This window comes from Ascaphus truei, unplaced genomic scaffold (genome assembly GCF_040206685.1).
Source record: "Ascaphus truei isolate aAscTru1 unplaced genomic scaffold, aAscTru1.hap1 HAP1_SCAFFOLD_1867, whole genome shotgun sequence".
Taxonomy (NCBI): domain Eukaryota; kingdom Metazoa; phylum Chordata; class Amphibia; order Anura; family Ascaphidae; genus Ascaphus; species Ascaphus truei.
In genome coordinates this window covers 1-60730 of record NW_027454770.1, presented here as the reverse complement: position 1 = coordinate 60730, position 60730 = coordinate 1, and the positions used below count along the sequence as shown (strand labels likewise).

The 60730-nt window shown below is 55.8% G+C and overlaps 3 protein-coding genes across 8 annotated transcripts; 2 read left to right on the top strand and 1 right to left on the bottom strand.

The window, feature by feature from the left end:
• Positions 1-24238: 24238 nt before the first annotated feature.
• On the bottom strand, positions 24239-34835 carry LOC142477020 (rho GTPase-activating protein 1-like). Of its 3 annotated transcripts, none has more exons than XM_075582084.1 (7): positions 34694-34835; positions 32798-32944; positions 32222-32317; positions 27044-27131; positions 26492-26623; positions 25549-25635; positions 24239-24355 (listed from the first exon to the last, which is right to left on the bottom strand). In XM_075582084.1, the coding sequence occupies exons 2-7, from the start codon at positions 32934-32936 to the stop codon at positions 24253-24255; spliced, it is 645 nt and encodes a 214-aa protein (XP_075438199.1). In that variant the 5' UTR covers positions 32937-32944; positions 34694-34835; the 3' UTR covers positions 24239-24252. The 3 variants fall into 3 exon arrangements, with proteins under 3 accessions (XP_075438199.1, XP_075438201.1, XP_075438198.1); XM_075582086.1 differs by having other exon boundaries at positions 34708-34825; XM_075582083.1 differs by having other exon boundaries at positions 34679-34822.
• A 2124-nt stretch (positions 34836-36959) lies between these two features.
• Positions 36960-42338, top strand: ZNF408 (zinc finger protein 408). 4 transcript variants are annotated; one of them, XM_075582081.1, is made up of 6 exons: positions 36992-37080; positions 38226-38274; positions 38490-38713; positions 38802-38854; positions 39523-40157; positions 40371-42338. In XM_075582081.1, exons 3-6 carry the CDS (start codon positions 38495-38497, stop codon positions 42053-42055), a joined length of 2592 nt encoding a protein of 863 aa, XP_075438196.1. In that variant the 5' UTR covers positions 36992-37080; positions 38226-38274; positions 38490-38494; the 3' UTR covers positions 42056-42338. The 4 variants fall into 4 exon arrangements, with proteins under 4 accessions (XP_075438195.1, XP_075438194.1, XP_075438196.1 ...); XM_075582082.1 differs by having other exon boundaries at positions 38226-38335; XM_075582080.1 differs by lacking the exon at positions 38226-38274 and having other exon boundaries at positions 36960-37080; positions 39523-40136.
• Positions 42339-55025: 12687 nt separating this feature from the next.
• On the top strand, positions 55026-57791 carry LOC142477017 (prothrombin-like). Its single transcript, XM_075582078.1, has 2 exons — positions 55026-55184; positions 57610-57791. The coding sequence occupies exons 1-2, from the start codon at positions 55112-55114 to the stop codon at positions 57774-57776; spliced, it is 240 nt and encodes a 79-aa protein (XP_075438193.1). The 5' UTR covers positions 55026-55111; the 3' UTR covers positions 57777-57791.
• The last annotated feature ends 2939 nt before the right edge of the window (positions 57792-60730 follow it).

Below are 60730 nucleotides of genomic sequence, written 5' to 3'. Positions count from 1 at the left end.
GATGTGCGTCTCCCCCAGTGTCAGTACTGGAGGATGTGCGTCTCCCCCAGTGTCAGTACTGGAGGATGTGCGTCTCCCCCCAGTGTCAGTACTGGAGGATGTGCGTCTCCCCCAGTGTCAGTACTGGAGGATGTGCGTCTCCCCCAGTGTCAGTACTGGAGGATGTGCGTCTCCCCAGTGTCAGTACTGGAGGATGTGCGTCTCCCCAGTGTCAGTACTGGAGGATGTGCGTCTCCCCCAGTGTCAGTACTGGAGGATGTGCGTCTCCCCCCAGTGTCAGTACTGGAGGATGTGCGTCTCCCCAGTGTCAGTACTGGAGGATGTGCGTCTCCCCAGTGTCAGTACTGGAGGATGTGCGTCTCCCAGTGTCAGTACTGGAGGATGTGCGTCTCCCCAGTGTCAGTACTGGAGGATGTGCGTCTCCCCCAGTGTCAGTACTGGAGGATGTGCGTCTCCCCAGTGTCAGTACTGGAGGATGTGCGTCTCCCCAGTGTCAGTACTGGAGGATGTGCGTCTCCCCAGTGTCAGTACTGGAGGATGTGCGTCTCCCCAGTGTCAGTACTGGAGGATGTGCGTCTCCCAGTGTCAGTACTGGAGGATGTGCGTCTCCCCAGTGTCAGTACTGGAGGATGTGCGTCTCCCCCAGTGTCAGTACTGGAGGATGTGCGTCTCCCCAGTGTCAGTACTGGAGGATGTGCGTCTCCCCAGTGTCAGTACTGGAGGATGTGCGTCTCCCCAGTGTCAGTACTGGAGGATGTGCGTCTCCCCCAGTGTCAGTACTGGAGGATGTGCGTCTCCCCAGTGTCAGTACTGGAGGATGTGCGTCTCCCCAGTGTCAGTACTGGAGGATGTGCGTCTCCCCCAGTGTCAGTACTGGAGGATGTGCGTCTCCCCCAGTGTCAGTACTGGAGGATGTGCGTCTCCCCAGTGTCAGTACTGGAGGATGTGCGTCTCCCCCAGTGTCAGTACTGGAGGATGTGCGTCTCCCCCCAGTGTCAGTACTGGAGGATGTGCGTCTCCCCCAGTGTCAGTACTGGAGGATGTGCGTCTCCCCCAGTGTCAGTACTGGAGGATGTGCGTCTCCCCAGTGTCAGTACTGGAGGATTTGCGTCTCCCCCAGTGTCAGTACTGGAGGATGTGCGTCTCCCCAGTGTCAGTACTGGAGGATGTGCGTCTCCCCCAGTGTCAGTACTGGAGGATGTGCGTCTCCCAGTGTCAGTACTGGAGGATGTGCGTCTCCCCAGTGTCAGTACTGGAGGATGTGCGTCTCCCCAGTGTCAGTACTGGAGGATGTGCGTCTCCCCAGTGTCAGTACTGGAGGATGTGCGTCTCCCCCAGTGTCAGTACTGGAGGATGTGCGTCTCCCCAGTGTCAGTACTGGAGGATGTGCGTCTCCCCAGTGTCAGTACTGGAGGATGTGCGTCTCCCCAGTGTCAGTACTGGAGGATGTGCGTCTCCCCAGTGTCAGTACTGGAGGATGTGCGTCTCCCCAGTGTCAGTACTGGAGGATGTGCGTCTCCCCAGTGTCAGTACTGGAGGATGTGCGTCTCCCCCAGTGTCAGTACTGGAGGATGTGCGTCTCCCCAGTGTCAGTACTGGAGGATGTGCGTCTCCCCAGTGTCAGTACTGGAGGATGTGCGTCTCCCCCAGTGTCAGTACTGGAGGATGTGCGTCTCCCCAGTGTCAGTACTGGAGGATGTGCGTCTCCCCCAGTGTCAGTACTGGAGGATGTGCGTCTCCCCCAGTGTCAGTACTGGAGGATGTGCGTCTCCCCAGTGTCAGTACTGGAGGATGTGCGTCTCCCCCAGTGTCAGTACTGGAGGATGTGCGTCTCCCCAGTGTCAGTACTGGAGGATGTGCGTCTCCCCAGTGTCAGTACTGGAGGATGTGCGTCTCCCCAGTGTCAGTACTGGAGGATGTGCGTCTCCCCAGTGTCAGTACTGGAGGATGTGCGTCTCCCCAGTGTCAGTACTGGAGGATGTGCGTCTCCCCAGTGTCAGTACTGGAGGATGTGCGTCTCCCCCAGTGTCAGTACTGGAGGATGTGCGTCTCCCCCAGTGTCAGTACTGGAGGATGTGCGTCTCCCCCAGTGTCAGTACTGGAGGATGTGCGTCTCCCCAGTGTCAGTACTGGAGGATGTGCGTCTCCCCCAGTGTCAGTACTGGAGGATGTGCGTCTCCCCAGTGTCAGTACTGGAGGATGTGCGTCTCCCCAGTGTCAGTACTGGAGGATGTGCGTCTCCCCAGTGTCAGTACTGGAGGATGTGCGTCTCCCCAGTGTCAGTACTGGAGGATGTGCGTCTCCCCAGTGTCAGTACTGGAGGATGTGCGTCTCCCCCAGTGTCAGTACTGGAGGATGTGCGTCTCCCCCAGTGTCAGTACTGGAGGATGTGCGTCTCCCCCAGTGTCAGTACTGGAGGATGTGCGTCTCCCCCAGTGTCAGTACTGGAGGATGTGCGTCTCCCCAGTGTCAGTACTGGAGGATGTGCGTCTCCCCCAGTGTCAGTACTGGAGGATGTGCGTCTCCCCAGTGTCAGTACTGGAGGATGTGCGTCTCCCCAGTGTCAGTACTGGAGGATGTGCGTCTCCCCAGTGTCAGTACTGGAGGATGAGCGTCTCCCCAGTGTCAGTACTGGAGGATGTGCGTCTCCCCAGTGTCAGTACTGGAGGATGTGCGTCTCCCCCAGTGTCAGTACTGGAGGATGTGCGTCTCCCCAGTGTCAGTACTGGAGGATGTGCGTCTCCCCCAGTGTCAGTACTGGAGGATGTGCGTCTCCCCCAGTGTCAGTACTGGAGGATGTGCGTCTCCCCCAGTGTCAGTACTGGAGGATGTGCGTCTCCCCAGTGTCAGTACTGGAGGATGTGCGTCTCCCCCAGTGTCAGTACTGGAGGATGTGCGTCTCCCCCAGTGTCAGTACTGGAGGATGTGCGTCTCCCCCAGTGTCAGTACTGGAGGATGTGCGTCTCCCCAGTGTCAGTACTGGAGGATGTGCGTCTCCCCCAGTGTCAGTACTGGAGGATGTGCGTCTCCCCAGTGTCAGTACTGGAGGATGTGCGTCTCCCCAGTGTCAGTACTGGAGGATGTGCGTCTCCCCCAGTGTCAGTACTGGAGGATGTGCGTCTCCCCCAGTGTCAGTACTGGAGGATGTGCGTCTCCCCCAGTGTCAGTACTGGAGGATGTGCGTCTCCCCAGTGTCAGTACTGGAGGATGTGCGTCTCCCCCAGTGTCAGTACTGGAGGATGTGCGTCTCCCCCAGTGTCAGTACTGGAGGATGTGCGTCTCCCCCAGTGTCAGTACTGGAGGATGTGCGTCTCCCCAGTGTCAGTACTGGAGGATGTGCGTCTCCCCAGTGTCAGTACTGGAGGATGTGCGTCTCCCCAGTGTCAGTACTGGAGGATGTGCGTCTCCCCAGTGTCAGTACTGGAGGATGTGCGTCTCCCCCAGTGTCAGTACTGGAGGATGTGCGTCTCCCCCAGTGTCAGTACTGGAGGATGTGCGTCTCCCCCAGTGTCAGTACTGGAGGATGTGCGTCTCCCCAGTGTCAGTACTGGAGGATGTGCGTCTCCCCCAGTGTCAGTACTGGAGGATGTGCGTCTCCCCCAGTGTCAGTACTGGAGGATGTGCGTCTCCCCAGTGTCAGTACTGGAGGATGAGCGTCTCCCCAGTGTCAGTACTGGAGGATGTGCGTCTCCCCAGTGTCAGTACTGGAGGATGTGCGTCTCCCCAGTGTCAGTACTGGAGGATGTGCGTCTCCCCCAGTGTCAGTACTGGAGGATGTGCGTCTCCCCCAGTGCCAGTACTGGAGGATGTGCGTCTCCCCAGTGTCAGTACTGGAGGATGTGCGTCTCCCCAGTGTCAGTACTGGAGGATGTGCGTCTCCCCAGTGTCAGTACTGGAGGATGTGCGTCTCCCCAGTGTCAGTACTGGAGGATGTGCGTCTCCCCAGTGTCAGTACTGGAGGATGTGCGTCTCCCCAGTGTCAGTACTGGAGGATGAGCGTCTCCCCAGTGTCAGTACTGGAGGATGTGCGTCTCCCCAGTGTCAGTACTGGAGGATGTGCGTCTCCCCAGTGTCAGTACTGGAGGATGTGCGTCTCCCCAGTGTCAGTACTGGAGGATGTGCGTCTCCCCAGTGTCAGTACTGGAGTCAGTACTGGAGGATGTGCGTCTCCCCAGTGTCAGTACTGGAGGATGTGCGTCTCCCCAGTGTCAGTACTGGAGGATGTGCGTCTCCCACAGTGTCAGTACTGGAGGATGTGCGTCTCCCCCAGTGTCAGTACTGGAGGATGTGCGTCTCCCCCAGTGTCAGTACTGGAGGATGTGCGTCTCCCCAGTGTCAGTACTGGAGGATGTGCGTCTCCCCAGTGTCAGTACTGGAGGATGTGCGTCTCCCCCAGTGTCAGTACTGGAGGATGTGCGTCTCCCCCAGTGTCAGTACTGGAGGATGTGCGTCTCCCCAGTGTCAGTACTGGAGGATGTGCGTCTCCCCAGTGTCAGTACTGGAGGATGTGCGTCTCCCCCAGTGTCAGTACTGGAGGATGTGCGTCTCCCCCAGTGTCAGTACTGGAGGATGTGCGTCTCCCCAGTGTCAGTACTGGAGGATGTGCGTCTCCCCAGTGTCAGTACTGGAGGATGTGCGTCTCCCCAGTGTCAGTACTGGAGGATGTGCGTCTCCCCAGTGTCAGTACTGGAGGATGTGCGTCTCCCCAGTGTCAGTACTGGAGGATGTGCGTCTCCCCAGTGTCAGTACTGGAGGATGTGCGTCTCCCCAGTGTCAGTACTGGAGGATGTGCGTCTCCCCAGTGTCAGTACTGGAGGATGTGCGTCTCCCCAGTGTCAGTACTGGAGGATGTGCGTCTCCCCAGTGTCAGTACTGGAGGATGTGCGTCTCCCCCAGTGTCAGTACTGGAGGATGTGCGTCTCCCCAGTGTCAGTACTGGAGGATGTGCGTCTCCCCCAGTGTCAGTACTGGAGGATGTGCGTCTCCCCCAGTGTCAGTACTGGAGGATGTGCGTCTCCCCAGTGTCAGTACTGGAGGATGAGCGTCTCCCCCCAGTGTCAGTACTGGAGGATGTGCGTCTCCCCAGTGTCAGTACTGGAGGATGAGCGTCTCCCCCAGTGTCAGTACTGGAGGATGTGCGTCTCCCCAGTGTCAGTACTGGAGGATGAGCGTCTCCCCCAGTGTCAGTACTGGAGGATGAGCGTCTCCCCAGTGTCAGTACTGGAGGATGTGCGTCTCCCCAGTGTCAGTACTGGAGGATGTGCGTCTCCCCAGTGTCAGTACTGGAGGATGTGCGTCTCCCCCAGTGTCAGTACTGGAGGATGTGCGTCTCCCCAGTGTCAGTACTGGAGGATGAGCGTCTCCCCAGTGTCAGTACTGGAGGATGTGCGTCTCCCCCCCAGTGTCAGTACTGGAGGATGTGCGTCTCCCCCAGTGTCAGTACTGGAGGATGTGCGTCTCCCCAGTGTCAGTACTGGAGGATGTGCGTCTCCCCCAGTGTCAGTATTGGAGGATGTGCGTCTCCCCCAGTGTCAGTACTGGAGGATGTGCGTCTCCCCAGTGCCAGTACTGGAGGATGTGCGTCTCCCCAGTGCCAGTACTGGAGGATGTGCGTCTCCCCCAGTGTCAGTACTGGAGGATGTGCGTCCCCCCCAGTGTCAGTACTGGAGGATGTGCGTCTCCCCCAGTGCCAGTACTGGAGGATGTGCGTCTCCCCAGTGTCAGTACTGGAGGATGTGCGTCTCCCCAGTGTCAGTACTGGAGGATGTGCGTCTCCCCCAGTGTCAGTACTGGAGGATGTGCGTCTCCCCAGTGTCAGTACTGGAGGATGTGCGTCTCCCCAGTGCCAGTACTGGAGGATGTGCGTCTCCCCCAGTGTCAGTACTGGAGGATGTGCGTCTCCCCAGTGTCAGTACTGGAGGATGAGCGTCTCCCCAGTGTCAGTACTGGAGGATGTGCGTCCCCCCCCAGTGTCAGTACTGGAGGATGTGCGTCTCCCCCAGTGTCAGTACTGGAGGATGTGCGTCTCCCCCAGTGTCAGTACTGGAGGATGTGCGTCTCCCCCAGTGTCAGTATTGGAGGATGTGCGTCTCCCCCAGTGTCAGTACTGGAGGATGTGCGTCTCCCCAGTGCCAGTACTGGAGGATGTGCGTCTCCCCCAGTGTCAGTACTGGAGGATGTGCGTCCCCCCCCAGTGTCAGTACTGGAGGATGTGCGTCTCCCCCCAGTGCTCAGTACTGGAGGATGTGCGTCTCCCCAGTGTCAGTACTGGAGGATGTGCGTCTCCCCAGTGTCAGTACTGGAGGATGTGCGTCTCCCCCAGTGTCAGTACTGGAGGATGTGCGTCTCCCCAGTGTCAGTACTGGAGGATGTGCGTCTCCCCCAGTGTCAGTACTGGAGGATGTGCGTCTCCCCCAGTATCAGTATTGGAGGATGTGCGTCTCCCCAGTGTCAGTACTGGAGGATGTGCGTCTCCCCAGTGTCAGTACTGGAGGATGTGCGTCTCCCCAGTGTCAGTACTGGAGGATGTGCGTCTCCCCAGTGTCAGTACTGGAGGATGTGCGTCCCCCCCCCAGTGTCAGTACTGGAGGATGTGCGTCTCCCCAGTGCCAGTACTGGAGGATGTGCGTCCCCCCCCCAGTGTCAGTACTGGAGGATGTGCGTCCCCCCCCCCAGTGTCAGTACTGGAGGATGTGCGTCTCCCCCAGTGTCAGTACTGGAGGATTTGCGTCTCCCCAGTGTCAGTACTGGAGGATTTGCGTCCCCCCCCCAGTGTCAGTACTGGAGGATGTGCGTCCCCCCCCAGTGTCAGTACTGGAGGATGTGCGTCTCCCCCAGTGTCAGTACTGGAGGATTTGCGTCCTCCCCCCAGTGTCAGTACTGGAGGATTTGCGTCCCCCCCCCCAGTGTCAGTACTGGAGGATGTGCGTCTCCCCCCAGTGTCAGTACTGGAGGATGTGCGTCTCCCCCAGTGTCAGTACTGGAGGATGTGCGTCCCCCCCAGTGTCAGTACTGGAGGATGTGCGTCTCCCCCAGTGTCAGTACTGGAGGATGTGCGTCTCCCCCAGTGTCAGTACTGGAGGATGTGCGTCTCCCCAGTGTCAGTACTGGAGGATGTGCGTCTCCCCCAGTGTCAGTACTGGAGGATGTGCGTCTCCCCAGTGTCCAGTACTGGAGGATGTGCGTCTCCCCCAGTGTCAGTACTGGAGGATGTGCGTCTCCCCCCAGTGTCAGTACTGGAGGATGTGCGTCTCCCCCAGTGCCAGTACTGGAGGATGTGCGTCTCCCCAGTGTCAGTACTGGAGGATGTGCGTCTCCCCAGTGTCAGTACTGGAGGATGTGCGTCTCCCCCAGTGTCAGTACTGGAGGATGTGCGTCTCCCCCAGTGTCAGTACTGGAGGATGTGCGTCTCCCCCAGTGTCAGTACTGGAGGATGTGCGTCTCCCCCAGTGTCAGTACTGGAGGATGTGCGTCTCCCCAGTGTCAGTACTGGAGGATGTGCGTCTCCCCAGTGTCAGTACTGGAGGATGTGCGTCTCCCCCAGTGTCAGTACTGGAGGATGTGCGTCTCCCCAGTGTCAGTACTGGAGGATGTGCGTCTCCCCCCCCAGTGTCAGTACTGGAGGATGTGCGTCTCCCCCCCAGTGTCAGTACTGGAGGATGTGCGTCCCTCCCCCAGTGTCAGTACTGGAGGATGTGCGTCCCCCCCCCCAGTGTCAGTACTGGAGGATTTGCGTCTCCCCAGTGTCAGTACTGGAGGATGTGCGTCCCCCCCCCAGTGTCAGTACTGGAGGATGTGCGTCCCCCCCCCAGTGTCAGTACTGGAGGATGTGCGTCTCCCCCAGTGTCAGTACTGGAGGATTTGCGTCCCCCCCCCAGTGTCAGTACTGGAGGATTTGCGTCCCCCCCCCCAGTGTCAGTACTGGAGGATGTGCGTCCCCCCCCAGTGTCAGTACTGGAGGATGTGCGTCTCCCCCAGTGTCAGTACTGGAGGATGTGCGTCCCCCCCCCCAGTGTCAGTACTGGAGGATGTGCGTCTCCCCCAGTGTCAGTACTGGAGGATTTGCGTCCCCCCCCCCCAGTGTCAGTACTGGAGGATTTGCGTCCCCCCCCCAGTGTCAGTACTGGAGGATGTGCGTCTCCCCAGTGTCAGTACTGGAGGATGTGCGTCTCCCCCAGTGTCAGTACTGGAGGATGTGCGTCCCCCCCCCAGTGTCAGTACTGGAGGATGTGCGTCCTCCCCCCCCCAGTGTCAGTACTGGAGGATGTGCGTCTCCCCCAGTGTCAGTACTGGAGGATGTGCGTCTCCCCAGTGTCAGTACTGGAGGATGTGCGTCTCCCCAGTGTCAGTACTGGAGGATGTGCGTCTCCCCAGTGTCAGTACTGGAGGATGTGCGTCTCCCCCAGTGTCAGTACTGGAGGATGTGCGTCTCCCCAGTGTCAGTACTGGAGGATGTGCGTCTCCCCAGTGTCAGTACTGGAGGATGTGCGTCTCCCCAGTGTCAGTACTGGAGGATGTGCGTCTCCCCACTGTCAGTACTGGAGGATGTGCGTCTCCCCACTGTCAGTACTGGAGGATGTGCGTCTCCCCCAGTGTCAGTACTGGAGGATGTGCGTCTCCCCCAGTGTCAGTACTGGAGGATGTGCGTCTCCCCAGTGTCAGTACTGGAGGATGTGCGTCTCCCCAGTGTCAGTACTGGAGGATGTGCGTCTCCCCAGTGTCAGTACTGGAGGATGTGCGTCTCCCCAGTGTCAGTACTGGAGGATGTGCGTCTCCCCCAGTGCCAGTACTGGAGGATGTGCGTCTCCCCCAGTGTCAGTACTGGAGGATGTGCGTCTCCCCCAGTGTCAGTACTGGAGGATGTGCGTCTCCCCCAGTGTCAGTACTGGAGGATGTGCGTCTCCCCCAGTGCCAGTACTGGAGGATGTGCGTCTCCCCCAGTGTCAGTACTGGAGGATGTGCGTCTCCCCCAGTGTCAGTACTGGAGGATGTGCGTCTCCCCCAGTGCCAGTACTGGAGGATGTGCGTCTCCCCCAGTAGTCAGTACTGGAGGATGTGCGTCTCCCCAGTGTCAGTACTGGAGGATGTGCGTCTCCCCCAGTGTCAGTACTGGAGGATGTGCGTCCCCCCAGTGTCAGTACTGGAGGATGTGCGTCTCCCCCAGTGTCAGTACTGGAGGATGTGCGTCTCCCCCAGTGTCAGTACTGGAGGATGTGCGTCTCCCCCAGTGTCAGTACTGGAGGATGTGCGTCTCCCCCAGTGTCAGTACTGGAGGATGTGCGTCTCCCCCAGTGTCAGTACTGGAGGATGTGCGTCTCCCCCAGTGTCAGTACTGGAGGATGTGCGTCTCCCCCAGTGTCAGTACTGGAGGATGTGCGTCTCCCCCAGTGTCAGTACTGGAGGATGTGCGTCTCCCCCAGTGTCAGTACTGGAGGATGTGCGTCTCCCCAGTGTCAGTACTGGAGGATGTGCGTCTCCCCAGTGTCAGTACTGGAGGATGTGCGTCTCCCCCAGTGTCCAGTACTGGAGGATGTGCGTCTCCCCCAGTGTCAGTACTGGAGGATGTGCGTCTCCCCCAGTGTCAGTACTGGAGGATGTGCGTCTCCCCCAGTGTCAGTACTGGAGGATGTGCGTCTCCCCCAGTGTCAGTACTGGAGGATGTGCGTCTCCCCCAGTGTCAGTACTGGAGGATGTGCGTCTCCCCCAGTGTCAGTACTGGAGGATGTGCGTCTCCCCAGTGTCAGTACTGGAGGATGTGCGTCTCCCCCAGTGTCAGTACTGGAGGATGTGCGTCTCCCCCAGTGTCAGTACTGGAGGATGTGCGTCTCCCCCAGTGTCAGTACTGGAGGATGTGCGTCTCCCCCAGTGTCAGTACTGGAGGATGTGCGTCTCCCCAGTGTCAGTACTGGAGGATGTGCGTCTCCCCCAGTGTCAGTACTGGAGGATGTGCGTCTCCCCCAGTGTCAGTACTGGAGGATGTGCGTCTCCCCCAGTGTCAGTACTGGAGGATGTGCGTCTCCCCCAGTGTCAGTACTGGAGGATGTGCGTCTCCCCCAGTGTCAGTACTGGAGGATGTGCGTCTCCCCCAGTGTCAGTACTGGAGGATGTGCGTCTCCCCCAGTGTCAGTACTGGAGGATGTGCGTCTCCCCCAGTGTCAGTACTGGAGGATGTGCGTCTCCCCCAGTGTCAGTACTGGAGGATGTGCGTCTCCCCCAGTGTCAGTACTGGAGGATGTGCGTCTCCCCCAGTGTCAGTACTGGAGGATGTGCGTCTCCCCAGTGTCAGTACTGGAGGATGTGCGTCTCCCCAGTGTCAGTACTGGAGGATGTGCGTCTCCCCCAGTGTCAGTACTGGAGGATGTGCGTCTCCCCCAGTGTCAGTACTGGAGGATGTGCGTCTCCCCCAGTGTCAGTACTGGAGGATGTGCGTCTCCCCCAGTGTCAGTACTGGAGGATGTGCGTCTCCCCAGTGTCAGTACTGGAGGATGTGCGTCTCCCCAGTGTCAGTACTGGAGGATGTGCGTCTCCCCCAGTATCAGTACTGGAGGATGTGCGTCTCCCCCAGTGTCAGTACTGGAGGATGTGCGTCTCCCCAGTGTCAGTACTGGAGGATGTGCGTCTCCCCCAGTGTCAGTACTGGAGGATGTGCGTCTCCCCCAGTGTCAGTACTGGAGGATGTGCGTCTCCCCCAGTGTCAGTACTGGAGGATGTGCGTCTCCCCCAGTGTCAGTACTGGAGGATGTGCGTCTCCCCCAGTGTCAGTACTGGAGGATGAGCGTCTCCCCAGTGTCAGTACTGGAGGATGTGCGTCTCCCCAGTGTCAGTACTGGAGGATGTGCGTCTCCCCAGTGTCAGTACTGGAGGATGTGCGTCTCCCCCAGTGCCAGTACTGGAGGATGTGCGTCTCCCCCAGTGCCAGTACTGGAGGATGTGCGTCTCCCCCAGTGTCCAGTACTGGAGGATGTGCGTCTCCCCCAGTATCAGTACTGGAGGATGTGCGTCTCCCCAGTGTCAGTACTGGAGGATGTGCGTCTCCCCCAGTGTCAGTACTGGAGGATGTGCGTCTCCCCAGTGTCAGTACTGGAGGATGAGCGTCTCCCCAGTGTCAGTACTGGAGGATTTGCGTCTCCCCAGTGTCAGTACTGGAGGATGTGCGTCTCCCCAGTGTCAGTACTGGAGGATGTGCGTCTCCCCAGTGTCAGTACTGGAGGATGTGCGTCTCCCCAGTGTCAGTACTGGAGGATGTGCGTCTCCCCAGTGTCAGTACTGGAGGATGAGCGTCTCCCCAGTGTCAGTACTGGAGGATGTGCGTCTCCCCAGTGCCAGTACTGGAGGATGTGCGTCTCCCCAGTGTCAGTACTGGAGGATTTGCGTCTCCAAAGTGTCAGTACTGGAGGATGTGCGTCTCCCCCAGTGTCAGTACTGGAGGATGTGCGTCTCCCCCCAGTGTCAGTACTGGAGGATGTGCGTCTCCCCAGTGTCAGTACTGGAGGATGTGCGTCTCCCCAGTGTCAGTACTGGAGGATGTGCGTCTCCCCCAGTGTCAGTACTGGAGGATGTGCGTCTCCCCCAGTGTCAGTACTGGAGGATGTGCGTCTCCCCAGTGTCAGTACTGGAGGATGAGCGTCTCCCCAGTGTCAGTACTGGAGGATGTGCGTCTCCCCCAGTATCAGTACTGGAGGATGTGCGTCTCCCCCAGTGTCAGTACTGGAGGATGTGCGTCTCCCCAGTGTCAGTACTGGAGGATGTGCGTCTCCCCAGTGTCAGTACTGGAGGATGTGCGTCTCCCCCAGTGTCAGTACTGGAGGATTTGCGTCTCCCCCAGTGTCAGTACTGGAGGATGAGCGTCTCCCCAGTGTCAGTACTGGAGGATGTGCGTCTCCCCAGTGTCAGTACTGGAGGATGAGCGTCTCCCCAGTGTCAGTACTGGAGGATGTGCGTCTCCCCAGTGTCAGTACTGGAGGATGTGCGTCTCCCCAGTGTCAGTACTGGAGGATGTGCGTCTCCCCAGTGTCCAGTACTGGAGGATGTGCGTCTCCCCCAGTGTCAGTACTGGAGGATGTGCGTCTCCCCAGTGTCAGTACTGGAGGATGAGCGTCTCCCCCCAGTGTCAGTACTGGAGGATGTGCGTCTCCCCCAGTGTCAGTACTGGAGGATGTGCGTCTCCCCAGTGTCAGTACTGGAGGATGAGCGTCTCCCCCCAGTGTCAGTACTGGAGGATGTGCGTCTCCCCAGTGTCAGTACTGGAGGATGAGCGTCTCCCCCCAGTGTCAGTACTGGAGGATGTGCGTCTCCCCAGTGTCAGTACTGGAGGATGAGCGTCTCCCCCAGTGTCAGTACTGGAGGATGAGCGTCTCCCCCAGTGTCAGTACTGGAGGATGTGCGTCTCCCCAGTGTCAGTACTGGAGGATGTGCGTCTCCCCAGTGCCAGTACTGGAGGATGTGCGTCTCCCCCAGTGTCAGTACTGGAGGATTTGCGTCTCCCCAGTGTCAGTACTGGAGGATGAGCGTCTCCCCAGTGTCAGTACTGGAGGATGTGCGTCTCCCCCCAGTGTCAGTACTGGAGGATGTGCGTCCCCCCCCAGTGTCAGTACTGGAGGATGTGCGTCTCCCCCAGTGTCAGTACTGGAGGATGTGCGTCTCCCCCAGTGTCAGTACTGGAGGATGTGCGTCTCCCCCAGTGTCAGTATTGGAGGATGTGCGTCTCCCCAGTGTCAGTACTGGAGGATGTGCGTCTCCCCCAGTGTCAGTACTGGAGGATGTGCGTCTCCCCAGTGCCAGTACTGGAGGATGTGCGTCTCCCCCCAGTGTCAGTACTGGAGGATGTGCGTCCCCCCCCAGTGTCAGTACTGGAGGATGTGCGTCTCCCCCAGTGCCAGTATTGGAGGATGTGCGTCTCCCCAGTGTCAGTACTGGAGGATGTGCGTCTTCCCAGTGTCAGTACTGGAGGATGTGCGTCTCCCCCAGTGTCAGTACTGGAGGATGTGCGTCTCCCCAGTGTCAGTACTGGAGGATGTGCGTCTCCCCCAGTGTCAGTACTGGAGGATGTGCGTCTCCCCCAGTATCAGTATTGGAGGATGTGCGTCTCCCCAGTGTCAGTACTGGAGGATGTGCGTCTCCCCAGTGTCAGTACTGGAGGATGTGCGTCTCCCCCAGTGTCAGTACTGGAGGATGTGCGTCTCCCCAGTGTCAGTACTGGAGGATGTGCGTCCCCCCCCCAGTGTCAGTACTGGAGGATGTGCGTCTCCCCAGTGCCAGTACTGGAGGATGTGCGTCCCCCCCCCAGTGTCAGTACTGGAGGATGTGCGTCCCCCCCCCCAGTGTCAGTACTGGAGGATGTGCGTCTCCCCCAGTGTCAGTACTGGAGGATTTGCGTCTCCCCAGTGTCAGTACTGGAGGATTTGCGTCCCCCCCCCAGTGTCAGTACTGGAGGATGTGCGTCCCCCCCCAGTGTCAGTACTGGAGGATGTGCGTCTCCCCCAGTGTCAGTACTGGAGGATTTGCGTCCCCCCCCAGTGTCAGTACTGGAGGATTTGCGTCCCCCCCCCCAGTGTCAGTACTGGAGGATGTGCGTCCCCCCCCAGTGTCAGTACTGGAGGATGTGCGTCTCCCCCAGTGTCAGTACTGGAGGATGTGCGTCCCCCCCAGTGTCAGTACTGGAGGATGTGCGTCTCCCCCAGTGTCAGTACTGGAGGATGTGCGTCTCCCCCAGTGTCAGTATTGGAGGATGTGCGTCTCCCCAGTGTCAGTACTGGAGGATGTGCGTCTCCCCAGTGTCAGTACTGGAGGATGTGCGTCTCCCCCAGTGTCAGTACTGGAGGATGTGCGTCTCCCCAGTGTCAGTACTGGAGGATGTGCGTCCCCCCCCCAGTGTCAGTACTGGAGGATGTGCGTCTCCCCAGTGCCAGTACTGGAGGATGTGCGTCCCCCCCCCAGTGTCAGTACTGGAGGATGTGCGTCCCCCCCCCCAGTGTCAGTACTGGAGGATGTGCGTCTCCCCCAGTGTCAGTACTGGAGGATTTGCGTCTCCCCAGTGTCAGTACTGGAGGATTTGCGTCCCCCCCCCAGTGTCAGTACTGGAGGATGTGCGTCCCCCCCCCAGTGTCAGTACTGGAGGATGTGCGTCTCCCCCAGTGTCAGTACTGGAGGATTTGCGTCCCCCCCCCAGTGTCAGTACTGGAGGATTTGCGTCCCCCCCCCCAGTGTCAGTACTGGAGGATGTGCGTCCCCCCCCAGTGTCAGTACTGGAGGATGTGCGTCTCCCCCAGTGTCAGTACTGGAGGATGTGCGTCCCCCCAGTGTCAGTACTGGAGGATGTGCGTCTCCCCCAGTGTCAGTACTGGAGGATGTGCGTCTCCCCCAGTGTCAGTATTGGAGGATGTGCGTCTCCCCAGTGTCAGTACTGGAGGATGTGCGTCTCCCCCAGTGTCAGTACTGGAGGATGTGCGTCTCCCCAGTGCCAGTACTGGAGGATGTGCGTCTCCCCCCAGTGTCAGTACTGGAGGATGTGCGTCCCCCCCCAGTGTCAGTACTGGAGGATGTGCGTCCCCCCCCCAGTGTCAGTACTGGAGGATGTGCGTCTCCCCCAGTGTCAGTACTGGAGGATTTGCGTCCCCCCCCCAGTGTCAGTACTGGAGGATTTGCGTCCCCCCCCCCAGTGTCAGTACTGGAGGATGTGCGTCCCCCCCCAGTGTCAGTACTGGAGGATGTGCGTCTCCCCCAGTGTCAGTACTGGAGGATGTGCGTCCCCCCCAGTGTCAGTACTGGAGGATGTGCGTCTCCCCCAGTGTCAGTACTGGAGGATGTGCGTCTCCCCCAGTGTCAGTATTGGAGGATGTGCGTCTCCCCAGTGTCAGTACTGGAGGATGTGCGTCTCCCCCAGTGTCAGTACTGGAGGATGTGCGTCTCCCCCAGTGTCAGTACTGGAGGATGTGCGTCTCCCCAGTGCCAGTACTGGAGGATGTGCGTCTCCCCCCAGTGTCAGTACTGGAGGATGTGCGTCCCCCCCCAGTGTCAGTACTGGAGGATGTGCGTCTCCCCCAGTGCCAGTATTGGAGGATGTGCGTCTCCCCAGTGTCAGTACTGGAGGATGTGCGTCTCCCCAGTGTCAGTACTGGAGGATGTGCGTCTCCCCCAGTGTCAGTACTGGAGGATGTGCGTCTCCCCAGTGTCAGTACTGGAGGATGTGCGTCTCCCCCAGTGTCAGTACTGGAGGATGTGCGTCTCCCCCAGTATCAGTATTGGAGGATGTGCGTCTCCCCAGTGTCAGTACTGGAGGATGTGCGTCTCCCCAGTGTCAGTACTGGAGGATGTGCGTCTCCCCCAGTGTCAGTACTGGAGGATGTGCGTCTCCCCAGTGTCAGTACTGGAGGATGTGCGTCCCCCCCCCAGTGTCAGTACTGGAGGATGTGCGTCTCCCCCCCAGTGTCAGTACTGGAGGATGTGCGTCCCCCCCCCAGTGTCAGTACTGGAGGATGTGCGTCTCCCCCAGTGTCAGTACTGGAGGATTTGCGTCTCCCCAGTGTCAGTACTGGAGGATTTGCGTCCCCCCCCCAGTGTCAGTACTGGAGGATGTGCGTCCCCCCCCCCAGTGTCAGTACTGGAGGATGTGCGTCTCCCCCAGTGTCAGTACTGGAGGATTTGCGTCCCCCCCCAGTGTCAGTACTGGAGGATTTGCGTCCCCCCCCCCAGTGTCAGTACTGGAGGATGTGCGTCCCCCCCCAGTGTCAGTACTGGAGGATGTGCGTCTCCCCCAGTGTCAGTACTGGAGGATGTGCGTATCCCCCCCCAGTGTCAGTACTGGAGGATGTGCGTCTCCCCCAGTGTCAGTACTGGAGGATTTGCGTCCCCCCCCCCAGTGTCAGTACTGGAGGATTTGCGTCCCCCCCCCAGTGTCAGTACTGGAGGATGTGCGTCTCCCCAGTGTCAGTACTGGAGGATGTGCGTCTCCCCCAGTGTCAGTACTGGAGGATGTGCGTCCCCCCCCCCAGTGTCAGTACTGGAGGATGTGCGTCCCCCCCCCCCAGTGTCAGTACTGGAGGATGTGCGTCTCCCCCAGTGTCAGTACTGGAGGATGTGCGTCTCCCCAGTGTCAGTACTGGAGGATGTGCGTCTCCCCAGTGTCAGTACTGGAGGATGTGCGTCTCCCCAGTGTCAGTACTGGAGGATGTGCGTCTCCCCCAGTGTCAGTACTGGAGGATGTGCGTCTCCCCCAGTGTCAGTACTGCAGGATGTGCGTCTCCCCAGTGTCAGTACTGGAGGATGTGCGTCTCCCCAGTGTCAGTACTGGAGGATGTGCGTCTCCCCACTGTCAGTACTGGAGGATGTGCGTCTCCCCCAGTGTCAGTACTGGAGGATGTGCGTCTCCCCCAGTATCAGTACTGGAGGATGTGCGTCTCCCCAGTGTCAGTACTGGAGGATTTGCGTCTCCAAAGTGTCAGTACTGGAGGATGTGCGTCTCCCCCAGTGTCAGTACTGGAGGATGTGCGTCTCCCCAGTGTCAGTACTGGAGGATGTGCGTCTCCCCAGTGTCAGTACTGGAGGATGTGCGTCTCCCCAGTGTCAGTACTGGAGGATGTGCGTCTCCCCACTGTCAGTACTGGAGGATGTGCGTCTCCCCCAGTGTCAGTACTGGAGGATGTGCGTCTCCCCCAGTATCAGTACTGGAGGATGTGCGTCTCCCCAGTGTCAGTACTGGAGGATTTGCGTCTCCAAAGTGTCAGTACTGGAGGATGTGCGTCTCCCCAGTGTCAGTACTGGAGGATGTGCGTCTCCCCAGTGTCAGTACTGGAGGATGTGCGTCTCCCCAGTGTCAGTACTGGAGGATGTGCGTCTCCCCAGTGTCAGTACTGGAGGATGTGCGTCTCCCCAGTGTCAGTACTGGAGGATTTGCGTCTCCAAGTGTCAGTACTGGAGGATGTGCGTCTCCCCCAGTGTCAGTACTGGAGGATGTGCGTCTCCCCAGTGTCAGTACTGGAGGATGTGCGTCTCCCCAGTGCCAGTACTGGAGGATGTGCGTCTCCCCAGTGTCAGTACTGGAGGATGTGCGTCTCCCCCAGTGTCAGTACTGGAGGATGTGCGTCTCCCCCCAGTGTCAGTACTGGAGGATGTGCGTCTCCCCAGTGTCAGTACTGGAGGATGTGCGTCTCCCCAGTGTCAGTACTGGAGGATGTGCGTCTCCCCAGTGTCAGTACTGGAGGATGTGCGTCTCCCCAGTGTCAGTACTGGAGGATGTGCGTCCCCCCCCAGTGTCAGTACTGGAGGATTTGCGTCTCCAAAGTGTCAGTACTGGAGGATGTGCGTCTCCCCCAGTGTCAGTACTGGAGGATGTGCGTCTCCCCAGTGCCAGTACTGGAGGATGTGCGTCCCCCCCCCAGTGTCAGTACTGGAGGATGTGCGTCCCCCCCCCCAGTGTCAGTACTGGAGGATGTGCGTCTCCCCCAGTGTCAGTACTGGAGGATTTGCGTCTCCCCAGTGTCAGTACTGGAGGATTTGCGTCTCCCCAGTGTCAGTACTGGAGGATTTGCGTCCCCCCCCCAGTGTCAGTACTGGAGGATGTGCGTCCCCCCCCCAGTGTCAGTACTGGAGGATGTGCGTCTCCCCCAGTGTCAGTACTGGAGGATTTGCGTCCCCCCCCCAGTGTCAGTACTGGAGGATTTGCGTCCCCCCCCCCCAGTGTCAGTACTGGAGGATGTGCGTCCCCCCCCAGTGTCAGTACTGGAGGATGTGCGTCTCCCCCAGTGTCAGTACTGGAGGATGTGCGTCCCCCCCAGTGTCAGTACTGGAGGATGTGCGTCTCCCCCAGTGTCAGTACTGGAGGATGTGCGTCTCCCCCAGTGTCAGTATTGGAGGATGTGCGTCTCCCCAGTGTCAGTACTGGAGGATGTGCGTCTCCCCCAGTGTCAGTACTGGAGGATGTGCGTCTCCCCAGTGCCAGTACTGGAGGATGTGCGTCTCCCCCCAGTGTCAGTACTGGAGGATGTGCGTCCCCCCCAGTGTCAGTACTGGAGGATGTGCGTCTCCCCCAGTGCCAGTATTGGAGGATGTGCGTCTCCCCAGTGTCAGTACTGGAGGATGTGCGTCTCCCCAGTGTCAGTACTGGAGGATGTGCGTCTCCCCCAGTGTCAGTACTGGAGGATGTGCGTCTCCCCAGTGTCAGTACTGGAGGATGTGCGTCTCCCCCAGTGTCAGTACTGGAGGATGTGCGTCTCCCCCAGTATCAGTATTGGAGGATGTGCGTCTCCCCAGTGTCAGTACTGGAGGATGTGCGTCCCCCCCCAGTGTCAGTACTGGAGGATGTGCGTCTCCCCCAGTGTCAGTACTGGAGGATGTGCGTCCCCCCCCCCCAGTGTCAGTACTGGAGGATGTGCGTCTCCCCCAGTGTCAGTACTGGAGGATTTGCGTCCCCCCCCCCAGTGTCAGTACTGGAGGATTTGCGTCCCCCCCCCAGTGTCAGTACTGGAGGATGTGCGTCTCCCCAGTGTCAGTACTGGAGGATGTGCGTCTCCCCCAGTGTCAGTACTGGAGGATTTGCGTCTCCCCAGTGTCAGTACTGGAGGATTTGCGTCCCCCCCCCAGTGTCAGTACTGGAGGATGTGCGTCCCCCCCCCAGTGTCAGTACTGGAGGATGTGCGTCCCCCCCCCCCAGTGTCAGTACTGGAGGATGTGCGTCTCCCCCAGTGTCAGTACTGGAGGATTTGCGTCCCCCCCCCCAGTGTCAGTACTGGAGGATGTGCGTCCCCCCCAGTGTCAGTACTGGAGGATGTGCGTCTCCCCAGTGCCAGTACTGGAGGATGTGCGTCCCCCCCCCAGTGTCAGTACTGGAGGATGTGCGTCCCCCCCCCCCAGTGCCAGTACTGGAGGATGTGCGTCCCCCCCCCAGTGTCAGTACTGGAGGATGTGCGTCTCCCCCAGTGTCAGTACTGGAGGATTTGCGTCTCCCTAGTGTCAGTACTGGAGGATTTGCGTCCCCCCCCCAGTGTCAGTACTGGAGGATGTGCGTCCCCCCCCCCCAGTGTCAGTACTGGAGGATGTGCGTCCCCCCCCCCAGTGTCAGTACTGGAGGATGTGCGTCTCCCCCAGTGTCAGTACTGGAGGATTTGCGTCCCCCCCCCAGTGTCAGTACTGGAGGATTTGCGTCCCCCCCCCCAGTGTCAGTACTGGAGGATGTGCGTCCCCCCCCCAGTGTCAGTACTGGAGGATGTGCGTCCCCCCCCCCAGTGTCAGTACTGGAGGATGTGCGTCTCCCCCAGTGTCAGTACTGGAGGATTTGCGTCCCCCCCCCAGTGTCAGTACTGGAGGATTTGCGTCCCCCCCCCCAGTGTCAGTACTGGAGGATGTGCGTCCCCCCCCAGTGTCAGTACTGGAGGATGTGCGTCTCCCCCAGTGTCAGTACTGGAGGATGTGCGTCCCCCCCAGTGTCAGTACTGGAGGATGTGCGTCTCCCCCAGTGTCAGTACTGGAGGATGTGCGTCTCCCCCAGTGTCAGTATTGGAGGATGTGCGTCTCCCCAGTGTCAGTACTGGAGGATGTGCGTCTCCCCCAGTGTCAGTACTGGAGGATGTGCGTCTCCCCAGTGCCAGTACTGGAGGATGTGCGTCTCCCCCCAGTGTCAGTACTGGAGGATGTGCGTCCCCCCCCAGTGTCAGTACTGGAGGATGTGCGTCTCCCCCAGTGCCAGTATTGGAGGATGTGCGTCTCCCCAGTGTCAGTACTGGAGGATGTGCGTCTCCCCAGTGTCAGTACTGGAGGATGTGCGTCTCCCCCAGTGTCAGTACTGGAGGATGTGCGTCTCCCCAGTGTCAGTACTGGAGGATGTGCGTCTCCCCCAGTGTCAGTACTGGAGGATGTGCGTCTCCCCCAGTATCAGTATTGGAGGATGTGCGTCTCCCCAGTGTCAGTACTGGAGGATGTGCGTCCCCCCCCAGTGTCAGTACTGGAGGATGTGCGTCTCCCCCAGTGTCAGTACTGGAGGATGTGCGTCCCCCCCCCCCAGTGTCAGTACTGGAGGATGTGCGTCTCCCCCAGTGTCAGTACTGGAGGATTTGCGTCCCCCCCCCCAGTGTCAGTACTGGAGGATTTGCGTCCCCCCCCCAGTGTCAGTACTGGAGGATGTGCGTCTCCCCAGTGTCAGTACTGGAGGATGTGCGTCTCCCCCAGTGTCAGTACTGGAGGATTTGCGTCTCCCCAGTGTCAGTACTGGAGGATTTGCGTCCCCCCCCCAGTGTCAGTACTGGAGGATGTGCGTCCCCCCCCCAGTGTCAGTACTGGAGGATGTGCGTCCCCCCCCCCAGTGTCAGTACTGGAGGATGTGCGTCTCCCCCAGTGTCAGTACTGGAGGATTTGCGTCCCCCCCCCCAGTGTCAGTACTGGAGGATGTGCGTCCCCCCCAGTGTCAGTACTGGAGGATGTGCGTCTCCCCAGTGCCAGTACTGGAGGATGTGCGTCCCCCCCCCAGTGTCAGTACTGGAGGATGTGCGTCCCCCCCCCCCAGTGCCAGTACTGGAGGATGTGCGTCCCCCCCCCAGTGTCAGTACTGGAGGATGTGCGTCTCCCCCAGTGTCAGTACTGGAGGATTTGCGTCTCCCCAGTGTCAGTACTGGAGGATTTGCGTCCCCCCCCAGTGTCAGTACTGGAGGATGTGCGTCCCCCCCCCCAGTGTCAGTACTGGAGGATGTGCGTCCCCCCCCCCAGTGTCAGTACTGGAGGATGTGCGTCTCCCCCAGTGTCAGTACTGGAGGATTTGCGTCCCCCCCCCAGTGTCAGTACTGGAGGATTTGCGTCCCCCCCCCCAGTGTCAGTACTGGAGGATGTGCGTCCCCCCCCCAGTGTCAGTACTGGAGGATGTGCGTCTCCCCCAGTGTCAGTACTGGAGGATGTGCGTCCCCCCCCCCAGTGTCAGTACTGGAGGATGTGCGTCTCCCCCAGTGTCAGTACTGGAGGATTTGCGTCCCCCCCCCAGTGTCAGTACTGGAGGATGTGCGTCTCCCCCAGTGTCAGTACTGGAGGATGTGCGTCTCCCCAGTGTCAGTACTGGAGGATGTGCGTCTCCCCAGTGTCAGTACTGGAGGATGTGCGTCTCCCCAGTGTCAGTACTGGAGGATGTGCGTCTCCCCCAGTGTCAGTACTGGAGGATGTGCGTCCCCCCCCCCAGTGTCAGTACTGGAGGATGTGCGTCCCCCCCCCCAGTGTCAGTACTGGAGGATGTGCGTCCCCCCCCCCCAGTGTCAGTACTGGAGGATGTGCGTCCCCCCCCCCAGTGTCAGTACTGGAGGATGTGCGTCCCCCCCCCCAGTGTCAGTACTGGAGGATGTGCGTCTCCCCCAGTGTCAGTACTGGAGGATGTGCGTCTCCCCAGTGTCAGTACTGGAGGATGTGCGTCTCCCCAGTGTCAGTACTGGAGGATGTGCGTCTCCCCAGTGTCAGTACTGGAGGATGTGCGTCTCCCCCAGTGCCAGTACTGGAGGATGTGCGTCTCCCCCAGTGCCAGTACTGGAGGATGTGCGTCTCCCCCAGTATCAGTACTGGAGGATGTGCGTCTCCCCAGTGTCAGTACTGGAGGATGTGCGTCTCCCCCAGTGTCAGTACTGGAGGATGTGCGTCTCCCCAGTGTCAGTACTGGAGGATGAGCGTCTCCCCAGTGTCAGTACTGGAGGATTTGCGTCTCCCCAGTGTCAGTACTGGAGGATGTGCGTCTCCCCAGTGTCAGTACTGGAGGATGTGCGTCTCCCCAGTGTCAGTACTGGAGGATGAGCGTCTCCCCAGTGTCAGTACTGGAGGATGTGCGTCTCCCCAGTGCCAGTACTGGAGGATGTGCGTCTCCCCAGTGTCAGTACTGGAGGATTTGCGTCTCCAAAGTGTCAGTACTGGAGGATGTGCGTCTCCCCCAGTGTCAGTACTGGAGGATGTGCGTCTCCCCCCAGTGTCAGTACTGGAGGATGTGCGTCTCCCCAGTGTCAGTACTGGAGGATGTGCGTCTCCCCAGTGTCAGTACTGGAGGATGTGCGTCTCCCCAGTGTCAGTACTGGAGGATGTGCGTCTCCCCACTGTCAGTACTGGAGGATGTGCGTCTCCCCAGTGTCAGTACTGGAGGATGTGCGTCTCCCCAGTGTCAGTACTGGAGGATGTGCGTCTCCCCAGTGTCAGTACTGGAGGATGTGCGTCTCCCCAGTGTCAGTACTGGAGGATGTGCGTCTCCCCAGTGTCAGTACTGGAGGATGTGCGTCTCCCCAGTGTCAGTACTGGAGGATTTGCGTCTCCCCAGTGTCAGTACTGGAGGATTTGCGTCTCCCCAGTGTCAGTACTGGAGGATGTGCGTCTCCCCAGTGTCAGTACTGGAGGATGAGCGTCTCCCCAGTGTCAGTACTGGAGGATTTGCGTCTCCCCAGTGTCAGTACTGGAGGATGTGCGTCTCCCCAGTGTCAGTACTGGAGGATGTGCGTCTCCCCAGTGTCAGTACTGGAGGATTTGCGTCTCCCCAGTGTCAGTACTGGAGGATTTGCGTCTCCCCAGTGTCAGTACTGGAGGATGTGCGTCTCCCCAGTGTCAGTACTGGAGGATGAGCGTCTCCCCAGTGTCAGTACTGGAGGATTTGCGTCTCCCCAGTGTCAGTACTGGAGGATGTGCGTCTCCCCCAGTGTCAGTACTGGAGGATGTGCGTCTCCCCCAGTGTCAGTACTGGAGGATGTGCGTCTCCCCCCAGTGTCAGTACTGGAGGATGTGCGTCTCCCCCAGTGTCAGTACTGGAGGATTTGCATCTCCCCCAGTGTCAGTACTGGAGGATGTGCGTCCCCCCCCAGTGTCAGTACTGGAGGATGTGCGTCTCCCCAGTGTCAGTAGTGGAGGATGTGCGTCTCCCCCAGTATCAGTACTGGAGGATGAGCGTCTCCCCAGTGTCAGTACTGGAGGATGTGCGTCTCCCCAGTGTCAGTACTGGAGGATGTGCGTCTCCCCCAGTGCCAGTACTGGAGGATGTGCGTCTCCCCAGTGTCAGTACTGGAGGATGTGCGTCTCCCCAGTGTCAGTACTGGAGGATGAGCGTCTCCCCAGTGTCAGTACTGGAGGATGTGCGTCTCCCCAGTGTCAGTACTGGAGGATGTGCGTCTCCCCCAGTGCCAGTACTGGAGGATGTGCGTCTCCCCAGTGTCAGTACTGGAGGATGTGCGTCTCCCCAGTGTCAGTACTGGAGGATGAGCGTCTCCCCAGTGTCAGTACTGGAGGATTTGCGTCTCCCCAGTGTCAGTACTGGAGGATGTGCGTCTCCCCCAGTGTCAGTACTGGAGGATGTGCGTCTCCCCCAGTGTCAGTACTGGAGGATGTGCGTCTCCCCCCAGTGTCAGTACTGGAGGATGTGCGTCTCCCCCAGTGTCAGTACTGGAGGATTTGCGTCTCCCCCAGTGTCAGTACTGGAGGATGTGCGTCCCCCCCCAGTGTCAGTACTGGAGGATGTGCGTCTCCCCAGTGTCAGTACTGGAGGATGTGCGTCTCCCCCAGTGTCAGTACTGGAGGATGTGCGTCTCCCCCAGTGTCAGTACTGGAGGATTTGCGTCTCCCCAGTGTCAGTACTGGAGGATGTGCGTCTCCCCCAGTGTCAGTACTGGAGGATGTGCGTCTCCCCCAGTGTCAGTACTGGAGGATGTGCGTCTCCCCCAGTGTCAGTACTGGAGGATGTGCGTCTCCCCCAGTGTCAGTACTGGAGGATTTGCGTCTCCCCAGTGTCAGTACTGGAGGATGTGCGTCTCCCCAGTGTCAGTACTGGAGGATGTGCGTCTCCCCAGTGTCAGTACTGGAGGATGTGCGTCTCCCCCAGTGTCAGTACTGGAGGATGTGCGTCTCCCCCAGTGTCAGTACTGGAGGATGTGCGTCTCCCCAGTGTCAGTACTGGAGGATGTGCGTCTCCCCCAGTGTCAGTACTGGAGGATGTGCGTCTCCCCAGTGTCAGTACTGGAGGATGTGCGTCTCCCCAGTGTCAGTACTGGAGGATGTGCGTCTCCCCCAGTGTCAGTACTGGAGGATGTGCGTCTCCCCAGTGTCAGTACTGGAGGATGTGCGTCTCCCCAGTGTCAGTACTGGAGGATGTGCGTCCCCCCCCAGTGTCAGTACTGGAGGATGTGCGTCTCCCCAGTGCCAGTACTGGAGGATGTGCGTCTCCCCAGTGTCAGTACTGGAGGATGTGCGTCTCCCCAGTGTCAGTACTGGAGGATGTGCGTCTCCCCAGTGTCAGTACTGGAGGATTTGCGTCCCCCCCCAGTGCCATTACTTGAGTATTTCTTTCGGGACTCCCAGCTGCTCCAGCTTCATGTGCTCCTCCAGGTCACTCAGATAGTTTGCGTAGAAAATCTTCCGTCCGAACTTGAAGCTGAGGGAAAGGAAGGTGCAGTTATTCTGCAGCTGAGGAGACATGGTCCACGTGCCGCAGACATGGTCCACGTGCCGCAGACATGGTCCACGTGCCGCAGACATGGTCCACGTGCCGCAGACATGGTCCACGTGCCGCAGACATGGTCCCCGTGCAGCAGACATGGTCCCCGTGCAGCAGACATGGTCCACGTGCCGCAGACATGGTCCACGTGCCGCAGACATGTAAAGTGGACATCCACAGAACACAGGGGAGGCAGAGAGAACGGCACCACACGGGCATCGGCGGGTGTAAATGTGGGTCAGGGAGGTTACTGTAATGGGCGCTTTAGGAGATTGGTTACCTAGAGAAGGAGTGACACCATGCCCTTATAACAACGAGCTCCTTGTGACTTTGGCCAAGTCACTTTATCTCCCTGTGCCTCAAACACAAGTTTACACGGTCATCTCCTTGGGGCAGTTACTTCTAGGGACTGTACAGTCCTGTGTGCAGCACCAGTGATATATACACAATATTATTTTATTATTAATCTATAAAAGTGAATTGTTTGTGGTGTTGTGCGTTTTCTGATTGGTTGGCCGCTCCTCGCTGGCAAGCTCTCCCATTGGCTGAGGGGCGGGGTTTGTGACGTCACAGTGGGCTGACGTCACACACAGGGGCTCACAGGCAATCTTCAATACTCCTCACTTGCCCGGTACTCCTCCTCACTGCAGGTAACCTCCCCCTCACCCCACGCCTAGCCACACTCAGCGGTGACCGGGAGCGCCGTGGAGGGGGGGGGGGGGGGGCAACACGTCACCTCCACCGGCCATTCTCCTCCTCACCACCCCCGCACTATCTCCCCTCCGCGCCAATCCCACCCCCACCACCACTGCGCCTCCGGGCACTGCCACCTCAGGGGGTGGGGAAGGGGGCCGCCGGAGCTGGGCGGGGGGGGGGGAGGGGGGAGGGAAAGAGAGGAGGGAGCGGGAAATTTTAATCCGGGTATACCAGCTAGTAATACAATAAATCATGGGAGCGTTGGACGACATTAATCTTCTGAGCGCAACATGTCCCTGGGATTAGAAATCCTCCGCCCCGTTTTTATGGAAAGGAACAATATAAAAATGTCCCTTACACACCGAGGTTTGGGTCCCCCGGCTGCATGGAAGAGGCACCGCCGCCGTCACCCCTTCTACCCCCCTCCTGCCTACCTGATGAGGGGTTTAAACAGGATCAGCAGGGTCTTGATAAACATGGTAGGATGGACGATGTAAAGAGCCTTGATGTTCTTCTTGTATCTGGGAGGGAAACGAGGAAGAGAAGTGAGGAATGGGGAAAGAACGAGGGAGATGGGAGAGAAACTGATCGGCACAGAAGGAAGACGTTCCCCGCAGCTCTCAGCTGGTGGGCGGGAGCATAAGGTGAAGGGGCCAGTTTGGTTACTGAAAACAGTGGCCCTCCGAGGGTAAGAGCCTGGAACCCCTGCAGCTCGCACTGCAAAACACCATCGATCTTCCCCCTAAAGCCTCTCGGCAGGACGATTAACTCCAAGTCCTGCTTAACCCAGGGGATGCTCAACTCCACTCCTCAAGACTCTCCCTCCCCCCCCCCACCAGGTCAGGCTTCAGGATTTCCCCGCTTCAGCACAGGTGACAGTCAAAGACTGAGCCACTGATTGATCCACCTGTGCTAAAGCTAGGACATCCTGAAACCTGACCTGTTGGGGGGGGGGGGGGGTTCTTGAGGACTGGAGTTCTGGATCCCCCTGGATTAACCCTGTCACTGCCAGAGGGCCTGCAACGCATTGCAGACAAGAGGCGTTTGTAAAAGGTGTTTACCACTTAAGACGAACAAGAGTCAGTGAAAACTGAACACAAACAGCGGGGCAGAGAGGCCTCAAACGTATTAACCCCGTGACTGTCAGAGGCCTGCAACTCGGGGTCGAGCACTGGCAGAGAAAGGGCCAAGTTGGGAGTTCAGAGCAGGACGGACTCGGGTACATTTTGCAAAAGCGTTTCTACTCCGCTGGAAAACGCACACATCTGCAATACTTTTCATGCATCTGTATCCTTGGAAAGGTAAGAGGTGACCGCAGGTGTGAGCCGGCCCTCCAGGACAAGGGGGGGAGGGGAGGGCGGGAGTAGGTGATCTTACTTGCGGTCAAACTCTCGGTAGGCATCTCTCAGCCACCCCAAGGAAGGCTTGTTCTGACTGGTCAGGCCGTAGTGCAGGTAAACCAAAGTGTAATCGCTCTCCACGTACTGATCCAGTGTGTGCTTCAGGTACCTGTGGGGACAGAGAGGCCATGTCACAGAGCAGTGACCATCACATGGTCTCCGGTGGGCTACCGGGGGTTAAGCATGCTCTGCCGATTACACAGGGAATTCTGCAATGTCTTCATAATGCAGCCAATAATCGCATGCAAAGGACACACACACACACACACAACAAATCTGGTGTTGCTTTACACACAAATAGACCCCCAGAGCAGGGGAGGGCAACGTCATTATGACTGATACACCTGTGCTGAAGCAGGGATATTCTGAAAACCTGACCTGTTGGCGGCCCTCCACGACTGGACCACCCCTGTCCCAGAGTCACAATTATGCATCAGACTTATTTGGTGACTGGAAGTGTATGTCACACAGTGTGGGGCTGCAGGACCCGGTATGTGACGGGCGGGGAGAGGGGAGGCGCGGTACTCACTCCAGGAGTTTGATGTGGTCGAGTTCGTGATACGGAGGCAGACGGCAGGCATTGAACAGCACGACCTTACGCCCATACTTGTCATCGCCTGAGGAGAGGAGACATTGATGGAATATGGCAGGGGCGGGCAACTCCAGTTCTCAAACCTCCCAACGAGTCAGGATTTCAGGACATCCCCGCTTCAGAACAGGTGGCTCAATCAGAGGCGCAGTTTTTGACTGAGCCACCCGTGCTGAAGCTGGGATATCCGGTGTAGATAGATTTTTGGGGTACAAAGGTCAGCTTCACTGAAGAAGCCATGTAAAGGGTTCATTCTGCATGCTCTGTGAAAATGCTGAGACAAGGATTCACACGCTGCAAAATGACACCCATTCTCCTGGCGTTTGTGGCTGTATACCGGAGTTAGTGCAGGTCCGGAACACTGACAGCGCATATACCACCTTCAATATCGGATATATGCTTCGTGTCTCCGTACTAACAAGCCTAAAATGAACAGGTTAGTTTATAGTTAGAAAAAGCCACGCTCGAGGAAAATTACCTCAGAGCAGAAAGAAATAAGTAACCAAATACACTGCTCTCTGTCTATAACATCTTATTCCTGTACCAACTCAAGCCTGGTATTGTAAAATGCCGCAGGAATAAACATATGGGGACGCAAAAAACCTGTGTCGGGATCTGTATTTTCACACAAGGATCCTATGGTATTCAAAGAACAAAAAGAAACAGTCATTTATTTTCATCCTGAAACCCTGTCCTGTTGGGGGGGGGGGAGGGTTGGGGGAGTTTGAAGATTGGAGTTGAGAATCCCTGGGATATAGGATATAAGGCCAGACATGGAGAGGAGAACATGTTACAGCTCAGAGGTCAGGATTTCTGTGTTAGTTCCCTCTGAGACACACACACACCACACACCACACACCACGAAGATATAACAATAGAAGTCAAACAAACAGTCAGTCCAGGGTGCTTTGGTCACGGTGATTGGCTTTATAATAAATGTTTCGGTGCCTTTACTCAGGTCTGTTACTGATCGTCCTGGAAAAGGCCCAGAACGTTGACTTTATAATAGACCCCCTTAACCATAGACCCCTGGCGTGACTGTTTGTCTTCTATAGTCATACAAGTCCTGTTACTGCATGTACATGTGCTACGGAGCAGCCTGGAGAGGTAGGGCAGTTACACGCTCTACACCTCTACCTTTAACCCAGGACACATCTGGCCTGCACCGGTCTGTGTAAACCACCAATAGGTCAGAGATCACTGGAGGCCGCCACAAGACTTCTTATGCCATCACACAACAAGGTTTTAATAAAGTAACAGATGATATTTTCAGAGCCGCCCCCTCGATACACCACTGGCCCATGTACGCCTGACCCAGCTGAGCCATCACACAACATGTTCCGTAGCTCTCAGGTGTGGCTACCAGCATGGCGGGTACAGTGCGTACATTAAAGGAGAGATCAGGCAGCCTCTTAGTAAAGAAAGTACAAAGAATCAGTGGATTATAAATCCAGGGGCCGATCTGATTATACATCCATCACTTGCTGGAGTCAGGGAGGAGTTCTCATGTATAAAACATTACTGACAGCCATGTTATGGTGTTTCTTTGTTGGTCTAGATCAATATAAACATCTCATCCAATTTAGCTTTGAATAAAAAAGGAACCCAATGTACGTGTCTTTGTTTCACCTTCTCAGAAGGCTGCTGCTTCTATCCTGTGACACGCACAGCCAGGACACGCAGCTAATTCAGGCAGCTTATACCAACGCCAGCAAGGGGCATATAACAACGCCAGCAAGGGGCGTATAACAACGCCAGCAAGGGGCGTATAACAACGCCAGCAAGGGGCGTATAACAACGCCAGCAAGGGGCGTATAACAACGCCAGCAAGGGGCGTATAACAACGCCAGCAAGGGGCGTATAACAACGCCAGTAAGGGGCGTATAACAACGCCAGCAAGGAGATGTTCTCATGAAGAATGTGGATCCCTCCCATAGGAAGCCCATTGAGGCTGCGAGTAGGATATCCTCTGCTAACGGGCACAAATCCTACAGGAAGGGGCAAGCTGTGACTATGGGAAAGTGGAGGGTCCGAGGCATAGGGTGTTTGCAATAAAATGGGCATGGAGGCGGAGAGATCCGAGGAGGGGTTTTTATAAGAGCGCTACGTCTGCTTTATCTTGCATGCTTCCCTAGAAGGACTATCTACAGGCTCCCAGCAGCCGGAGGTTGTGAGAAATGACTTATCAGCAATCCTTTGAGAACAAGAGAAAACAAAGCTATTAATAACCTCTAAAAGGGAGGGGACACACACACAACCGACGTGTGTCTGTGAAAGATCCTCGCACTTTCTGAGCAGTACGTCTCTGTCCATTTCTATCGGTTCGGGATAACAATCAATCAGTCTGGGAGTCAGGGAGAAAAGCCGCTGGGTGCAGACATTTTTAATGTGACCCACTTCAAATAAAACTTCAACAGCTTCTACTTTAAACTCATGCCGTTGTATCGCTCAAATGCAATGATGATTACATTCAATTCCGTTTCATTATCAACTTTCAAGGCAGCTTACAGAAAATACATTATTAGTGTAATCAAAGAGAATACGCTGGAAAACACGACAGTCCATATTGCTGCCCTCGCACCGCAAGCAGCAAAATACAAATACAGAAATGAACAGCAAATAGGAACCACAATGGCCACCTCCGCCTGCTGTAACCGGCCCGTGTTTGGGCGTAGGCCGGACACATTTTGGAAGGGCCGGTACTGCGATTACAAAGCTCTTTCCCACAACAATTAAACCGATTGCCGGGGGAGAGCGTGGGGCTCCTGTAAAGGTCTCCTATTTCCTCCTGCAGCATCACGTCACCATGGCGTCCCATTGTCATGGAAACGCGCCGCCAGGGCGGCAAAACGGTAATTGCCTATGGGACGGAAAATTCTAAAAGCGCCCCTCGCTGTAACCCCTCAGTCCCTATTACAGCGCCCCCATGCCTGCTCCCCCCTCACTTTGTCTCTGGCATTCTGACGTCACGTGACCCCATGTTGCCAGAAGCTGCCAGCGACAAGGTAAGGGAGTTAGAGGCCTTGCACATGCTCCCCCGGCATTTAATTTAAATGCTTTGGGGAAGAGCGCGTGGCCTGTGTAAGCGTCGTACCCGCCCCCCCAGAAACCCCCCCCCCCAGTTTGCGCACCCCTGCCCTATTAGATGCTTCGATTCATTTCATATTTAGCATTTAGTCTGGAGGTCTAACCCAATAATGTTTGCATTCCCTTCATACAGGGGGGCTTGACTCCAGTCCTCAAGACCCCACAGGTCAGGGTTTCAGGATATCCCAGCTTCAGCACAGGTGGCTCAACCAGGGGCTTAGTCGAAGCCCGAGCCACCTGTGCTGAAGCAGTGTCAGATTGAGCCACCTAAACTGAAGCAGGGATATCCTGACCTGTTGGGGGGGTAAGGGGGAGGGGGTCTTGACTGCACTTGAGCACCCCTGCCTTCCTTCCTTCGCCTCTACCCCCTCTGCAGGGAAGCTACTGCATGTGAATCCACCACTTCACAAAAAGAGAAACCAACATGTTACGTAGAGATTGTGATATCAATCAACTTAATGCGGATTACATGCTTCGGTAAAATAAAACATACAACGTGCAGAGCAGAGAGTTTTCCTCCCTCGGAGATGTCGCGTGTGAAGGGTTTGCTGAAGGTTCATTGCTAAACGACGTGCTCCGGGAACCTCCGCAATCCGAGAGTGGCAGCAAACATGACACACCATGCAAAGTATGCCAGAAATGTCTTATCATGCATCCCCAGCAAAAGCAGGTCGGGAAAAACAAACCCAAACCATGTGTTAGAGGAGAGCGGGGATCAGAGAGAAAGGATGCCGGGAGGGGGCCCGGGTTGATGATGATCTTGGAAGACACAGAGTCCCGTATTTACTAAACGGCGCCACGGTTTAACACGACCCAACTCCCACTCAAAATTAGCGGAAGTTAGGATGTGCTTAAGCAGGGGCGGCCAACTCCAGTTCTCAAGGGCCACCAACATGTTAGGTTGTCAGGATATCCCTGCTTCAGCACAGGGGTATCAATCAATATGACTGCACCGTGCTGAAGCAGGGATATCCTGAAACCCTGACCTGTTGGTGGCCCTTGGGGACTGGAGGTGGCCAGCCCTATGCTAAAGCTTAACCCCCTTACGGGATTATAGGCCAGAGGGCGCACAAGCGCAGCAGGAAATGGAAAGCTGCAGACCTCTTTCTTGCTAGATTTAGATATGCGTGTTCCTCCCTGGAAGAGAGTGCAAACCATGACTTGGACTCTAGCACACGTATGGAACACGCACGGTGCTCTCCCAGCGAGATTGGGAGGCTCTGACTACCAGAGATGCTCACAAATCAGAACAGAGCAGCAGTACCACAACCGCTCTCACTTCCTTCAGCGGCACACACGTGAAACATATTAGTCTTGGGGTTTTTTTTTTATACACGTGACTCAGATTTCTTAAGACTAGAGGCTACCGCCCCCTAAACAAGAAGAGGCTGAGCGAGTCAAGGCCCTGACTGATAACACCGACACGGTGTGTGAAGCAGGGGAGCCTGGTGCAATTCCCGGTGTCGGCTCCTTGTGACCTTGGGCAAGTCACTTTATCTCCCTGTGCCTCAGGCACCAAAAACATAGATTGTAAGCTCCACGGGGCAGGGACCTGTGCCTGTAACATTCCTGTGTGCTGCGTACTGCGCGTTATACTGTAATTGTGACGTGCTTTGTCCCACTGGGAGAAAAGCGCTATATGAAATAAATGTATTATTATTATACATGACAGATTTACCCGATACAAAGAAAAACTGCTGATTTCCTTTTATACCCGCTCCTCCTGAAACCACCCCAGAAAAAGCCCTACAGTGCAAATGGAGCAAAAGTGTTGGGAAACTGGTGCAAAGTTGTGTAAGTGTGTATTGTGATCCTTGTGTTAGCGCACCTGAGACACTGAATCTAAAAAGGCACTTAACTAGAACGCCTGCACTTAATGTATTAATCATCCCAAACTGGGGCGTCGCTCCAAACACAACAACGGCAGGCTCAGCAGCTGCATGGAGATCACACAACATAACCCCTCACTTATACATAACCCCTCACTTATTGCACCCGAGCGAGAATAGACGGTGGAGCAAAGATCCTCACCTGCCACCTCCACAATCTGGTGCCGAGCAATGTCATAGTAAGGGTGGTCCCAGCGCAGGTGGGTGGCGGGGTCTGGGGAAACTTTGGAGTCATCAACTGCATAAAGAACAGACAAGCACAACCGTCACGGTTACAGTACAATGTATGTTATTATTGTGTGCCCCACTGCACAGAGACGCAGTCGTGTTTCTCTCTGTGTGCAACGCAGACAATCAGTTTTCCTAGAAGATCAACTGATGCAATGAAAATGACGGATATTGTAATATATTTATTACAGTGTGATATAGATATATATATACATACAACACAAAATCAAGAGATCATAGCTCTCTCCAGAAACGCAGAGAGGCTGCAATGTGCTGAGACCAAGTCCTCTAGGTTTTGATTATCGTGGATTGGGACCTTTCTTAATCAAAACAAGAATTCCTGAGAAGTCTCATCATACTGCAGCTCGACACTGCAAGTAGCGCAAATGACAGCACAGGTCCAAGATAATAATAATAAGTTCTTGTATAGCACAGCTAGCTTTTTACGTAGATAACACCCTCCTACCCCAGACATAGGGACAGTAAGCACCTGACTTCGGGTAATCCTGCACATCGTCCGACGGCCAGTTTTTGTCATCCAGCGAGGCCAGTTTTAGCTGGTCCAGGGACTGGTTGGTGTCGTCCTTATCCAAGTCATCGTGAAGGTCTGACAGGGGATCTGATGCCATCCTGGTATCTGGGAGGAGAAAGATACATCACCAGAGGCGGCACTGCTTCAGAAGGCTTAGAGAGCGACATAAAAACCGCCTGATGGCCCTGCAACAAGGCTTTCATTCTAACCGGGGCTGCTCACAATGACACTAAAACTTCAGCCAGCCTATGCATGTCCCTGTGCCTCCGCTTACTTACCTGTACAAAGGTGAATGCAATAATAATGTTCCTTTCTTACCCCCTCCGCTTTGGAACCAGACATGCAGACACCCTGCTAGGATTCCAGGCCAGAGGAGGCAGCACGGATGTCTCTGGAACTGCAATGCAATTTGCTTTGCAATTAAAAAGGCACTATATGAAAATAAGAAATAAATATCCCTACACCTGGAGGAGCAGGAGTTTAATAGTAAAAGGCTATATGCACCAGGCACCTTATAGACAGGAGGTTGTGAGGGGAGTAATACGGGAAGCACTGGTGTATTTTGTATCTGGACTCTGTGTCTCAAAAGTATTTTCTGTACCCCCTTTCCAGGTCTCCTAACAATAGCCACGCCTGCATTACTATATCTATCTGAAACCCCGGCACGACTCTTTGCCGTGTGTGCTGCCCCTATTGCCCTATGCTGACAAGAAGAGGTAGTCACCGTAATCAAACAAGCAAATAAGAAAACCACTAAGTATATGCTAGGTCCGGGTGGCTATTCTGCCTAACTGAAGTTTGCAGTCGGCAAGTAAAAGGGTTTTTTGTACCCAATTTGGTGGTTTTAAAGGTCTCTTATACACAGCAAGAGAAACCAGGCCTATATTCTGCCACGTAGCACCACAGGAGCGTAAAAGCTGAACAAAGGTGCCGCTCTGCATCAAGTGCTAGGGACACAAAGGTAACGATCACTTAGCTGGCGCAGCGCCCGGCGTGTGTACAAAGAGGGCAATGGTTGGATCAGGCATCTCCGTGCTGATAAAACCAGGCCTAAAATGCACTCTCAGCTATGATTTAACCTCAAACCCAAGACCTTCAACCTAGGAGGCTGATTAGTGGGTCTCCTTTCATGTACCATAGCATTAATAGTACGAGGGTTTAAGGGGGGTTGGCGCTCTCCTTGAATAACAGAGATCCAGCAGCAGACTCTACTAGCGAACAGCTGCAACCCACACACCCGATTCATTGGGACGGAAATAATGGCATGAGAAGTGATAAAGGTTTCCTTCTCCGGAGTGGCAGTGGGACACACCATGTCTTCACCAGGACCACCCCCCCCCCCCCAAACCAACAAGCCCCCCTGGAAGCACCCCTCCCCCCAAACCAACAAGCCCCCCTGGAAGCACCCCTCCCCCCAAACCAATCAGGCCCCCCTTGGGAGCACACAGACTCAAGGAAACAGAAAGGTGAATGCAGGTAGAATATTCTAAAGAGAGAGTTCAATGAGACTGTTCATGTGGCCTTTCAAAGAGACCCTCTGCTAGAGAGCACTCCAAAGGAAAAAAAGAGACACAGCCCTCCAATGAGAGCGAGGACTCCAAAAGGAAAAAAAGAGACAGCCCTCCAATGAGAGAGAACTCCAAAGGAAAAAAAGAGACAGCCCTCCAATGAGAGAACTTCGAAGGAAAAAAGAGACAGCCCTCCAGTGAGATAGAACTCCAAAGGAAAAAGAGACAGCCCTCCAATGAGGGAACTCCAAAGGAAAAAGAGACCGCCTGATGACGTCATAGCCTATCACTTTAAATGATGACGTATGCGCGCCCCAGCGCCCCCTCTCACCCCGTGACGTGTTACCGGGGCGCGCTTACACCTGATCTCCTGCCGTCGGGTCCCGGGCACAAAATATCCGGGTACTGGGCGGAAAGAGAAGCCAAGTCGCCATGGCAACACCGCCCGCCTCCTGCCAGCGACCACTTCCTGTCAGCATTCCAGGAAGCGTCGGAGGGGGGAGGGTTGACGTAATTTCCGCCCTGTTTCGCAAGGTTTCACGGGATATGTAGTTTTCTGCCTAGGAGTGAGTCCATGGAGGTGCTGTGCAGAGCCCTGCCGCTCGCTACGTGACCCGGGCCCATCATCCCACACAGTTACATTAATAATGATAATAGAAATATATGTACCTCTGATATAATGCTCACATATTGGGGTGACCCCTGACCATCTAAACATGGCTTTCCCAACCTGTACTATAAATACCCCTTCTAAGTGCCACTTTACCCCTGTCAGTTCCCAGCTCAGGGAAAGTGGGAAGCAGGCGCACACACTGGCAGGGTATTTAAAAAAAACCCTTAATTTTCCAGTTAAAACACAACAATGATACTAATAAGTAAATGTATATATTGCACCTATAGTCAATGGGGCCGACTTTGTTTTTGCAGAATGTCTCTCCCCTGTTATAATGGAACAAGTCCGTGGTCGGACCAACAAGATCCACAGCAAAATATTTCAGTGAACGAATGTTCATCAATCACATTAAATAAAAGGCCCTCCCTTGTTGATACAGCAAGCCTTGAGACTATATATAGTAACTGTAACATACGCCTATAATATATATTTTCTTTAACTGTGCATGCAATGTCTTGTATATAATGTATACCCTGTTCACTTATGTAACTATTTGTAGCCATGTATTATTTGTCATCTTAACGCTATGCCCAGGACATACTTGAAAACGAGAGGTAACTCTCAATGAACAATTTATGTCATAGGACAAGCTTTCGAGAGTTCTCTCTTCCTCAATATATATATATATATATATATATATATATATATATATATATACGGTATCATCTATTTATTTTTTGATTATATATATATATATATATATATATATATATATATACGGAAATAGCCGTGTTAGTCCAGTTGCGATAGTGCAGAATAAATGAGTACTTAAGTATTAGGTGATACCTTTATATTTGGACTACAATGTATGTCATAGGACAAGCTTTCGAGAGTTTTCCTCTCTTCCTCAGGTCAGCAATAATATATATATATATATATATATCATATGGTGTGCACTGCACATGCTCTCTGTGATATTGTCCACTGTGGCAATAATAAAAGAATCAGGGGGTCGCTTAGGTGTCTGGCAGGTACCACACGCGGCGTCACTCAGAACAGACCCCAGAGACCACCGAATGAACAGTGGTCCCGGAGATCTGTCAAGCCACCCGCGGGAACACGCACAGCAATCCCAAAATATAAACTTGGTTGAAGAGGATCCTCTCAAGCTGGGTGGCTGCTGGAGGTAGGTACAAGCGTGCTACCTGCCAAGAGAGTACCAAGAACACAGGAACAGCGGAGCACAGCCAAAAACCACAAAGAATGGGGTTGGGGAGCACAACATAGAAAAAAGTAACTTTATTTAGCACATAATTTAAAAAGCGGAGAACCACTGGGTCTCTCTAACGCCTTCTGCTCAAGGATGTCTCTTCTCTACCCCCTTTGTATCTAAAGCCCTCTCCCGCCTTAAACCTTTCTCACTGACTGCCCCACACCTCTGGAATGCCCTTCCCCGTCAATATCCAACTAGCACCCTCTCTATCCACATTTAAGACCCACCTACTTAACGAAGCATATGAGTAGCTCTGTGGCTAATACTATACACATAATACATATAACTTGGCCCCCTGCAGACGCACTTACCAGAACGCCCTCTTACTGTCTCTGTACGTTCTTCCTATCTACCAATTAGATTGTAAGCTCCTCGGGGCAGGGACTCCTTTTCCTAAATGTTACTTTTATGTCTGAAGCACTTCTCCCCTTTATGTGTTATTTATATTATTTGTTACTTACATGATTGTCACGTGTATTACTGCTGTGAAGCGCTGTGTACATTAATGGCACTGTATAAATAAAGACATACACCTAAGGGGTGAGTTGGCTCTGTTTATCCCTATTATTACTCTGATCCTAGAACATAAAGCTTAGAAGAGTCTCCTGTATTGTCCCCAGCCGCACACATTCCAGCTCATTATGGCCGCTGTTCTTTACAACAGGGGATGAGGCGGAACTCTTGTGTCTGTAGGTTGTTCCCGGGGGATGGCATTTGTGTGTGCTGCTCTTCCGGTGTTACATGCTCCATGTAGCACGCTGAACCGGAGAATTACTTCCTGTTGTATTCCAACAGAAAATGAGGACGGAGATAGCAGGAGAGGGCAACACCGGGGGCACATATTCAGGTGACACCCCACCCTCACCCCAATCCAAATAACACCCAACCCTCACCCCAATCCAAATAACACCCAACCTCATCCCAATAATACCCAACACCTCCCCTCAATCCCAATAACACCCAACCCTCACACCCAACACCTCTCCCCAATCCCCCCTAATCCCACCTAACCCGGCCCCACCCCAATCCCAATAATACCCAACACCTCCCCCCAAATCCAAATAACACCCAACCCTCACCCCAATTACACCCAACACCTAATTTCAATCCCAATAATATCCAACCCTCACCCCAATCAGGGTGTTTTTACACTTCTGATAGCTGGGGGAGAGTCTGATGGTGTGTGGTAGGGAATTCTAGAGAGAGGGAGCAGCACAGGAGAAGTCTTGCGGGAGTAAGAGGAGGTAATAAGGTGGGCAGAACGTAGGGTGTGTATAAGTATGTATTTGGGGGTGAGGCCTGAGATGTAAGTGTGTGGGGAGGGGTGTCGTTGAGACCTTTACTAACGCTTTAAATGTAATTCTAGAGACTATGGGAAGGCAGGGTAAGGATATGTGTAGTGGAGCGGTGAATGAGGTAGAGGATATGGGAAGGTAGGGTAGGGGTATGTGTAGTGGGGCAGTAGAAGTGGAGCGGTGAGTGAGGTAGAGACTATGGGAAGGCAGGGTAGGGGTATGTGTAGTGGAGCAGCAGAAGTGGCACGGTGAGTGAGGTAGATTAATCTAGCAGCAGCAGCATTTTGGATGGATTGGAGTTGACATAGGCAGAAAAAGGGAATGCCAACTAGGGGACATGGCAGTAATCAAGGTGGGACATAGTAAGTGGATTAGAATTTTTATAGTTCCCGACACCTCTCCCCTGCCCTAATAATTCCCAGCGTCTCGCCCCTGCCCCAATAATTCCCAGCGTCTCGCCCCTGCCCCAATAATTCCCAGCGTCTCGCCCCTGCCCTAATAATTCCCAGCGTCTCGCCCCTGCCCTAATAATTCCCAGCGTCTCGCCCCTGCCCTAATAATTCCCAGCGTCTCGCCCCTGCCCGAATAATTCCCAGCGTCTCGCCCCCAGTTATCTTAATATTAATTAATTCTAATTCCCGCCCAGATCCCCCGATCCCAATTATCAAGCCCTGGTGTGTTTATTCCTGTTTTGTAGGGCGTGGCTGTAGAAGTATTCATCCTGAAGAAGTTTCCCATCTTTGCAGGTTCAGAAACCTTTTGACCAACACGACAATCCTTTGTCCATGAGCTTTTAAAACCTCACCAGTCAGTATCTTGTGTTTTAGACTCATATAGAGCTACATTAATAAAAGACAGACCGGGTGGGACAAATGTAATTAAGTCCCCTGAAAGGAACATATTCAGTGTGTATCCTATATCCCAGTGTGCTTACTGAGCCCCTGCATTCCTCTCCTTGCAGGCTGTATGAATACACTGGGCTCCCTCAGGCCCCGCCAGCCCGTGGGATGCACACACAATGCTGCCTTGCAGGCTTTGCTCAGCCTGCCCTGTGGGTTGGCCCTGGGCTCCTCTCTCTCGCAGGACGAGGGTCTGCGGTTGTGGTGCGTGGGGGAGGCATTGCACATTGGATCCCTCCTTCCTCCCCAGGGACCTGGTGGTAAAGATGACTCCTCAGGGAGTGAGGTGAGCAGAGTACGCACAGCGTGTGTCGTCCCCACTGTGCCAGGACTCGCAGCTCTCACTCGTGTTCTATTCCCATTTGTCTTCCCAGGAAAAGTTATCCTCCGGCCCAGCGTTACTAGAGAGCAGCGCCAGCTGGCTAAGGTACGTGGGCATACGTGGATACACCGATCGCTGTGCACAAGCAAGGCGGTCTCACAGTGCATTGCATAGGGGCCGTAGTTTGGATAAGGGATGGGGGAAAGAAATAAGCAGAGCCATAGAATGGGAGAGCGATGAGCGGGAACGCAGGATGTAGAAGCCCGGACTGCAGGTCCATGATTGTTTGTGATCCTTTTTTTTTTTTTTTTATTATTAATTAGCAAGAGTTCTTATTAGATGTAATAGTGCAGGGGTGGGCATCTCCAGTCCTCAAGGGCCACCAACAGGTCAGGTGTTAAGGGTATCCCTGCTTCAGCACAAGTAGCTCACTCCTCAAGTACACCCCCCCCCCCCCCATCTACCCACAACAGGTCAGGTTTTCAGGATAAGCCCAGCTTCAGCACAGGTGGCTCAATCAAAAGCAGGGATACCCTTAAAACCTGACCTGTTGATGGCTTTTGAGGACTGGAGTTGACCACTCCTGTAATAGTGTCACTAATTAAAGAGCACGGTGATGTCAGCAGCTAGTGTTTCCTGCTACTGTTTGTGTCTTTACCCACGGAAGTGCTGCACGGACCCCGGTGCTTGTTGGTATTGTGTGCGGGGGATCAGAGCTGCGTCCTTGGTGTAGCACATGGGACCCGTCCCGTCTCACTTTTGATGTTTTGCAGGTTTGTAAAGAGAAGTGTGAAGGAGCAGAACGTGAGGCTGTGCAGCCTCCGCGGGGCTCTGTATCTCCAGGTTATCACCTCGATCCAACCAGGATCGGAGCTTCTGCTTTGCCAGGAGGATCACGGAGTCTGCACCGAGGAAAAGGAGAAGATCGAGGAGCCTGTGGGAAACCTAGTGCCAGTCACACAGGATGCAGAGAGAGACTCCACGCCAGAGGCACCGGAGCTGGTGAGGGATGCAATGCGGGCAACAACTGCGCCCCAGGGAGTCATAATGCCAGTCACACTGGCGCCCTTGGAGGGAGCAGCAGTAGCAGTTACACCAGAAACGGAGGAAAATGACCTGCCACCGGGAGCCAAAGATGATGAGATTTCTAATGGTACCGGACTGCCTGTTCTATTACCGCAGCCAGAGGGTGCAGTGTCCGCGGTGACGCCGCAGCCAGAGGATGCCGTGACACCGGACCCAGAGAGACTTGTATCGCCCGTCACACCAGAACTAGAAGGATCCAAATTGTCCGTCAGCCGGACGCCTGTGAGAAGCGAGTTGCCAGCCACACAGTCCCAGAAACGCACCTCAGTGCAGAGTAATACGACAGAATCCCAAGTCTCGGGTTTGTGTTCAGAACTGGCCGGTATGGAAGGTCCCTCTGTCCCCTCTGCCCCCTCTGTCCCTCCCTGTGCTCATTGTCCTTGTCCTGGGGGAAATAGGGCCACAATAAGATTGTAAGCGCTATAAATGACATGCGGGCAGGGTCTGCATGATGGGTGTTGGTCCAGAGTTCCTGGTTCTGTGTATGTAACAATTTCTACCATTTGTCATGTTTACAATGTACTTTTCTTTCCAGGTGCAGTGGAGGTGAGTGCTGTAAAGGAAGATGGTGCTTCCATAGAGGTCAAGCAGTGCCCCCTCCAAAAAACAAAGCCACTCACCAAATGCTCCCAGGAGCTGCTGACCAGACTCTGGGACACAGAGGAGAGCTTGAAGTCTCATCCTGGAACCGTGGCCAAGAACAATCTCCAGAACCAAAGCAACGTTTCTAAGAAAGGGGAGTGTCCGAAAGGGGCCGTAGCCAAATTATCCAGAGGAAAGCGTAAAAAAAGAAGTGACGGCTTAGCTGGGGAAGAGGCAAAAGCATCAACTGAGCTCCTGCCAGAGAAGAAACCGCCGAGGAAGGCTGCCAAACGTGGCTGTCCTCTCTCGCTAGGGGAAAAGGAAACGGACAGATGTAGGAACCGGGCAAAGGTTTCCAAGCAGGAGATGGGGTCACCGACGAACACTCCGGAGACGGCAGCAGAGTGTGAGGAGGTGGAGCTCCCAGAACAGGCGGAACGTAAATTCTGCTGCCAAGTCTGCGGCAAAAGATTCCTCCAGCTGTGCCACCTGAAGAAGCACAGCTTCACCCACACCGGGTACAAGCCCTTCCTGTGCACAGAGTGTGGCAAAAGCTACAGCTCGCAGGAGAACTTCAAGGCTCACATGCTGTCCCACCGCGGGCTGCGTCCCTTCCAGTGCTTGCTCTGTGAAAAGTCGTACGGCACCCAGCGGGACCTGCGGGAGCACGCGGTTCTGCACACCGGCCTGCGCCCCTTCTGCTGCGAGGACTGCGGCAAGAGCTTCAACCGCCGGACCTCCCTGCTCATTCACCGCAAGAACTCCTGCGCACCTGCTAGCAGGAACGCCAGGACCCTCTTCCAGTGCCCTCTGTGCAAAAAGGAGCTGTCCAACAGCTGCTCGCTGCGCAATCACATGCGCGTGCACACAGGAGAGAGGCCGTTCACCTGCCCGTACTGCAGCAAGGGCTTCCGTCAGAAGAGCAACCTGCGGATTCACCTGCGGCTGCACACCGGCGAGAAACCGTACAAGTGCCAGTACTGCGACGACGCCTTCCCGCAGTTGCCGGAGCTGAGGCGTCACCTGATCTCGCACACGGGAGAAATGCACCTGTGCACAGTGTGCGGCAAGGCGCTGAAGGACCCTCACACGCTGCGTGCACACGAGCGCCTGCACACCGGCGAGCGCCCCTTCCAGTGCCAATACTGCGGCAAGTCCTACCCGATGGCCACCAAGCTCCGGCGCCACCTGAAGTCCCACCTGGAGGAGAAGCCGTTCCGCTGCCAGCTGTGCGGGATGGGCTACACCCTGCAGCATAGCCTGAAGCGGCACCTGAAGAGCCACGGGAACGGCGAGCAGGATCCCGTGCCGGCAGGTCCCGCGGTGGAATCGTGGCACGTCTCCGAGTCTAACCACACTCTGGTGCTGGTGCAGATGATGGATTCGGAGGAGGTGACGGAAGACCCCACTGGGGTGCTGATTGCCGACTACACCGAGAACTCTGAGCTGTGCACCTTCCTGAGCTCTGCTGCGGTGCTGCTCCCCCTGCACTCGGACACGCTGGAGATGCCATCTGGGCCCGGCCAGGACAAGAACCACCTGCTGCACAGGGAGCCGGGCTCCAACATGGTGCTGGTCCCGCAGGCTCTTGGGTTCAGCGCGGTGGCCGAGGTGGTGGAGGTGGAATCGGGGACGTAATGTGAAATATTCTGTGACCTCTACCCCCAGGGTCACTCAACTCCAGTCGTCAAAGGCCATCAACAGGTCAGGTTTTCAGGGTATCCCAGCTTCAGCACAGGTGGCTTAATCAGAAGCTCAATCTTTGAGCCACTGAGTGAGCCATCTGTGCTGAAGCAGGGACTGATTTAGCCACCTGTACTGAAGGAGGCATATCCTTAAAACCTGACCTGTTGGTGGCCCCTTAGGACTGGCGCTGAGCAACTGCTCTATCCCACACTTCTCTATAAAGAACTGATTACAACTCTGGTTTTGTTTCTGTTTGTGTCTTGCAAATCAGCAGGTCCTGCTCCATTAGCCCCTGGCCGACCGCTGCAGAGCATCACACAGTTACAGTGCTGCAGAGCATACTCCCCTTCCTGCTAGCGGCCGGCAGTGCAACACTTTATTAACCCATGAATTGCTAGAGCCCCACACATCACACTCCTGCCAACTTCACTGTTGGTGATACACAGAGAACCTCTCCATAATTCAACCCGGTTCTGGTGACCTGCAGAGCATTGCACTATGGCACCTTTCCTGCTAGAAACATAGAGTACATTGCAGAAGATCACTGTATTTGCTGTTTCCCGATAGACTGCAGAACAGTGCTGCACCGATCCCTTGGTAGAAATGACAATTACGTGTGTGTGTGTGTGTGTGTGTGTGTGTGTGTGTTATCATCTTCTCACCTTCTCATCGCTTGCTCCCCCAATAATGTGGCAGAGCGTTACTTCACCAGTATTGTACAGAACATTCATCCCAAGGGCAGTACATACAATGCGGGGCATACCTTAAGGTGGGAGGAAAGGAGATTTCACCAGCAACACAGGAAAGGGTTCTTTACAGTAAGGGCAGTTACAGTGTGGGATTCATTATCCATGGAGACTCCGATGGCAGATACAATAGATTTGTTCAAAAAAAGGTTTGGACATATTTTTAGATGGGAAAGGTATACAGGGATATACCAAATAAGTAAACATGGGAAGGATGTTGATCCAGGGAGTAATCTGATTGGCAATTCTTGGAGTCGGGAAGGAATTTATTTTTCCCTTAGGAGATATCATTGGATGATATGACTGGGGTTTTGTTTGCCTTCCTCTGGATCAATAAGGAAGTATAGATATAGGCTATAGTATCTTTCATCTAAATTTTAGCATAGGTTGAACTTGATGGACATGTTTTTTTCAACCTCATGTAACATCTCGGCAAAGGAGGCTTGTTTTAAAGCGCTCTGATTGCACGCACAGCGTCGGGTCCTACGTGCGCACTGACACGGGAGTCTGAGTAGTCACGGATGTGCGTACTCGCACGCCAAACATTGCTGCTTAAATATTTACAAAGCTGCTGTACAGATCGGAGGCGTGGGGGCAGGAGGGGGGTGGGCAGGCCCTCTGATCAGAGGGTGTCATTTTCACCGAGTGTCTATCCGTTTGATTTCTTTTAGGAAATGATTCTCTCTGGGTTGCTTTATAGCGGTTTCCGCGTCTTTCCGCTAGTTTAATAGGGGGGTATTTTACCCGCGGGAGGATGATCATTGGAATGAGTCTGTTGTGATCCGTTTGCTTCTATTTGTTTGCATTCATTTGGTGCATAAACATTCGTTAATGTAGCAGGTTTATTAAACAGTTTTGTTTCCCTTCCAAATCAAACGCCTCCCCCAGGATCAGAGCCCTATGTATCCAGAATGAAGGGAACCTTCTCTTTTCCCATCTGAAGGATGGAGGGCAATAGCAACATGTTATAGTGTGTGTAAGACTTTCTTCTCTTAGAATAATAACATTACAGCGTCTAAATGCTGTGTTTGTTATCAGTTATAGCGGTAGTCCATGTGTAGGACACGAGGGAAGGTACCGGTGACTTCAGAGTCCTGACACTACTAACCCCTAAACAGAATGACCGTATGTAGTATTCGGACCGTGCCAGTGGGATCTGGATTCTTTTATAAAGGTTCATAAGAGACCTTACATCAGATAATGAGTCTGGAACCAAAACAGCCTTCCCTTAGAGCCAGGTTTTACATGGAACCCTTATAAGCTAATGCTTGCTGTTAACACTGGGTTCCATGTAAAAATGGATTTCAGGCAAAAAGTGACACTGCTCATTTGTATGTCATTTCCCAGAATCCCGTGCTCCAGTGGAAGCACTGTATGCTAGGTGATAACAGTGAAAGGCAGGGTTGCAGACCTGTCTAAGGCTTGGTCCCCGCTGGCTACTGCAGCACCTGGGGCTGGGTCCGCTGCGAGGGGCAGCCGTCGCGCTGTGCGGTTTTCAGGCATACATGAAAATTGTGATCGGCTCTAGTGACGGAGCGCTAGGCCGTGCCCCGCGGCGGTGCAGCCAATGAGGGCGAACCTGCCGGGTGATGTCATGGCCGCTCCCCCGTCACTTGACACGCCCCCCCCCCTGTCTTTTCCCCTGCCGCTTAGCAGGCGCGCGTGCAGCGCAGGCGCTGGGGCCGTAGCATAAGACATGTGAATGTGCTCACAAGTGATCTTTTAAAAACAATTTTTTTTATATATATATCTCCTTATGTGACACAAGGTGTCCCCCGCAGGTCCACGGCAGCACCCCAAGCTACGGGTGTCCCCCGCAGGTCCACGGCAGCACTCCAAACTACGGGTGTCCCCCGCAGGTCCACGGCAGCACCCCAAACTACGGGTGTCCCCCGCAGGTCCACGGCAGCACCCCAAGCTACGGGTGTCCCCCGCAGGTGCACGGCAGCACTCCAAGCTACGGGTGTCCCCCGCAGGTCCACGGCAGCACTCCAAGCTACGGGTGTCCCCCGCAGGTCCACGGCAGCACCCCAAACTACGGGTGTCCCCCGCAGGTGCACGGCAGCACTCCAAGCTACGGGTGTCCCCCGCAGGTGCACGGCAGCACTCCAAACTACGGGTGTCCCCCGCAGGTCCACGGCAGCACTCCAAGCTACGGGTGTCCCCCGCAGGTGCACGGCAGCACTCCAAGCTACGGGTGTCCCCCGCAGGTCCACGGCAGCACTCCAAGCTACGGGTGTCCCCCGCAGGTCCACGGCAGCACCCCAAACTACGGGTGTCCCCCGCAGGTCCACGGCAGCACTCCAAGCTACGGGTGTCCCCCGCAGGTGCACGGCAGCACTCCAAGCTACGGGTGTCCCCCGCAGGTGCACGGCAGCACTCCAAACTACGGGTGTCCCCCGCAGGTGCACGGCAGCACCCCAAGCTACGGGTGTCCCCCGCAGGTGCACGGCAGCACCCCAAACTACGGGTGTCCCCCGCAGGTGCACGGCAGCACTCCAAGCTACGGGTGTCCCCCGCAGGTGCACGGCAGCACTCCAAGCTACGGGTGTCCCCCGCAGGTCCACGGCAGCACTCCAAGCTACGGGTGTCCCCCGCAGGTCCACGGCAGCACTCCAAGCTACGGGTGTCCCCCGCAGGTCCACGGCAGCACTCCAAACTACGGTGCCCCCTATTCCTGAGATATTTATATATGAATATCCATTACAATAACCGTTCAGGAGAAAAAATGTGGCCAGCACCATTCTGGGCAGCACCATTCTGGGCAGCACCATTCTGGGCCAGCACCATTCTGGGCAGCACCATTCTGGGCCAGCACCATTCTGGGCAGCACCATTCTGGGCCAGCACCATTCTGGGCAGCACCATTCTGGGCAGCACCATTCTGGGCCAGCACCATTCTGGGCAGCACCATTCTGGGCCAGCACCATTCTGGGCAGCACCATTCTGGGCCAGCACCATTCTGGGCAGCACCATTCTGGGCCAGCACCATTCTGGGCCAGCACCATTCTGGGCAGCACCATTCTGGGCAGCACCATGCCAACAGAACGCTATTATTGTCAGATGACATTGCAGCTTCTGATTGGGAGGAAATATCTTGGCGATCGGGTGGGCCTCGGGGTTTTAAGTGTCGAGGTTCAGCTCAGGGGCACCCTATGGTTTATATAAGGTTAAAAAACATTAGTTAATGTTGGGGGGGGGGGGAGTTTATTGCGGCTTTAAAACTTAATTTGTCTGAAATATAACAAGGATACTATGAATAGCAGAAAGATATCAATCGAACATGGTCTCCAACCGTAAACATGAGATTTCCACCCCAAGATCAGCATGGTTATGATCCGTTGGACCTGAAGCACACCTGGACTTGACCCTAAGAGGATTCTGGGTAAAACGAGACCTGTTTATTTATAAGAAGAAAATACTGTTTTTCTTTAAATACTTGGCCAGTGGGACCAGCAAGGAACGGGTTAATATTCCAAGGCAGAAAACAAATTCGGCTATATGGCCAACCGTGGAGCTCCTGTTACAAGATGGGACAGCGAGACCTAACCCATACATCCACCATTAGGCTGAGTCCCCGCTGGCGCTGAGCGCGCTTAGCTTACTCAATGTGGATCGTCCCATTCACGCTGTGCGCGCGGGCACACGCTTACCCACGCTTGGTGCTTAGATAAACAAAAAAATATGGCTTTTGAGCGCGCTCAGCTTGCCTGCGACGCCCCCCCCCCTCCCCCCCCCCCGCGCGCGCTTGCGATATAGCTAGGACAGCCGAGCGCTCATGCTTGGAGAGCTGGTGACGTCACCGCTCTCCAGCATGAGCGTGGTTAGCGGCAGCGTGGCCGCAGCCATACAGGTGATAAGAAGAGCGGGCGCATGGGCAGAGAATGCTAGCACGGGAGAATGGTGCAGTGTGACGACCTTCGAAAAGGAATCAGTATTGCGCCCTGAATCGGATTCCTTTGTCTAAGTACCACAGTGCCTGTCCATCACGCTGACAGAGCTGCACTAACCCATATACATGCTGGGGCTTACATAAAACTAAAGCTACTGTGAGAAACATCTGCCATACTCCACTTCCTGCATGGCCCCTCCAAGAAATCTCAGCTTGAACGGCAGATTGAAAGGAGCGAGCACCTTTTGTTGATGAGCATCTTGAGAAGTGCAGAGTAACATCACCAATCTGATGTTTTTTTTTAATATGACGGAACAAACTGATGAGAATTCCTTCTTATTATTCCTTATTTTTTGTCATTTTAGAAAAGCAGTTTTGTTAGTGATTGTTTGCCCAGTCTGGGAACATTGTTCTCCCATGTCCTATCCCGCCCCGTGTCGCCCAATTTAGCCCTGCGTTCTGCGTCCACTTTGTGTATTTAGTTCATTGTAATACTGTGAGATGATTGGTGGTTTTCAGAGTCAGGGACTTAACATTTGGAGACTAGACTGGCAGGATCTGCACCGCTCATGTGCGCACACCAAGTTCTCGCGCCAGCGCAACACTTTCACCCTGACACACATCCGCAGTCTCCCGGCTTAGGGTGAGGAGTTCCGAGCCGCGCTGACGCGAACCAGCGTGCGCGAAGGGAGCCGGGGGGGGAGGTGGTTGGAGGCGGGGCAGTGACGTCGCTGGGCCAATCGCACGCGACGCACTGACGTCACGGCGCCGTGACGTTGATGCTGCCTCAGGCTGATTGGATGTTTTCAGCCAACAGCGCGCTTTAAAACAGCTTGGCTGTCGGCTGAAAAATCCAGCGCCTCAGCACGCCTGCGGACGCTCGCGTGAGCCCCCTCTCAAGGCATCCTTATTGAGGATGCAGGGGCTCAGCGCGGAGCGTCCGCACGGCTCAGCGCGGCCTGTCCTTCTATGGACTCGACCTTAGACAGAACTCGGCGTTACAGCATCAAAAGGAGGCGTACGGGGAATAAACATCCCCTGATGCAGCTCAAATCCTGTCCTTTTTGTACCTGCATTTATGGCTAAAATGTTTTATCTGCTGATGTGGGGGAGGGAGATTCAGCTTCGGAGCGCCTGCGATAAATGTTCCACACAAAGTAATTACCACATATGCTACGTCTTTGTGCATCCCGGTTAATGCTCCCGCGTAGCAAGCTCTCTGCTACACAGCACCGGAATGTGAGATAATCGCGCAAAGTGTTGCCAAAGTTGCAGTATTATTTTATTTATGGGCGTACGTAACAGTTACAGACCAGATTCAAATGTGAGACCGCCGAAGTCTTCAATGGGATTAAATGGGAAGTTTATTTCCCACTGTATGCCTCAAATATTAAGGGGGCGCGATAAGGAGGGCAGGATATAGAATAATTCAAATAACAAGGCATTGTAGAAGTTGAGCACCGCTGATACACTGTATATACATCACTCACATTCACAACCAGAGCTTTCTTATGTTGTCTGCTGCTCCTGTAGGACTCGGTGTATATGGGGTGCTGCTCCTGTAGGACTCGGTGTATATGGGGTGCTGCTCCTGTAGGACTCTGTGTATTTGGGGTGCTGCTCCTGTAGGACTCGGTGTATATGGGGTGCTGCTCCTGTAGGACTCGGTGTATATGGGGTGCTGCTCCTGTAGGACTCGGTGTATATGGGGTGCTGCTCCTGTAGGACTCGGTGTATATGGGGTGCTGCTCCTGTAGGACTCGGTGTATATGGGGTGCTGCTCCTGTAGGACTCGGTGTATATGGGGTGCTGCTCCTGTAGGACTCGGTGTATATGGGGTGCTACTCCTGTAGGACTCGGTGTATATGGGGTGCTGCTCCTGTAGGACTCGGTGTATATGGGGTGTTGCTCCTGTAGGACTCGGTGTATATGGGGTGTTGCTCCTGTAGGACTCGGTGTATATGGGGTGTTGCTCAAGTAGGACTCGGTGTATATGGGGTGCTGCTCCTGTATGACTCGGTGTATATGGGGTGCTGCTCCTGTAGGACTCGGTGTATATGGGGTGTTGCTCCTGTAGGACTCGGTGTATATGGGGTGCTGCTCCTGTAGGACTCGGTGTATATGGGGTGCTGCTCCTGTAGGACTCGGTGTATATGGGGTGCTGCTCCTGTAGGACTCGGTGTATATGGGGTGCTGCTCCTGTAGGGCTCGGTGTATATGGGGTGTTGCTCCTGTAGGACTCGGTGTATATGGGGTGCTGCTCCTGTAGGACTCGGTGTATATGGGGTGCTGCTCCTGTAGGACTCGGTGTATATGGGGTGCTGCTCCTGTAGGACTCGGTGTATATGGGGTGCTGCTCCTGTAGGACTCGGTGTATATGGGGTGCTGCTCCTGTAGGACTCGGTGTATATGGGGTGCTGCTCCTGTAGGACTTGGTGTATATGGGGTGCTGCTCCTGTAGGACTCGGTGTATATGGGGTGCGGCTCTTGTAGGACTCTGTGTATATGGGGTGCTGCTCCTGTAGGACTCGGTGTATATGGGGTGCTGCTCCTGTAGGACTCGGTGTATATGGGGTGTTGCTCCTGTAGGACTCTGTGTATATGGGGTGCGGCTCTTGTAGGACTCTGTGTATATGGGGTGCTGCTCCTGTAGGACTCTGTGTATATGGGGTGCTGCTCCTGTAGGACTCTGTGTATATGGGGTGCTGCTCCTGTAGGACTCGGTGTATATGGGGTGTTGCTCCTGTAGGACTCGGTGTATATGGGGTGCTGCTCCTGTAGGACTCGGTGTATATGGGGTGTTGCTCCTGTAAGACTCTGTGTATATGGGGTGCTGCTCCTCTAGGACTCGGTGTATATGGGGTGCTGCTCCTGTAGGACTCGGTGTATATGGGGTGCTGCTCCTGTAGGACTCGGTGTATATGGGGTGCTGCTCCTGTAGGACTCGTGTATATGGGGTGCTGCTCCTGTAGGACTCTGTGTATATGGGGTGCTGCTCCTGTAGGACTCGGTGTATATGGGGTGCTGCTCCTGTAGGACTCGTGTATATGGGGTGTAAGTTTACTCTTGTTGATGTTACATGAGGCCCTGTGAGCGTTCAGGGTGAGCAGGACGGCAGGAGAGGGTCAGTGCCCTCTGAGCTGGCTCAGCTCTGACCCTGCTCTTTGGACTGCTGTCCCAAAACAAATATTTATTCTGTGAGGGACGAGTAGGACAGACTGGGCGCCCACGGAAATGGGTGAATATCTTCACATGTGCTTTGCCATTTTTGTTTTCCAAATTTTCTTTAGATTTTGGATTTTTGCTGGATTTGTGTGAGAGTAATGGGCAATAATATTTTCGTGCATGGTGCCATCATTTCTTGGACATGGCGGTATATACAGTACATGGAAACATGGTGATGTGACCCGGAAATTGGGTTTGGAAAGTTTCACGGAAAATAAAATGCAAATTGTTCCTTCGGCAAAAATCAGTGCAAATTTTGCACATCTGCACCTCCCAGTCTGTGAATTGGGCACTGGTTGGGGACAGGGGACACTGCTGGGAGAGTCAAACTGTGACAGGGTGCTGCTGGGAGAGTCAAACTGTGACAGGGTGCTGCTGGGAGAGTCACAGTGTGACAGGGCACTGCTGGGGGAGTCACAGTGTGACAGGGCGCTGCTGGGAGAGTCACAGTGTGACAGGGCACTGCTGGGAGAGTCAAACTGTGACAGGGCGCTGCTGGGGGAGTCACAGTGTGACAGGGCGCTGCTGGGGGAGTCACAGTGTGACAGGGCACTCCTGGGGAAGTCACAGTGTGACAGGGCACTGCTGGGGGAGTCACAGTGTGACAGGGCGCTGCTGGGGGAGTCACAGTGTGACAGGGCGCTGCTGGGGGAGTCACACTGTGACAGGGCGCTGCTGGTTGAGTCACAGTGTGACAGGGCGCTGCTGGGGGAGTCACAGTGTGACAGGGCGCTGCTGCGGGAGTCACAGTGTGACAGGGCGTTGCTTGGGGAGTCACACTGTGACAGGGCGCTGCTGGGGGAGTCACAGTGTGACAGGGCGCTGCTGGGGGAGTCACAGTGTGACAGGGCGCTGCTGTGGGAGTCACAGTGTGACAGGGCGCTGCTGGGGGAGTCACAGTGTGACAGGGCGCTGCTGGGTGAGTCACAGTGTGACAGGGCGCTGCTGGGGGAGTCACAGTGTGACGGCGCTGCTGGGGGAGTCACAGTGTGACAGGGCGCTGCTGGGGGAGTCACAGTGTGACAGGGCGCTGCTGGGGGAGTCACACTGTGACAGGGCGCTGCTGGGGGAGTCACACTGTGACAGGGCGCTGCTGGGGGAGTCACAGTGTGACAGGGCGCTGCTGCGGGAGTCACAGTGTGACAGGGCGTTGCTTGGGGAGTCACAGTGTGACAGGGCGCTGCTGGGGGAGTCACAGTGTGACAGGGCGCTGCTGGGGAGTCACAGTGTGACAGGGCGCTGCTGGGGGAGTCACAGTGTGACAGGGCGCTGCTGGGGGAGTCACAGTGTGACAGGGCGCTGTTGGGGGAGTCACAGTGTGACAGGGCGCTGCTGGGGGAGTCACAGTGTGACAGGGCGCTGCTGGGGGAGTCACAGTGTGACAGGGCGCTGCTGGGGGAGTCACAGTGTGACAGGGCGCTTCTGGGGGAGTCACAGTGTGAGAGGGCGCTGCTGGGGGAGTCACAGTGTGACAGGGCGCTGCTGGGGGAGTCACAGTGTGACAGGGCGCTGCTGGGGGAGTCACAGTGTGACAGGGCACTGCTGGGGGAGTCACAGTGTGACAGGGCGCTGCTGGGGGAGTCACAGTGTGACAGGGCGCTGCTGGGGGAGTCACAGTGTGACAGGGCGCTGCTGGGGGAGTCACACTGTGACAGGACGCTGCAGGGGGAGTCACAGTGTGACAGGGCGCTGCTGCGGGAGTCACAGTGTGACAGGGCATTGCTTGGGGAGTCACAGTGTGACAGGGCGCTGCTGGGGGAGTCACAGTGTGACAGGGCGCTGCTGCGGGAGTCACAGTGTGACAGGGCGCTGCTGGGGGAGTCACACTGTGACAGGGCGCTGCTGGGGGAGTCACAGTGTGACAGGGCGCTGCTGCGGGAGTCACAGTGTGACAGGGCGTTGCTTGGGGAGTCACAGTGTGACAGGGCGCTGCTGGGGGAGTCACAGTGTGACAGGGCGCTGCTGGGGGAGTCACAGTGTGACAGGGCGCTGCTGGGGGAGTCACAGTGTGACAGGGCGCTGCTGGGGGAGTCACAGTGTGACAGGGCGCTGCTGGGGAAGTCACAGTGTGACAGGGCGCTGCTGGGGGAGTCACAGTGTGACAGGGCGCTGCTGGGGGAGTCACAGTGTGACAGGGCGCTGCTGGGGGAGTCACAGTGTGACAGGGCGCTGCTGGGGGAGTCACAGTGTGACAGGGCGCTGCTGGGGGAGTCACAGTGTGACAGGGCGCTGCTGGGGGAGTCACAGTGTGACAGGGCGCTGCTGGGGGAGTCACAGTGTGACAGGGCGCTGCTGGGGGAGTCACAGTGTGACAGGGCGCTTCTGGGGGAGTCACAGTGTGACAGGGCGCTGCTGGGGGAGTCACAGTGTGACAGGGCGCTTCTGGGGGAGTCACAGTGTGACAGGGCGCTGCTGGGGGAGTCACAGTGTGACAGGGCGCTGCTGGGGGAGTCACAGTGTGACAGGGCGCTGCTGGGGGAGTCACACTGTGACAGGGCGCTGCTGGGGGAGTCACACTGTGACAGGGCGCTGCTGGGGGAGTCACAGTGTGACAGGGCGCTGCAGGGGGAGTCACAGTGTGACAGGGCGCTGCTGCGGGAGTCACAGTGTGACAGGGCATTGCTTGGGGAGTCACAGTGTGACAGGGCGCTGCTGGGGGAGTCACAGTGTGACAGGGCGCTGCTGCGGGAGTCACAGTGTGACAGGGCGCTGCTGGGGGAGTCACACTGTGACAGGGCGCTGCTGGGGGAGTCACAGTGTGACAGGGCGCTGCTGGGGGAGTCACAGTGTGACAGGGCGCTGCTTGGGGAGTCACAGTGTGACAGGGCGCTGCTGGGGGAGTCACAGTGTGACAGGGCACTGCTGGGGGAGTCACAGTGTGACAGGGCGCTGCTGGGGGAGTCACACTGTGACAGGGCGCTGCTGGGGGAGTCACAGTGTGACAGGGCGCTGCTGCGGGAGTCACAGTGTGACAGGGCGTTGCTTGGGGAGTCACAGTGTGACAGGGCGCTGCTGGGGGAGTCACAGTGTGACGGGGCGCTGCTGGGGGAGTCACAGTGTGACAGGGCGCTGCTGGGGGAGTCACAGTGTGACAGGGCGCTGCTGGGGGAGTCACAGTGTGACAGGGCGCTGCTGGGGAAGTCACAGTGTGACAGGGCGCTGCTGGGGGAGTCACAGTGTGACAGGGCGCTGCTGGGGGAGTCACAGTGTGACAGGGCGCTGCTGGGGGAGTCACAGTGTGACAGGGCGCTGCTGGGGGAGTCACAGTGTGACAGGGCGCTGCTGGGGGAGTCACAGTGTGACAGGGCGCTGCTGGGGGAGTCACAGTGTGACAGGGCGCTGCTGGGGGAGTCACAGTGTGACAGGGCGCTGCTGGGGGAGTCACAGTGTGACAGGGCGCTGCTGGGAGAGTCACAGTGTGACAGGGCGCTGCTGCGGGAGTCACAGTGTGACAGGGCGTTGCTTGGGGAGTCACACTGTGACAGGGCGCTGCTGGGGGAGTCACAGTGTGACAGGGCGCTGCTGGGGGAGTCACAGTATGACAGGGCGTTGCTTGGGGAGTCACACTGTGACAGGGCGCTGCTGGGGGAGTCACAGTGTGACAGGGCGCTGCTGGGGGAGTCACAGTGTGACAGGGCGCTGCTGGGGGAGTCACAGTGTGACAGGGCGCTGCTGGGGGAGTCACAGTGTGACAGGGCGCTGCTGGGGGAGTCAGAGTGTGACAGGGCGCTTCTGGGGGAGTCACAGTGTGACAGGGCGCTGCTGGGGGAGTCACAGTGTGACAGGGCGCTGCTGGGGGAGTCACAGTGTGACAGGGCGCTGCTGGGGGAGTCACAGTGTGACAGGGCGCTGCTGGGGGAGTCACAGTGTGACAGGGCGCTTCTGGGGGAGTCACAGTGTGAGAGGGCGCTGCTGGGGGAGTCACAGTGTGACAGGGCGCTGCTGGGGGAGTCACAGTGTGACAGGGCGCTGCTGGGGGAGTCACAGTGTGACAGGGCGCTGCTGGGGGAGTCACAGTGTGACAGGGCGCTGCTGGGGGAGTCACAGTGTGACAGGGCGCTGCTGGGGGAGTCACAGTGTGACAGGGCGCTGCTGGGGGAGTCACACTGTGACAGGACGCTGCAGGGGGAGTCACAGTGTGACAGGGCGCTGCTGCGGGAGTCACAGTGTGACAGGGCGCTGCTGGGGGAGTCACAGTGTGACAGGGCGCTGCTGGGGGAGTCACACTGTGACAGGGCGCTGCTGGGGGAGTCACAGTGTGACAGGGCGCTGCTGGGGGAGTCACAGTGTGACAGGGCGCTGCTGGGGGAGTCACAGTGTGACAGGGCGCTGCTGGGGGAGTCACACTGTGACAGGGTGCTGCTGGGGGAGTCACAGTGTGACAGGGCGCTGCAGGGGGAGTCACAGTGTGACAGGGCGCTGCTGGGGGAGTCACAGTGTGACAGGGCATTGCTTGGGGAGTCACAGTGTGACAGGGCGCTGCTGGGGGAGTCACAGTGTGACAGGGCGCTGCTGCGGGAGTCACAGTGTGACAGGGCGCTGCTGGGGGAGTCACAGTGTGACAGGGCGCTGCTGGGGGAGTCACAGTGTGACAGGGCGCTGCTGGGGGTGTCACAGTGTGACAGGGCTGTGCTGGGGGAGTCACAGTGTGACAGGGCGCTGCTGGGGCAGTCACAGTGTGACAGGGCGCTGCTGGGGGTGTCACAGTGTGACAGGGCTGTGCTGGGGGAGTCACAGTGTGACAGGGCGCTGCTGGGGGAGTCACAGTGTGACAGGGCACTGCTGGGGGAGTCACAGTGTAGAATGTGGTGACACTGATAAACTCCAGGTGTGTGTATGTGGGGAGGTGGGGGGCAGGGTAATACTTTGCTTTGTGACAGGTATTAAGGACCTGATACTCCGTCCATGTAAATGAGCCATGTTATGCTAATATATTGTTGAGGAAGCGGACTCTGTTTGCTTTTGAATGTGTAACTAGGCCATGACCCCAGAAGGTGGATGAGGGGCACAGCAGTGAGGGGGAGGGAGGAAGGGTAGAGGAGGGTCTGCCTGTCCCTGACACAGGCAATCATCCTAAAACGTTGCTTAGTTGAGTAGAAGCTGCCGGGATCCACAGGTCGCCGCTGGCTCTTCTCTGACCCCCACCATGCTGCGCAGGGTTCAGATCACAGGGGGGCTTCTCATCGCCTCCCTGCTGCCCCTAATCCAGTGCCACAACGGTAAGAAGGGTACTCCGGGTCTACCCTCCCATGTAACGGCGTCTCGCTGCCGCAGGGCAAAGACACGGGGACCGGAGTCTGACCTATTCCGTCCCGACGGGCCCGCGACACGTCGCTTGGCTGCTTTGGCTTCGCGACACGTTGCCGGTCGCTGTGACGCGAATAAGAAGTGTTGTAAGATTGCGGAGGACGTCGCTGGACATCCGGGGGGCGGTTGGGCATTTTAGTAAAATACTTCTTTCTATAGAACACTTTTACTGTACGGGATTTGTAACCAAAGTTTGGGTGCGAGCTGCTAATGCCAAATATTTTATACAGCGGGTCCCCCGAGAGAATGGCGCCTCCTCCTTATACTGGCGTGGGATTCTCCGTTATATGAAGTGACCGTTCCCGTTATTCCCTTTCTGCCGTATACAGGGGCGGGCAACTCCAGTCCTTAAGGGCGGCCACCACCGGGACAGGTTTTCAGGATATCCCAGCTTTCAGCGCAGGTGGCTCTCAATCACAGGCTCAGTTGAAGCCACCTGTGCTGAAAGCAGGGACTGATTGAGTCACCTGTGCTGAAGCAGGGGTATCCTGAAAAACTGACCAGTTGGTGGCCTTTGAGGACTGGAATTGCCCCCCCCCCCCTGAGTTATATGAAGCAACACGAGGAGTTACACAGCACACTTGTGTTATAAGGGGTAATATCATCTTGCGTCTCGGGTGGCGTTCTTTCTCGCCCTTCCACACAGCGCCAGTCTTGCAGTCCACCCCCCCCCCTCTTCTCTAATTTGTCAAGTGTAGAGAATTTAACCCTTTTGCTACCAGAAGGGACTGCAAGGCAATTTGTCACAGATCCCTCTGGCGCCTAAACACTTTCTACCATTCCACGGTTTCTGTTTTCCGGAGCGCGCTGGAATTCTTGTGCTTCTGCCCCAGTGTGTGGAGCAGAATTTTTCAACTGCTGTTCCTAGCAGCCTCAGGGTTCCCCCGGGCACCCCTAAAGGGGTCCCTGCAATTTTAAAGTAATTTGAAAATCGTAACAAATACAGAATAATTTACAATGCATCTGATAGACATAATATTAGAGAGGGTTGGGGTTCCTTATAATGCATCGGATCTCAGACGCGCTATTAGAGAGGTTTGAGGTTCCTTACTATGTATCTGATCTCAGACGCGCTATTAGAGAGGGTTGGGGTTCCTTACAATGCATCAGATCTCAGACGCGATATTAGAGAGGGTTGGGGTTCCTTACAATGCATCTGATTTCAGAAGCGCTATTAGAGATGGTTGGGGTTCCTTACAATGTATCTGATCTCAGACGCGCTATTAGAGAGGGTTGGGGTTCCTTACAATGCATCTGGTCTCAGACGCGCTATTAGAGAGGGTTGGGGTTCCTTACAATGCATCTGGTCTCAGACACGCTATTAGAGAGGGTTGGGGTTCCTTACAATGCATCTGGTCTCAGACGTGCTATTAGAGAGGGTTGGGGTTCCTTACAATGTATCTGGTCTCAGACACCCTATTAGAGAGGGTTGGGGTTCCTTACAATGCATCAGATCTCAGACGCGTTATTAGAGAGGGTTGGGGTTCCTTACAATGCATCAGATCTCAGACACGCTATTAGTGAGGGTTGGGGTTCCTAACAATGCATCTGATCTCAGACGCGATATTATAGAGGGTTGGGGTTCCTTACAATGCATCTGATCTCAGACGTGCTATTAGAGAGGGTTGGGGTTCCTTACAATGTATCTGGTCTCAGACACCCTATTAGAGAGGGTTGGGGTTCCTTACAATGCATCAGATCTCAGACGCGCTATTAGAGAGGGTTGGGGTTCCTTACAATGCATCAGATCTCAGACACGCTATTAGTGAGGGTTGGGGTTCCTTACAATGCATCTGGTTTCAGACACGCTATTAGAGAGGGTTGGGGTTCCTTACAATGCATCTGGTCTCAGACACGCTATTAGTGAGGGATGGGGTTCCTAACAATGCATCTGATCTCAGACGCGATATTATAGAGGGCTGGGGTTCCTTACAATGCATCTGGTCTCAGACACGCTATTAGAGAGGGTTGGGGTTCCTTACAATGCATCTGGTCTCAGACACCCTATTAGAGAGGGTTGGGGTTCCTTACAATGCATCTGGTCTCAGACACCCTATTAGAGAGGGTTGGGGTTCCTTACAATGCATCAGATCTCAGACGCGCTATTAGAGAGGGTTGGGGTTCCTTACAATGCATCTGGTCTCAGACACGCTATTAGAGAGGGTTGGGGTTCCTTACAATGCATCTGGTCTCAGACACGCTATTAGTGAGGGTTGGGGTTCCGCAGAAATTCACAATATAATTATAGGATTACTTAACGAAAAAAGATTAAAAACCCCTGGTATGGAGGGAGGGGAACCCCAGGTTCTAACACACCGCTCTGGGTGTCTCTGCCAGTGTTCCTGAGCAGCCAGCAGGCCCTGTCCGTGCTCACACGATCTCGCAGAGCCAACAATCCATGGGAGGAGATCAGGAAAGGAAACATGGAGCGGGAGTGCCTGGAGGAGATCTGTAACTACGAAGAGGCCCGAGAGATAAAAGAGTCTGTGGATGATACGGTATGAACTTAATCAAAGGGGTGCAGCACTATCACAGCGCAGGCACACACAGCACTATCACAGCGCAGGCACACACAGCACTATCACAGCGCAGGCACACACAGCACTATCACAGCGCAGGCACACACAGCACTATCACAGCGCAGGCACACACACAGCACTATCACAGCGCAGGCACACACACAGCACTATCACAGCGCAGGCACACACAGCACTATCACAGCGCAGGCACACACACAGCACTATCACAGCGCAGGCACACACAGCACTATCACAGCGCAGGCACACACAGCACTATCACAGCGCAGGCACACACACAGCACTATCACAGCGCAGGCACACACAGCACTATCACAGCGCAGGCACACACACAGCACTATCACAGCGCAGGCACACACACAGCACTATCACAGCGCAGGCACACACACAGCGTTATCACAGCGCAGGCACACACACACCACTATCACAGCACAGGCACACACAGCACTATCACAGCGCAGGCACACACAGCGTTATCACAGCGCAGGCACACACAGCACTATCACAGCGCAGGCACACACAGCGTTATCACAGCGCAGGCACACACAGCACTATCACAGCGCAGGCACACACAGCACTATCACAGCGCAGGCACACACAGCACTATCACAGCGCAGGCACACACACAGCACTATCACAGCGCAGGCACACACAGCACTATCACAGCGCAGGCACACACAGCACTATCACAGCGCAGGCACACACACAGCACTATCACAGCGCAGGCACACACAGCACTATCACAGCGCAGGCACACACACAGCACTATCACAGCGCAGGCACACACACAGCACTATCACAGCGCAGGCACACACACAGCGTTATCACAGCGCAGGCACACACACACCACTATCACAGCACAGGCACACACAGCACTATCACAGCGCAGGCACACACAGCACTATCACAGCGCAGGCACACACAGCACTATCACAGCGCAGGCACACACAGCACTATCACAGCGCAGGCACACACAGCACTATCACAGCGCAGGCACACACACAGCACTATCACAGCGCAGGCACACACACAGCACTATCACAGCGCAGGCACACACAGCACTATCACAGCGCAGGCACACACACAGCACTATCACAGCGCAGGCACACACAGCACTATCACAGCGCAGGCACACACAGCACTATCACAGCGCAGGCACACACACAGCACTATCACAGCGCAGGCACACACAGCACTATCACAGCGCAGGCACACACACAGCACTATCACAGCGCAGGCACACACACAGCACTATCACAGCGCAGGCACACACACAGCGTTATCACAGCGCAGGCACACACACACCACTATCACAGCACAGGCACACACAGCACTATCACAGCGCAGGCACACACAGCGTTATCACAGCGCAGGCACACACAGCACTATCACAGCGCAGGCACACACAGCGTTATCACAGCGCAGGCACACACAGCACTATCACAGCGCAGGCACACACAGCGTTATCACAGCGCAGGCACACACAGCACTATCACAGCGCAGGCACACACACAGCACTATCACAGCGCAGGCACACACAGCACTATCACAGCACAGGCACACACAGCACTATCACAGCGCAGGCACACACACAGCACTATCACAGCGCAGGCACACACACAGCACTATCACAGCGCAGGCACACACAGCACTATCACAGCGCAGGCACACACAGCACTATCACAGCACAGGCACACACACAGCACTATCACAGCGCAGGCACACACAGCACTATCACAGCGCAGGCACACACAGCACTATCACAGCACAGGCACACACACAGCGTTATCACAGCGCAGGCACACACAGCACTATCACAGCGCAGGCACACACACAGCACTATCACAGCGCAGGCACACACAGCACTATCACAGCGCAGGCACACACAGCACTATCACAGCGCAGGCACACACACAGCACTATCACAGCGCAGGCACACACAGCATTATCACAGCGCAGGCACACACAGCACTATCACAGCGCAGGCACACACACAGCACTATCACAGCGCAGGCACACACACAGCACTATCACAGCGCAGGCACACACAGCACTATCACAGCGCAGGCACACACACAGCACTATCACAGCGCAGGCACACACACAGCACTATCACAGCGCAGGCACACACAGCACTATCACAGCGCAGGCACACACAGCACTATCACAGCGCAGGCACACACACAGCACTATCACAGCGCAGGCACACACAGCATTATCACAGCGCAGGCACACACAGCACTATCACAGCGCAGGCACACACACAGCACTATCACAGCGCAGGCACACACACAGCACTATCACAGCGCAGGCACACACAGCACTATCACAGCGCAGGCACACACACAGCACTATCACAGCGCAGGCACACACACAGCACTATCACAGCGCAGGCACACACAGCACTATCACAGCGCAGGCACACACACAGCACTATCACAGCGCAGGCACACACAGCATTATCACAGCGCAGGCACACACAGCACTATCACAGCGCAGGCACACACACAGCACTATCACAGCGCAGGCACACACAGCCCTATCACAGCGCAGGCACACACAGCACTATCACAGCGCAGGCACACACAGCACTATCACAGCGCAGGCACACACACAGCACTATCACAGCGCAGGCACACACACAGCACTATCACAGCGCAGCCACACACACAGCACTATCACAGCGCAGGCACACACACAGCACTATCACAGCACAGGCACACACACAGCACTATCACAGCGCAGGCACACATAGCACTATCACAGCGCAGGCACACACACAGCACTATCACAGCGCAGGCAAACACACAGCACTATCACAGCGCAGGCACACACACAGCACTATCACAGCGCAGGCACACACACAGCACTATCACAGCGCAGGCACACACAGCACTATCACAGCACAGGCACACACAGCA

Bases quoted from the DNA above. Each gene is read 5' to 3' on its own strand.
- LOC142477020 (XM_075582084.1), bottom strand. From the start codon at position 32,936: ATGGCATCAGATCCCCTGTCAGACCTTCACGATGACTTGGATAAGGAC. The intron at 27,132-32,221 runs GTGAGGATCTTT...TCCTCTCCTCAG, and splicing joins CCAGATTGTGGAGGTGGCAG to GCGATGACAAGTATGGGCGT. The intron at 25,636-26,491 runs GTAAGATCACCT...TTTCCCTCCCAG, and splicing joins TACCGAGAGTTTGACCGCAA to ATACAAGAAGAACATCAAGG.
- ZNF408 (XM_075582079.1), top strand. From the start codon at position 37,032: ATGAGGACGGAGATAGCAGGAGAGGGCAACACCGGGGGCACATATTCA. The intron at 38,855-39,522 runs GTACGTGGGCAT...GATGTTTTGCAG, and splicing joins AGCAGCGCCAGCTGGCTAAG to GTTTGTAAAGAGAAGTGTGA. The intron at 40,158-40,370 runs GTATGGAAGGTC...TTTTCTTTCCAG, and splicing joins TTTGTGTTCAGAACTGGCCG to GTGCAGTGGAGGTGAGTGCT.
- LOC142477017 (XM_075582078.1), top strand. From the start codon at position 55,112: ATGCTGCGCAGGGTTCAGATCACAGGGGGGCTTCTCATCGCCTCCCTG. The intron at 55,185-57,609 runs GTAAGAAGGGTA...TGTCTCTGCCAG, and splicing joins CCTAATCCAGTGCCACAACG to TGTTCCTGAGCAGCCAGCAG.